Source organism: Chrysemys picta, chromosome 4, assembly GCF_011386835.1.
Source record: "Chrysemys picta bellii isolate R12L10 chromosome 4, ASM1138683v2, whole genome shotgun sequence".
NCBI classification, from domain to species: domain Eukaryota; kingdom Metazoa; phylum Chordata; order Testudines; family Emydidae; genus Chrysemys; species Chrysemys picta.
The window spans coordinates 4409485-4479193 of record NC_088794.1 but is presented as its reverse complement, the minus strand read 5'-3'; the positions used below and the strand labels follow the sequence as shown (position 1 = coordinate 4479193).

General features: G+C 53.7%; 4 protein-coding genes and 2 pseudogenes across 4 annotated transcripts in view; all 6 read left to right on the top strand.

The window, feature by feature from the left end:
* The window catches only part of PRSS53 (serine protease 53), a 12676-nt gene extending 8741 nt beyond the window's left edge, over positions 1-3935 (top strand). The window contains exons 15-19 of the mRNA XM_065591215.1: positions 387-443; positions 1013-1069; positions 1559-1615; positions 2175-2231; positions 3124-3935. Of these exons, the coding sequence (XP_065447287.1) occupies positions 387-443; positions 1013-1069; positions 1559-1615; positions 2175-2231; positions 3124-3167 (272 nt within the window). The 3' untranslated portion in view covers positions 3168-3935. The remainder of the gene's footprint in view (positions 1-386; positions 444-1012; positions 1070-1558; positions 1616-2174; positions 2232-3123) is intronic.
* Positions 3936-13450: 9515 nt separating this feature from the next.
* LOC112058852 (perforin-1-like) lies at positions 13451-19533 on the top strand. Its single transcript, XM_065591214.1, has 3 exons — positions 13451-13582; positions 16048-16633; positions 17672-19533. The coding sequence occupies exons 2-3, from the start codon at positions 16101-16103 to the stop codon at positions 18783-18785; spliced, it is 1647 nt and encodes a 548-aa protein (XP_065447286.1). The 5' UTR covers positions 13451-13582; positions 16048-16100; the 3' UTR covers positions 18786-19533.
* Positions 19534-25113: 5580 nt separating this feature from the next.
* Positions 25114-30551, top strand: LOC122173143 (perforin-1-like; annotated as a pseudogene).
* A 3892-nt stretch (positions 30552-34443) lies between these two features.
* LOC101936352 (perforin-1-like) lies at positions 34444-39298 on the top strand. The gene is made up of 2 exons (XM_065595759.1): positions 34444-35016; positions 37065-39298. Exons 1-2 carry the CDS (start codon positions 34484-34486, stop codon positions 38176-38178), a joined length of 1647 nt encoding a protein of 548 aa, XP_065451831.1. The 5' UTR covers positions 34444-34483; the 3' UTR covers positions 38179-39298.
* Positions 39299-44829: 5531 nt separating this feature from the next.
* Positions 44830-58562, top strand: LOC101936728 (interferon-induced very large GTPase 1-like; annotated as a pseudogene).
* Positions 58563-69656: 11094 nt separating this feature from the next.
* LOC101936456 (interferon-induced very large GTPase 1-like) overlaps positions 69657-69709 on the top strand; it is a 14721-nt gene continuing 14668 nt past the window's right edge. Inside the window, exon 1 of the mRNA XM_065591205.1 lies at positions 69657-69709. This exon is cut by the window's right edge and continues 116 nt beyond it. The gene's annotated coding sequence lies outside the window, so the exon portion shown is untranslated.

Below are 69709 nucleotides of genomic sequence, written 5' to 3'. Positions count from 1 at the left end.
GAGTCCCTAAGCATCTGAGGACACTTTTTCACTGCCCAGGCAGCATAAATAGTGTTCAGAAGTGTGGTCTCACTGCATAGCGACCTGGTGCTCCTGCAATCTGCCTGCCCAACCAGAGCTACCTCCCAGCACCTGGGACATACCTTCCACCCTGCCTGCCAACCGCCAAACCATCCAGAGCCCAGCTCTGCCTCCACCAGCTACTCCAGTGTGGCACTAGGGGGCACTGCACGGCGGGAAGCAGCGCAAGGGCTCAGTAGGGGGTGCTGTGTTCTGGCAGTCAGGGCTGACCCCAGTGCCCCAGTGTAGTGTTAGGGGGCGCTGATCTGCTGCAGGGAACAATGTTGGTGATACACAGTTACTGACTATCCCTCTCTCTCCTTTAGGTTCTGGTGGAGAGGAGGAAAAGCCAGTGCCACCCGGTGGTGCCACAGAAGAGGAAGGTGAGTCGCTAAGCAACTGAGACCCCTTTTTCGCTTTCCAGGCAGTCTAGGGGGTATTTGGAAGTGTGGTCTCACTGCAGAGCGACCTGACCCTCCTGCAGTCTGCCCCCCACCCCCCGACCAGAACTACGTCCCAGCTCCTGGAGAAAAACCTTCCACCCTGCCTGCCAACCACAAAACCATCCAGAGCCCAGCTCTGCCTCCACCAGCCATTCTGGTGTGGCACTAGGGGGTGCTGTGTTGCAGGGAGTGGGGGGCTCATTAAGGGACACTCTCCCCTAACAGTCAGTGCTGGCCCTGTTGTCCCAGTGTGGTGGTAGGAGGCACTGTACTGCACGGAGCAGAGCAAGTCAGTAGGAGACACTCTCCCCTCACAGCCAGTGCTGACCCCAATACCGCAGTGCAGCACTAGGGGGTGCTGCGCTGCAAGGATTGGGGCAGATGGCTCAGTAGGGAGCACTCTCTTCTGCTGACCCCAATGCCCCCTTGCAGTGCTAGGGGCACTGTGCTGCAGGGAACAAGGTTGGTAACTCGGAGACACTCCCTGACTATACTTCTTGCTGCTGCAGGTTCCGGTGGAGAGTGGGAAAAGCCAGTGCCGCCCGGTTGTGCCAAACGAGGAGAAGGTGAGTCCCTCAATGCCCGAGCCCCACTTTTCACTCCCCAGGCAGTCCCAGGGCTGTTCAGAAGTGTGGTCTCACTGCAGAGCGACCTGACCCTCCTGCAATCTACCTCCCCAACCAGAGCTACCTCCCAGCTCCTGGGCCCAACCTTCTACCCTACCTGCCAACCACCAAACCATCCAGAGCCCAGCTCTGCCTCCACCAGCCACTCTAGGGTGGCACTAGGGGGCACCGAGCTGCAGGTGGTGGGGCTGGGTGTCAGCAGGGGGCGCTCTCCCCTGGCAGTCAGTGCTGGCCCCGATGCCCCAGTGCAGCACTAGGGGTGGCCGTGGCTGCAGGGAGTGGGGCAGGGGCTCAGTAGGGGGTGCTCTCCCCTCACCACCAATGCTGACCCCCAATGCCACACTGCACTATGAGGGGCCGTTGTGCTGTAGGGAATAATTTGGGTGACTTAATAGAGACACTCACTGACTATACCTCTGTTCCCTACAGGTTCCAGTGGCAAGGGGCAGAAGCCAGTGCCACCTGGTTGTGCCAAACGAGGGGAAGGTGAGTCCCTTAGCACCTGAAGATACATTCACTCCCCAGGCAGTCCGAGGGGTGTTCGGAAGTGTGGTCTCACCGCAGAGCGACCTCACCCTCCTGCAATCTGCCTCCCCAACCAGAGCTACCTCCCAGCTCCTGGGACCAACCTTCCACCCTGCCTGCCAACCGCCAAACCATCCAGAGCCCAGCTCTGCCACCACCAGCCACTCTAGTGCGGCACTAGGGGGCGCTGAGCTGCGGGAAGCAGGGCAGAGACCCTCTCCCTTGGCAGTCAGTACTAGCCCCAGTGCCTCAGTGTGGCATTAGGGGGCGCTGAGCTGCAGGGAGCTAGGCTGGGGCTCAGTACGGGATGCTCGCCCTGTCAGGGCTGACAGCAATGCACCAGTGCAGTGTTAGAGGGCACCGTGCTACAGGGAGTAAGGCAGGGCTCAGTAGGGGGCGCTCTCCCCCAGCAGGCAGTGCTGGCCCCTGTGCCCCAGTGATGCACTAGGGGGCGCTGTGCTGCAGGGAACCATGTGGGTGATGCAGAGTCACTCACTGACTAGATCTCTCTCTCCTGCAGGTTCCAGTGGCAAGGGGCAGAAGCCAGTGCCACCCGGCGCTGCCAAACGAGGGGAAGGTGAGTCCCTTAGCACCTGAGGCCCCCTGTTCAGTCCCCTTAAAGTCTGGGGGTGTTCGGATGTCTGGTCTCACCGCAGAGCGACCTGACCCTCCTGCAATCTGCCTCCCCAACCAGAGCTACCTCCCAGCTCCTGGGCCCAACCTTCCACCCTGCCTGCCAACCACCAAACCATCCAGAGTCCAGCTCTGCCACCACCAGCCACTCTAGTGCGGCACTAGGGGGCGCTGAGCTGCGAGAAGCAGGGCAGAGACCCTCTCCCCTGGCAGTCAGTACTAGCCCCAGTGCCTCCGTGTGGCATTAGGGGGCGCTGTGCTGCAGGGAGCGGGGTGGGGGCTCGAAAGAGGTGCTGTCCCCAGGCAGTCAGGGATGGCCCCAAGGCAGCACTAGGGGGCGCTGTGCTGACAATGTTCATTGCAGTGTCTCTGGCACTTTCGTCTTTAATCCAAGTGTTCATTCTGGTGTCTTAGCCGAATCCCTCGCTCTGCCTCCCTCGCTCCCCCCCTGCACTTTCAGCTGGATACCAGGGTCACCTCCTCTTCCTGTATTAAACTGTGTGCTGGTCGCTCAGTACCCAGCCACCCACCCCAGAGGCGACTGCATCTCAGGGCCGGGTGTGCTATCCCTGTGCTGCGTTGTGTGCAGCTGTTCCCCAGCTGCCCCACCCCAGAGCTGGCTGCATCTCAGCGCCAGGTGAGCCATCCCCATGCAGCTTCACTGCGCAGCTGCTCCCCTGCAACTCCACCCCAGAGGTGGCTGCATCTCAGCGCCAAGCCAGTGATCCCTGTGTGTGCAGCTTCTAAAGTGCTTTGGGATCCACTAAAGTATCATAATCATGGGTAAAGATACCCCATGAACTCACTGCCTGTTGTCTTTCTGGTCACTTTCACAGATAAAAAAGTGAAGGGACACAAAGGAAAGATCCATGTCTCTTAGCCACCAACCCACAGAAGAGAATTCTGGCTCCCCCCACGCTTCGTCTGTTTGCTTCACCCAATGGAAGATTGTCACGTGCCAATCGGCAGCTCTATTTCCTGGGTGGTCCCAGCTGCTGAGATGTCGAATCGGGCATGAGAGAAGCCACTCGCCTTCATTTGTGCTATGATCCCCTCCCAGTGGGATCTCCTACCCAGCAGAATCCCGCATCCTATGGATATAGAAATGACATTGCCTGACGCCGCAATGCAGCTGGCTCTGGGGAGGAACGTTTTTGTTTAATTGCCTATTAATTATTATTAATTATTATTATTATTATTATTTATGATACAATAGTATCCAGAGACTCTAACTGAGATTGGGGTCTCCATTGTGCTGAACACGGCACAGATCCCAACCGAGATTGGGGGTCCCCATTCGAGTTCTACACAGACCCTGACCGAGATCGGGGCCCTCCTGTCGCACCGGGCGCCTCACAGCTCAGGGACCCTGTTGTGCTGGGCGCTGCACAGACCCCGACCGAGATCGGGGTTCTAGCTTTGTTCACAGCACACCAGAGGCGACGTTTGCACCCAAAGTCTGATTGTCAATTCACTGGTGACCTTGGGTTTTCCCCACTACCACCCCAATTTGGGTTTCATTTGCCTCGTCTACCTATATCGCCTGGAGGAAATGGTAATGTTACAATGGCTTAAAATGAATGGAATACTGTTAATCACAGCACAATCATAGTTTTGCAATAGTGTTCAAACAATAATAAAAAACGGATTCACTAACCGCAGCAAAGGGCTTCGAGCTTCAATCTAGAGTTTAAGTTCAAAGTATTTCATATACTACGTTGCCCCCATATCAAGCCTCCCGCCCTGCTCCTTGCAACACAACGCCTCGTGCTGAGCCCCCACGCCTGCTCCCTGCTCCCCCAGCACCCCCTACTGAGCCCCCGCCCACTCCCTGCTCCCCCAGAACCCCCTGCTGAGCCCCCCGCCCACTCCCTGCTCCCCAGTACCCCCTACTGAGCCCCCGCCCTGCTCCCTGCAGCACAGCGCCCCCTACTCAGCCCCCCCGCCCACTCCCTGCTCCCCCAGTGCCCCCTACTGAGCCCCCGCCCACTCCCTGCTCCCCCAGTGCCCCCTACTGAGCCCCCGCCCACTCCCTGCTCCCCCAGCACCCCCCCCTGAGCCCCCCGCCCACTCCCTGCTCTCCAGCACCCCCCCTGAGCCCCCTGCCCACTCCCTGCTCCCCCAGCACCCCCTACTGAGCCCCCGCCCTGCTCCCTGCAGCACAGCACCCCCTACTGAGCCCACCAGCGGCTCCCTGCTCCCCAGCACCCCCTACTGATCCCCCCCACTCCCTGCTCCCCAGCGCCCCCTGCTGAGCCCCTGCCCACTCCCTGCTCCCCCAGTGCCCCCTACTGAGCCCCCGCCCACTCCCTGCTCCCCAGCACCCCCTCCTGAGCCCCCCGCTCACTCCCTGCTCCCCCAGCACCCCCTACTGACCCCCGCCCACTCCCTGCTACCCAGCACCCCCTACTGAGCCCCCGCCCACTCCCTGCTCCCCAGCACCCCCTACTGAGCCCACCAGCGGCTCCCTGCTCCCCCAGCGCCCCCTACTGAACCCCCGCCCACTCCCTGCTCCCCCAGCATCCCCTACTGACCCCCGCCCACTCCCTGCTCCCCAGCACCCCCCGCTGAGCTCCCGCCCACTCCCTGCTCCCCAGCGCCCCCTGCTGAGCCCCCGCCCACTCCCTGCTCCCCAGCACCCCCTACTGAGCCCCCGCCCACTCCCTGCTCCCCAGCACCCCCTACTGAGCCCCCCCACTCCCTGCTCCCCCAGCGCCCCCTACTGAACCCCCGCCCACTCCCTGCTCCCCCAGCATCCCCTACTGACCCCCGCCCACTCCCTGCTCCCCAGCACCCCCTGCTGAGCCCCCGCCCACTCCCTGCTCCCCAGCGCCCCCTGCTGAGCCCCCGCCCTGCTCCCTGCAGCACAGCGCCCCCTACTGAGCCCACCAGCCGCTCCCTGCAGCACAGCGCCCCCTATTGAGTCCCCACTCCATCCCCTGCTGAGCCCCTCCCCACCCCCACTCGCTGCAGCACAGCGCCCCCTACTGAGCCCCTCCCCACCTCCCTGCAGCCCAGCGCCCCTTACTTCTCTGAGCCCCATAAACTTTGCAGGAATCTTCGCATCCCAGATCTCCACCTGGGCCCCTTTGGAGAAGCACTGTCAGTAGGAAATACTCTTCTGCTCCCGGCAGCCCCAGTCGCGCCCGCTTTCCCCTTGCACCGGGGATCTGGCTTGGGAACAGCTGAGCCTTGCAACCACCCTTGTTCCCCTGCTGCCACACCCCAGAGCTGGCTGCATATCAGTGCCAGGCAAGCCATCCCCATGCAGCGGCGTCATGCGGCGGTTCCCCAGTTGCCCCACCCCAGTTGCCCCACCCCACACTGCTGAGGAGACCTCTGTTAAAAAGCAAAACTGCAGCCAGTGAGACTCAATGTCTCCTCGCAGATTCGTAACCGCGACGGGCTCTGGGAAAAGAGCTGAACTCTCCCTCCCCCCAGGGAAATACCAGGAAATCTCAACCAGCCCAGCTGTGATTTCAAGCACCCTCATTCTGCTGTAGAGTTAAACTGTGGGGCTGAATTCCCTCCCTCCATCCCTGTAGCAGCTCCCAGTTCCCTTGCCCTGGTGGCTCCATTCCCACCCCCACTAACATAATCAGCCATGGAATAGTGACAACTGCTATTGTTACAGGCCATCATTAGGCTCCAGAGTCAACATGGGCAGACACGATAGATGTGAACAATCCTCACTTCCTTGTGTCAGCTCCCAGTTCGCCTTGCCCCACATAGGCTTCACTCCCACTCCTTCCCCCACCCATCTGCTGAGACCATCAGCAATGACAGAGTGAAAACTGACATTTTAAAGGGTTGTCATTAGGCTTCAGAATCAACAGGAGTTAAACTATAGACATGAATCCTTGTTCAGTCTCCCCACGGCAACTCCCAACTACCCCTCCCCGCATTGGTGTCACCCCCATGCCCTTCTCTTGCCTCATCCACCCAAACAATCAGTAGGTCAAGATACGCTGATGTGCCAGCAAGTGACATCGTTAGTTTCAAGTGTGAACGAGCCCATGGAGACAAATGCAGCCAGTTCTTGCTGCTCAGAGCTGTTGTGTCAGGCTCTCTGCAGACTCTGGCAACTGTCACACCGGTTGGGTTGCAGCCACGAGGATTAGAGAATTAATTTGTGAAACGAAGGCTGAGGTGCTGCAGAATTTACTTATTCCACACCACCCTCAGAGACACATCAGCCAGGCTGGGTGTTGGGGAGCAGGGAAGTGCTATTGTGCTTATGGCCCAGGGAAATTCCAGGCCTCCTGGGTTCACCTCCCAACTCCCTATGTGACCGTGGGCAAGTCACTGCATTGTGCCGTGCCTCAGTTTCCCCTCCTCACCCTGGGTCTGTCTTATCTGTTTAGCTGTGAGTTATGAGGGTGAGGGACTGGCTCCTACAGAGCTCAGCGCCCCCATTGTGTGTGCGCTGATCTCAGTGACCCTGGAGAAAATCTGCAATGACCCCACTGACCCCAGTGCAGTCAGGGCTGGGTTCTGATCTCAGTGACCCCAACAAACGGTGTCTTTCTTGCCAGCAGCGCTCCACGTGCAATCACCGAGCTGTGAGTCAGGAATCCTGCACTTGCCCTTCTGCCTGCTTCTCCGCTGCCTGGCATCGCGCTGCCCTGACCCCGCCCTCCATCAGGGCTGGGAGCACTTTGTAGGAAAAGGGAGGCGTGTTTCGGAAATACCTCGCTCTCCCTTCGCCCACAGGCCCTCCCTTATGCTGAGCTGGCTTGTGACAGCATCTCAGCTGGCAAGTGATTGGCTGGTTTGGTGGCTTTCCACGGCCCCAGCTGTACACACACAGACACAGACTCTGCCAATTTGTATGACTCATTTAGGAAGTATGATGAAAGCCTGACTAGATCTCTGTGCATTCAAATCTGCTCTTACCCACCAGACCCCACTCCCCTCCCAGAGCCAGGGGGAGAACCGAGGAGTCCTGGCTCCCAGCCCCTCCTGCTCTAACCACCGGACCCAACTCCCCTCCCAGAGCTGGGGAGAGAACCCAGGAGTCCTGGCTCCCAGCCTCCCCTGCTCTAACCCACCAGACCCCATTCCCCTCCCAGAGCCAGGGGGAGAACCCAGGAGTCCTGGCTCCCACCATCCCCAGCCCACCAGCGCCCACTCCCCTCCCAGAACTAAGAGAGAACCCAGGAGTCCTGGCTCCCAGCCCCCCTGCTCTAACCACTGGACCCCACTCCCCTCCCAGACCTGGGGAGAGAACCCAGGAGTCCAGGCTCCCAGTCCCCCCCTGCTCTAACCACTAGCCCCCACTCTCCTCCCAGAGCTGGGGAGAGAACCCAGGAGTCCTGGCTCCCAGCCCCCCTGCTCTAACCCACCAGACCCCACTCCCCTCCCAGAGCCAGGGGGAGAACCCAGGAGTCCTGGCTCCCACCATCCTCAACCCACCAGCGCCCACTCCCCTTCCAGAGCTGAGAGAGAACCCAGGAGTCCTGACTCCCAGCCCCCCTGCTCTAACCCACCAGACCCCACTCCCCTCCCAGAGCTAGGGAGAGAACCCAGGAGTCCTGACTCCCAGCCCCCCTGCTCTAACCCACTAACCTTAAGTACTCAAAGGAAATACTATCCCTTAATACCCACATAGCCTGTGGAAGTCATTGGCACAGGATGTGAGTCAGGATTCAGAACAAGATCTTCACATGGAGAATGGGAAAAGCCAGAGTTATACTCCTAAGGGTTTAAAACAAATATGTTTGGAAGGGGTGTAAATGTCATGCTCCAGGGCTTAAACTGCCCTCTGATTAATGAGGGTCAGGAGGAAACAGGTTATTCCAGAATTGGATACCAGGCTAGATGGGCCCACTGGTCTGACCTGGGGTGGTAGGGAGATGGCAGGATAGCAGGCTAGATGGGCATGATTCGGGGTGGCAGGGATGGGGCAGGATACTAGGCTACATGGGCCTATGGGTCTGACTCTGATCAGGCAGGGGTGGGGTGGGAAATCAGGTTAGATGGGCCCATTCCCATTGTTCTGCTCTTGGAAGGGGAGCAGGGTGAGGGTTAGCATAGGGGTTAAGTTAGGGTTAGGGGATAACATTAAAGCAGGGTTTAGGGGTTAGAGGAATGGAGTTAGGTTAGGGTTAGAATAGGGAGCAGGGCCAGGGAGCCACCTGGACAATCAGACCTGCTTTGGGGAAACGCTTTATACAGCCAGCGGAGAGCTTAGCTTTAACCAGCGTTCGGGCTCGCCTCGCTAGCACGACGCATTGTGTTAAACTCCGAGAGTTACCGCTAGAACTAAGGCCATTCCCAGACAGAAAACGTCATTGTGTTCCAGGTAAGGGCAATAAGTGCCGTTTAAGACACAACAATCCGTGACAAATACCCAGACATTAAAATCAGGGGGAAATAGTCGGTTTCTTTAGTTGGGAATTGGTCCTGCTTTGAGCAGGGGGTTGGACTAGATACCTCCTGAGGTCCCTTCCAACCCTGATATTCTATGAAATCATGAACTCACTTGTCAAAAACAGCCAAATTTTAATTACGGAAGTACTAATTGAGGTTCCATAATCAAGGTGAGTTTTGCACTTACAGCAGATATTCAGCCTGTTCATTACATACGAAAAAATACAACAGATTCTCCCCAAAATTCTAACAATGACTCTTTGAGTATCATATGAATGTCGCAGAACAGTTTATAGACAGGCAAGGGACTTATTGCTGAAGGTAGGTGAGTCCTGTTTGATTTATCATGGATAGGGCCCTAACAAATTCACAGTCCATTTTCATAAATTTCACGGTCATCGCATTTTAAAAATCTTGAATTTCACAGTTTCAGATATTTAGATGTTAAATTTCATGGTGCAGGGGAAGCAGGAGGCACTGTGGGGGAGCAGTGGGGGCAGAAAGAAACAGGGCAGGAAGGGGCGAGACGGGGGTGGGGTGGGAAGAGGTGGGGTGGGGGCTTGGGGGAAGGGGTGGAGTGGGGGCGGGGCCAGGGGCAGAGCACCCGCTGGGAACGCAGGAAGTTGGGGCCTCTGTTTCCAGCCATCAGAGGTCGCCTTAAAGTTGAAAGAACAAAGACCTCAGAGAGCTTCTACAAGGAAATAATTTAATAATATTGAAATAGGAATTACCGCTTTTATGACCTCGTTCTTGGCTCTTGATAACACAGTGGCATGTTTGTTAGTCTTTGATAAGACAAGTTTGCTGATCTGTTTATCTTTTGATGAAAAGGTTTGTAGATTTACAATTGCCCAATGATACCTTCAACACCTTGCAATTAAAGCCTTCTGCGGGGTCATAGCAACAAAGAACGTGGCCCCCTCCGAACATATGTCCGGGCGGGGCCCCTTACAATGCAGAAACTAGAATGCGGTATTTATTTTACCACTTTTAGGGGCCCCCTTCCTTGCGGGGCCCCCTCCGGTCAGAGGGTACGGAGGGCGCTCGCTACGCCTCTGGCCTTCTGTCACATATTTGCTATAAAGCATCAGTCCCAAGGACACAGGTATGTTTCTCAAATCATAGTATATAAGGAAACAGTACAGAAGATTAAAAGACATACACGTTTTCAGCTGCATTTCAGAACTGGTGTAAACACTTTTATCTTTATCTCTTTCTCTTTTATCAATAGTGTTAACTCCTTTCACACCTGAGGCCTGTCGCCTTGACAGAAAACAGAATTCCTCCTATCTGAGCTAGCTGAAATCTTCCACATGGTGAAATCAGCACTAGATCGCATGCCTGTAAGTTATTACATTCTCCAAAGATCGTGTATAATAAATTATTATAATTAAATAATAATGTCTAAATAATGCTAAGAATTATGAGCATCTCTTCAATTCCGTAAAGGCGCAGGCAGGTTCGTAGTGGCTTCACATTATCAGAATAAGTTATGCAGTCTGCGCAGGTAACATGCTTTGGTGAGGTGACCAGATGTCCCGATTTTATAGGGACGTCGGGGCTTTTCCTTATGTAGGTGCCTTTTACCCCCCACCCCCGGTCCTGATTTTTCACACTTTCTACCTACTTTGGAGCATGGCCTCTGCAAGCTAGCAGACAAAGGTCTCCTAAGATCCCATGGCTGGAAATGGAAGCTAGCGATATTCAGACAGGAAATAAGGACACGATCTTTAACAGAGAGCGTGATTAACCACTGGAGCAATTTACCAAGAGGCAAGGTGGATTCTCCATCATGGACAATTTGTAAATCCGGAGTGGTTTTTATTTTCTTCCTTAGAAGACTTGTTCTGGTTTGAACGGGAATTAATTCAGGGCAGGTCTCTGGCCTGTGTTATCCAGGAGGTCGGACTAGCTGACCAGAACGGTCCCTTCTGGACTTAGTCTGTGGATGTATAACACTGACCTCTACCCCTACAAGACGCCAATGTCCGACGGTACGTCACATGGTGGCCATTTCTCTCACCCAGGTTCCGCGTTACCCACAAACCTCCGCTCACCAGCCATTTCACCCGGGCCTTGAGGGACCTCCCGGAGGATTACACCCGCAGTTCGCACCTCGATTACCGTCAGCTGATCAACACTTATGGCACCCACTACGTGTCCCAGCTGCAGCTGTGGGGTGGGCGCGGGACGTGACGGCCGTACAGGTCTGCGAGGAGGCGCTGGATGGGATGACAACTGATGAGGTCAAGGACTGCCTGAGCCTGGAGGCCTCTGTCAGCATCGGGGCCGGGAAGGGCAAGGCCGAGGCGGCCTTCAGCCAGTGTGAGGAGCAGAAGAAGAAGCAGAACTTCAAGCGGAGCTTCCACGAGACCTACCGCGAGCGTCACACTGAGGTGTCAGGCAGCCACAGCCACACTGACCTGCTGTTCTCTGAGGGGCAGGATGGCAGGGTCTGGAGAGCCTCAAAGCCAGCCCCGGCCTGGTGTCCTACTCGCTACGCCCCATCCACAACTTGCCGGGGCAGGACAACCCCAAGCGGGAGGCACTGAGGCAGGCAGTGAGCGAGTACATCGCCGAGAGGGCCCTGTGGAGGAATTGCACCCACAGCTGCCCACCGGGGACCCGGAGCAGCACCCATGACCCTGCTCCTGTGTCTGCCCCAGGGACGGCTCCACCAACACCATGTGCTGCTCGCGGGAGCGAGGCCAAGGGAAGCTGACGGTGACGGTGGAGCGGGCCAGCGGCCTGTGGGGCGACTACACCAGCCGCACCGACGCCTACGTCAAGGTCTCCTTCCAGGGCCAGGAGGTATGGACGGAAACCGTGTGGAACACCGACAACCCAGACCTGGGGTTCCTACGGGTGGGGGAGACCAGTCGGCTCCACCTCCAGGTCTCGGACGTGCAACGAGCCGCTGCGTTCCGGGGAGGGTCGGCACCAGGTCTGGCACCACCCTCCTGCACCGCACCTCATTACCCCAGCACCTCGCGCCCGCCCTTCTCCCTCGTCAAACCAACCCTCCCCCTGCAGCCCCGGCGTTCCTCAATGGCCCATTGTCTCAATCAGGAAGTGGCCGGTGAAAAAGCCTCACCCCGCCTGCCCCACTGGCTGCCATATGCTGGGTCTAGCAGGGCGGCAGCTGGCAGATGAGGGGGGACGAAGGCAGCTCTGCACTGGGTCTTGCGCTCTTGCTGGACCCACTGGATTCCAGTAATCTAGGGGCAGAGGAGCTAGGGGGGCAGGTGGGCTGGAAGTCCCGGCAGGGAGGTACAGACCCAGGCTGGGGTGTGGGGTCGGGAGTAGGGGCTGGGGTGCCAGGGAATGTACCCCACTGCTAAGGACCTCGCTACCCAGGGCTCACTGGTTAACCATCCTCTCCCCTACACCCCGCAATAGTGCTGTGTGGCTGTTCCCAGCTGCACCACCCCAGAGGTGGCTGCATCTCGGCACCAGGTAAGCCATCCCTGGGCAGTGTCTCTGTCCAGCTGTTACCCGTCTGACCCACACCAGAGGTGACTTCATCTCAGCACTAATGAGCCGTCCCTGTGCGGTGTCACCGTCCAGCTGTTACCCATCTGACCCACCCCAGAGATGGCTGCATCTCAGCACCAAGTGAGTCATCACGACATTATCAGCAGACCTAGTTGCACTGCCTGTTATTAAGGTTGTCCAAAGCTTCACGTTACAAGCTGTTTCCAGTTGCCTGGAACTTTGCCAAACTTTACCCAGAACACTGGAGTAAATGGGGACAAGAAAGCTGGAGACACTGGGGCAGGAGAGAAAGGGAGAGGGAAGGCTGGGACTGGCTGGGCAGCGAGACTGGGACTGGGAGCTGGGGAAGAGACTGGGAGTGACTGGCTAAAGCCCCTCTGCATTGCTACCTGCTCATAACACAGCTCTGCACTAAGACAATGACCATAGTCCAATCTCATGCTTCAGGGCTTCAGCTGGTCACCTGCAGGGGTCAGGAAGGAATCCCTCCCCCACCCCCATGCACAACTGACCACTATCTGGGATTCCCCACCCCATCCCCGATTCCTCTGAAGCACCTGAGATCAGCCACAGCTGGAGAATAGACACTGGCTGGTTCACTGCGCTGAGCTGGTCCAGAAAACCCTCATTCTGGCTGCCTGGCCGGTGGGGCAGGGCTATCGGATATGGGGCTGGGAAGGTATCTCCCCCTGGGCAGACTGGCAGGGTCTGTGGGAGCTTTTCGCCTCCCTCTGCAGCTGGCAGCTGCTGGGATCATCGGGGCATATCTCACCTAATTCCCTGCCATGGCAAGGGCCCCGGGCATGGGTGGCACCTGGGTCCTGTTCCCTGCCCCGGGCACAGCCTGGCCTGCTGAGGGCTGAATGTTTTGGTCTAACCCAAGGGGTGGGCTGGATACAAATGTAGCTGGTGAAATTCTCTGGCCTGGGCTAATAGGGCATCAGACTAGCTCTTCTGGCCTCCACTCTGTGGAAGTACAAAGGATGCTGGGAATGTGGCTGGGGGGGCAGGCTGGGACTGTGGGGAAGGGGACCCCACAGGGTCAGTGGAGGAGGGAGACAGGCAGGGGTACCCTCTCTGCCAGCGCTCCCCCTGTACCCTGTAACCCCCAGCCGCCCTCACCCCTGGCCGCTCCGCACATCTACAGCCCATCATGGCACCCACCCCTAAACCTCTCACAGCACCCTAATGCCCCCCCCCCGGCCCAGCGATTCTCAATGGCCCATTGTCTCGATGGGGGAGTGGCCGGTGGAACGGCTTTGACAGCTGGCTCCTGCAGATGTTGATCTAGAGGGTGGCACCTTGCTGGTTAAATTGGGGCTGAGACACGGGGGCGAAGGCAGATCTGGGCAGCTCGGCCTCTGGCTGGTGAACGAGAGCTGGATCCCGAGACAGGAGCCCTGCACTCTGCTGGACCCACCGGAGACGGTAATCTAGGGGGCAGGGAACTAGGGGGGTGGGCTGGGAGGGGCAGATCCAGGCTGGGGTGACGGGCACTGGGGAGAAGGGTGGGGAGCTGGGGCTGGCACGCTGGGGAATTTATGGGGGGGCAGCACCTACCCCACTGACGACCACTGTGCTATTCAGGGCTCCCTGGCTAACCTGCTTCTCCCCAAAGACCACTGCCCTCGTCTGAGCCCTCCAATGCTGGTAGAAAGCTGTTCCCAGCTGCCCCACCCCAGAGGCAGCTGCATCGCAGGGCCGAATAAGCCACCCCTGTGCAGCTTTGCTGAGTGGCCGTTACCAAGCTGCCGACTCCAGAAGTGGCTGAATCTCAGCTCCGGGCAAGCTGTCGCTGTGTGCCGTCGCTGTCTGTACGTTCCCCAGCTGTCCCGCCCCAGAGGTGGCTGCATCTCAGCACCAGGCAAGCCAGCCACATGCAGCATAGCTATGCAACTGTTCCCCAGCTGCCTCACCCCAGAGGTGGCTGCATCTCAGCTCCGGGTGAGCCATTTTGGCATTGCAGACTGTGCTGGTAGCCCCGCCTGCTATTAAATGAACCCAGGCTTCCCAGCATACAACACGCTTTCCCGTTGAGTATTGGACCCGCTTCTGTGGGTGAGAGAGACACGCTGTCAGACTGCACGGGGCTCTTCTTCCTGAGACGCGAAAAGCCCTGGGGAGCTGAAGGCTGGTCTCTCTCCCCCACAGAAATTGGTCCAATACAAGATATTCCCTCCCTGGCCTTGTCTCGCTAATATGCTTTTGTTTATTATGCTGGCATTAGACGCCTGAAGTGAGATCAAGGCCCCCCTTGTGCTGGGAGCTGCACAGACCCCAACCAAGATCAGGGTCCCATCATGCCGGGTGCAGCCTGACCAAAATTAGGTTCCCATTGTACCAGGCACTGCACAGACCCAGACCAAGACCAGGGACTCCTCTTGTGTCAGACGCTGCACAGACTCCAACTAACCCCCCATCCCCCATGCCAAGCCCCGACCAAGATCAGGGTCCCATCGTGCCAGGTGAAGCACAGACCCTGACCAAGATTGGGACCCCCTTGTGCTGGGCCGCGAGCAGACCCTGCTGACTGAGATCGGGGCCCCCTTGTGCTGGGCCGCGAGCAGACCCTGCTGACTGAGATCGGGGCCCCCTTGTGATGGGCCGCGAGCAGACCCTGCTGACTGAGATCAGGACCCCCTTGTGCTGGGCCGCGAGCAGACCCTGCTGACTGAGATCAGGACCCCCTTGTGCTGGGCTGTGCCCAGACACACAGGGAGAGAAAGTCCCTGTCCCGAAGAGCCAACGCTCTAACCTGACAAAGGCAGGATTATTCTCCCCATTTTACTGCTGGGGAAACTGAGGCCTGGAGAGATTCAGAGACTTGTCCACAGAGCCAGGAATAGAAGCCAGAAGCCCTGCCTCCATTTCCACTCCTTAAGTGCAAGTCTAACATTTCGCTAAGCTCTCTTCTGCATTCTCAGTAGTGAGACAGAACAGCCAAGAGATAGAAAAATCCACACAGCAAGTTACCTGCCTGGAAAGAAATGATGATTATTTATTATCTGTATTACGGATGCACCTGGGAATCCTGGTGATGGACCAAGACCCCATTGCACTAAATATGCATTGAAAATACTGTCCTGAAATCTCCGCATAACCTGTGGAACTCATTGGCACAGGATAGGACTAGGACCAAGAGTTTATCAGGATTCTGAACAGGACTTTCCTTGGAGAATAGGAATGCCGGAATTATAATCCTAGAGGGTTTAAATACATGTGTTTAAAAGGGATATAAATCTGATGCTTCACAGTCTGAACCCACCTCTGATCAATGAGGGGCAGGGGGAATTGGCTTCTGTTAGAGATGGCACGCTGGGCTAGAAGCAGCTCTGATCGGGCTAAAGAAACCCTAGAATATGACCCACAATTGGTGGCTAAATGTAACCAGATCCACCACTCTGCATGTCCACTAGGGGGCCCCACAGTTTCTGTGGGGAGGCCAGTCATGCCCAGTGTGATCCCAGCGCTCGCTGGCCTTGCTGCCAACCAGCTGGGGACTAATGTCTGGCAAGCCCTGGATTTTGCTTGGGAGTGCACCGCCCCCTAGTGGCCAGACCCATCCAGAGCAGCAGCACACAAATGTAATTGCAACTTACAGGGTATATGCAACAATCTCCTCCCCCTAGTGGTGAGTGACAGCTACAACTACTGCAAGAGAAAGGGGTGGGGTTATGCAAATTAAAAAATACGTGTTCGGACATGCAAATTGGTCATTGTATATTTGCATAAAGCCACCAGGTTCCAGGTGTGATATAAGATATGTTTGACAGAGACAGTGGTAATTGGATGCCTCTGGCTCTCTGGCTCGCCATGTAACCAGGTTAACCTGTGGAACTACCTGCTACTGGATTATGATTCATGCAGGATCTCTCTTCTGTCTCTCCCTGTAGAGGTTTTGGAGACTGACGCTGCCTCCTGTGCAAGGGACCCCTTCGTACCAGCCATGCCCAAGCCTAGTGCCTGCATCCTCCTCCTCCTCCTATTCCTCCTCCCCGTGGTCTCCCCCAACTGCCAGACGGGCACGGCTGCTGCATGCATGAATGCAGCCTTCGTGCCCGGGCACAACCTGGTGGGTCAGGGGATTGACGTGACGACACTGGGCCGGACGGAGGCCCAGGTGGTGGACACCAGCCAGTGGCGCGGCCCGAATGGCACCTGCACCCTGTGCCGGAACCCGCTGCAGGGAGGACAGTGGCAGAGGCTGCCGCTGGCCGCGGTGGACTGGAGGGTCCACAGTTTGTGCCAGTGGCAGCTCAGAAGCTCGGTGCAGCAGTCAGCGATGGGCATGATGGAGTCGGTGGCGTCCGTGGTGCAGAACGACTGGAAGGTGGGGCTGAAAGTGCCCGTGGTGCCCAAGGTTAATGTCCAGGTGGGGCTGGCCGGCTCACACTCCAAACTGGCCGAATTCGTCACGCAGAAGTCACGGAAGGACAAATACGCCTTTGTAAGCCATGAGGTTTCCTACCCATATTACAGGTAAGCAGCAGCCCGGACACCTCCCAGCCTGGGGATGGCTCATCTGCCACCGAGATGCAGCTAGCTCTGGGGAGGGGCACATGGGTAACAAGTGTGCAGTGATGTCACACCAGCGTGGCTCACCCAGTGCTGAGATGCAGCCGCCTCTTGGGTGGGGTAGCTGGGAAACAGCGGGACAGTGGTACCACCAGCCGTCCAGGGCCTTTCCCTTGTAGGGGGCTGTCTCGTTCTGGGGTGCGATCCAGGCCAGTGAGGGATTGTGTCACTGCCTGACCTGTAACCCTAAATGCTTCAAGGGGCTCTGCTGCTGTGAGTCTCTTCTCCGGACGCTCCACAAGCCAGCACTGAGTGTCTGTGAGTGACTCAGCCCTGATCCCAGCAGCCTGCATGTTACCTCCCCAGCCATATCCTGGTCAATGACCCTAATACGCTTCCCGTCCCAAGTGTTCCCCAAACCGTGTGCTTTGCAACCTCCATCCCTCTCATGGCCCATTCGGAGAGATTTAAGGTTCCTTCGTTCCTTTAAAGATACAACACTCAGCAGCTTGCCGGGCTAACCGGAGATCCCCCAGTGAGTTGGGTTAGCAAGTTTCTGCAGTAAGGGAGAGAGGAGGGTGAGTAAGGTCAAGCACAAGGGATAACGACAAAAGTGGTTACAAGCAAATAAAAGTGAAAAGCGCTTTCTGGTGGCTCAGACGTAACAAAACAAGGCACAGTCTTTGTGCAAGGCAGTTTCCTTATCAATCTACCGTCCAGCGAGATGGTTGACCACCTCTCTGGTCGAGATCTCCCACCGAGTCCAACGTGCTTGAGTCCTTTCTCAGCTTTCATTTGGGGTCCTCCGCCCCTCCCTTGATAGTCCGGTGAACCTTTGCAATGGATTCCCCTTAGGGTCACCCCGCCACAGTAAAGTCCACCCAAGCTGTGAGGAAGGTGATGTGGAGTCAGCTGGCCAAGGAAAGTCCTTACTGGTTTCTTCCTGGCTGGCATTCGGGGATTTTCTAACTCTCTCATAAATTCCTTGGGTCCCTGGGGCAGGTTCGGGATCAGCGGAAAACCTCCTCTCGCTGGGCATTTCGTCCTGGCGGTGAAGAACCTTCCCAGCCTGTACAACAAGGCCTCCAAGCTGGAATACCATCATCTGATTCACACCTACGGCACCCACTATATGACCCAGGCGTCCCTGGGGGGCCGGGTGCGGGACGTGACTGCGGTGCAGGTCTGCCAGGCGGCGCTGGATGGGCTGACCATCAACGAGATCAAGGACTGTCTGAGCATGGAGGTGACCATGAATATTGGGGTGGGCTCAGACCAGTCCAGCTTCAGCAGCTGCAAGGAGAATAAGAGGGTGAAATTCCAACAGAGCTTCCACGAGATGTACCGGGAGCACCACGCAGAGGAGGAGGGAGGGCAAAACACGGACAACCTGCTCTTCTCCAAAAATTACGCTGGGGTCTTCTCAGACTGGGTAAAAACCCTGAAGTCCCTCCCTGGCCTTCTAACCTACTCCTTGAGGCCAATCCACACCTTGTTGGGGCAGGACGACCCCAAGCGGGAGGCACTTGGGCAGGCCGTGAGCGAGTACATCCGTGAGAGGGCCCTGTGGATGGATTGCACCAAGAGCTGCCCAGCGGGGACCCAGCGCAGCACCCTCGACCCCTGCTCCTGCGTCTGCCCCGGGGACATCTCCACCAACACCATGTGCTGCTCGCGGGAGCGGGGCCTGGCAAGTCTGACGGTGACTGTGGTGCGGGCCAGTGATCTGCGGGGTGACACTCTCACAGCTACGGATGCCTACGTCAAGGTCTTCTTTGACAGGAGAGAGAACCGGACTGGCACCATCTGGAACCGAAAAAGCCCTGTCTGGAACAGACACATGGACTTTGGCTCTGTCCGTGTCACTGACGCCAGCCAGCTCCGTGTCGAGGTCTGGGACAAAGACAATGGCTGGGATGATGACCTGCTGGGGGCCTGCAACATCCCACTGAAGTCTGGGGGGCCCCATCACAGGGAGTGCTACCTGAAACACGGCCGCCTCTGGCTCCACTACAGTCTGCACTGTGGGCCCAACCTTCGGGGCCCGATCTGTTCTGAGTATGTTCCCCAGCCCCCCCAGCACAGCATAGCCAAGGGGAAGGAGCCCTTCTGGTGAGCGCCCTGGTTCGGGAATTGAAGAGGGGCACGGGTGTGCGTTGCTCAACAGTGCTCCCTGTCCCTCAAAGCATTTCCTAGCTCCCACTCTGCTGACGCTACTGGGCTTCATGCTGTCATTCCTGCTGGGGAATCGGTGTCTCCTATGCCCATAACAGCCTCTTCCCTTCCATGGACCGGCCACCCTCACAACCCTCTCTGGAAAAATATCCCACCACTAACTGCCTATTCCTGTTGCTTGCCAGAATTACCCAGCAGCTCTGCTGTTAATTATTTCACCATGAATGCACACACCCCAAACACCATCTAGCTAGATGTTCCCTGCACATATGATCAGCAGTGATGCTGATATATCACTTGCCATTGGTAAGATTCACAGTTGACACCCAGGAGGACATTCCACAGGGCTCTTGATTCTGGCTGTCAGCAGACTCAGGGAGATGGCATTTGCATTAGGGTCACATTGGAAAAGGCACATTCCCCCTGACTCTGGGATTAAAGTATCTTCCTGGCTCAGGCCTACCTACATCTGCTGAGAGCCTAGATTCATAGCTCCATGAGGCAGTTAACTGGTGAATGATGATTGTTAACTCTGAACCCTACCAACTGCAAGTTAAATATCTTCAGCATGGGAAACTGTCATGCAGCTTTGCAGCTCCACCACAAAATGATTTGCTTCTGGGAGGCTTCCAGATCTCTGGCTCTTTGCAAATGTATCTCCCTGCCTCAATAAACATTTGTGAAAGGAAGTTTGTAAGCAGGAATCCGTGTCATTCTTCTAACCCCACTAGGATGGAAATGAGCAGGTGCTATACATGCTTGGGTACACTAGGGGGAGCTCTGGGCTGGAGGGGAGTGAGGCATGACAAGACAGGGGAGCTAGACATCTGGGTGAGTTTGCTGCAATGGGGAATCCAATGTAATGTGGCTAATGCCAGTCAAAGGGAAGCGTTTCTGTCAGGGACAGAGTGGGGTGGGTGGGAAAGGGAGCCAAGGAGACGGGCAGTTTTATTATGGCGTATTAATAGCACACAGGTGATATTTACAGGTTAGTAATATTGCCAAGGGATCCAGAGGGGATAGGAGGCCTTTCCCATCTATACGACCCTATACAGCAAGGGTTCCCAAACTGTGGGCCATGCCCTAACGGTGGGCCATGACATAGTCCTGGGTGGTCTGCCATGGGCGGTGTTGGAGGGGGGAATGGGATGATGTTGCCCCCACAAACTGTGTACATTGGTGGAGTGGTAGCCCGGGACAAAAGAGGACAGCACCCCCAGTGGGTGGCAGAGGCTGAAGCGGAGCTGCCGTGCAGTGGACGGAGGGTGAGGAGAAGGGGCCAGGCCCTAGAAATGATGGTGCCCAGGGTGGCTGGAGATGGCTGAAGGGTTCGCGGCCATTCCCACTCCGAGCCACCGCACCATGCAATCAATGGCTGTTGGAACCTCAGGAGTATCGGCCCCACAGCCCGGGACCAGGGACCAGGGCTTGGCAGTGGGTGATTGGGACCATCAGGGTAACGGCCTGGCCCGGCCTAAGCACCTGCCTCTGCCCAGCACTGGCGGCCCCCGAGCACTTCCCTCATTCCTAGACAGGGGTGCCTGAGAGGCGTGCCAAGGTGCTGGATGGGTGACTGGGGCAGGGCTGCCAGGTGACCCCTGCTAAAGCGAGGGGCTGCGAATGCCCCACGGTTTCCCTCTCCCTGACAGACATGTGTTAATAGTGGGCTGCAGTGCCTATTGCAACTGCACAGGTGAGGCTCAGGGAACAAAGTTTGGCAACTCCTGATCTAGACCCCACTCCTCGCCCAGAGCTGAGGATAGAACCCAGGAGTCCTGACTCCCAGCCCCTACCCCCCCCCCCCCCGCCACATACAACCTGATAACATTAAATACTCCAAGGAAATACTATCTCTAAATTCCCAGGTAGCCTGTGGAACTCATTGGCACAGGATGTGAGTCAGGATTCGGAATAGGATCTTTATATGGGGAATGGAAGAGACAGAGTTATACTCCTAAGGGTTTAAAACAAATATGTTTGGAAGGAGTGTAAATGTCATGCTCCAGGGCTTAAACTGCCCTCTGATTAATGAGGGTCAGGAGGAAAGTGCCCCCAGGAGGGCAGGTTATTCCAGTGCTGGCCACAGTGTAAGACTGGATACCAGGCTAGATGGGCCCATTGGTCTGACCTGGGGTGGCAGGGAGGGGGCAGGATACCAGGCTAGACGGCCCATGGAAGAGCTTAGCCTTCCTGTGAACGTTTCGGCCAGCCTGTTAAGTAATGGCTGCTATGACTCAGCAAGGGCATGTGACTAAATCACGTGACACTGAACTCCATTTTGGTACCTGTATCGTTCCACAAACTGGGCTGGGAACTTAGCTTGAAACAAAGGGTTCCCGCCGTATGAGCAGACTATATAAGGTGGGAAGTGACATCATGATTTGTCTTCACTCCCCCCCACAACTCAACACCTGAAAGACAAAGGACTTGGAACAGAGGAGGGGAACCCAAGCTACACCGCAACTGAAGTCTGTGCCTTAAGACTCTACAAGCCTGCTTGTATCATCAGTCAGAATGAGAAATTGATAATTCAAATCCTATCTATCTAGTATGTTAGGCTTAGTTTGCGGTTTTGTTTATTGCTAGGTAATCTGTTTTGATCTGTTTGCTATCACTTATAATCACTTAAAATCTATCTTTCTGTCATTAATAAACTTGTTATATATTTTATCTTAACCAGTGTGTTTTGAATGAAGTCTCTGGAAAATCTCAGCTTGGTTAACACAGCTTTGTTGTGCATATCCTTCCCACACTGAGGGGAAAGTGAACTATATTTATGAGTTTGCATTGTACAGACCACTGTGCAGTGCAAGATGGGAGAACATTGCGAGGATGCAAGCCTGGGGAGCTGGGAAATTGGCTGTTTTCTTCTGTCTGTCCTTGAGTGGCTTTGGTAAAGCATTCAGGTAGCTCAGTTGTGTGGCGCCACCTGCTGTCATGTTGGGTGATAACGGGGCCTGGAGAGGCTGGCTGAAACACCAGCAGAGTAGTGTGAGAGGGACCAGCCCAACTGGAGAATTAGGAGACACAGCAGTTCCCACAGCTCTGAGACTGCACACTGGGGGTGACAACCCATTACACCCACCATTTTTTTCTGTGGGTGCTCTGACCCTGAAGCTCTGACCCTGAAGCACTCACAGAGTCGGCGCCTATGAGATGAACCCTTACACTCAGGGATTGAGTGCATCCCCACTATGTTGCAAGCATGCATTCTGGCACTGCGACCCTGCAGAGCTCTTCTTCAGGTCTGGGAGCTCAAAAGCTTCTCTCTTTCACTAACGGATGTTGGTCCAATAAAAGATATTACATCACCCACCTTGTCTCTGTAATAGGAATCCTGTCATTGTGGCCCTGTTGGGTGCATCCTAATATACTGAGACCACGAATTTTGGCCACTAGAGGAGGAATGTAGATCTTGATGCTTGTGGCCTGTGTTTAGATCTTACTCCACTCTGAGCCTGGGAGTTTTAAATGTGGCATGTGTATCCTCATGCCAATCCATGAAGGCAGTGGAGTTTGGAAATAAAGTGAACACAGGGCCGGTCTTATGGATAGGCCCCATGGGGTGGGGTAGGGGGAGGTTCTGTGGTCAAGAGGCAAGGAATGTGGTGGGCCTGTGGTGTGAGGCCATGGAAGGGAGCTGGGGCAATGTGGGAGGGAAGCAGTGGGGTCCAGAAGTGATGGGGGGATTCCTTTGCCACGTTGTCCTTCCCCACCCACACTTTTACAAAGGTTCTGTCGCCCTGGGGCTCCCCACAGTGACCCACCTCCGTGGGTGGCTGCCGTGTCTCTTACTGGAGCCCAGCTCCGGCTTCTGGCATGGCCAAGGGGCGGGGCCTCAGGAGAGAGGAGGCGCAGGGGGTGGGGCAGAGGTGGGCGTAATTTAGGTCAATTTATAGCTTTAGTGTAGACCAGCCCTTAGATTAGAAGATTTTTGAGGAAACGGTGTCTTTTTACTGGTACCTTTCTGCCAGATGGAGTGGCATTAATAAGCACCAGGTTCAATATCTAGGAGTTCCTTTTCAACCATATAACACAGAACTGGCTCAAGCCCCCATCCAGTAACCAGGGGAAATTCCCACTCCTGGGCGCCTCTGACAGACAATACTTCTCCTCTCACAAGCACAGAGACTGAGTGTAGAAAAGAAACTTCGAATAAGAGGAGGGAAGTCACCCGACATTAAGTTGGGAGAACTCCACAAGCAGGATTCATAAGCACACCATGATCAAAACACCCACCCCAGAGTGCGTTGAGCAGTGTCTTTTGCCTCAGGTTCTTGAGTCCAACAACCAAAAGTTTGTTTAACATGTCCCTCCCTTCTCTGCACCCCACTCGGAGTTGTTGGTCGTGGTCAGTGAAGACCAAGGTCAGTGAAGACCAAGAATTCAGAGGTGCATCTGTGAGAGTTCACCTCCCACCCTGGTGGGGAGAGCGGAAGGCACCTTGCTCGCTCTGTCGTTCGGGTGCTCGCTCTGGCATCAGTCACCCTGCCAGCCACTCCACTCGCTGCTCCAGCATCTGCTCACCATCCTGCTTTCTGCTCCGCTGCCTGCTTCACTTGCTGCTCTGCATGCTCTGGGATGTCCCCCGACTTCACACAACACAAGGCGGCACGTGGGCGGATTTTCAGTGGCACTCACGCTGCCCGGGTCCTGGCCACCGGTCCGGGGGGCTCTGCATTTTAATTTAATTTTAAATGAAGCTTCTTAAACATTTTAAAAACCTTATTTACTTTACATATAACAATAGTTTAGTTCTATGTTATAGACTTCTAGAAAGAGACCTTCTAAAAACGTTAACATGTATTACTGGCACGCGGAACCTTAAATTAGAGTGAACAAATGAAGACTGGGCACACGACTCCTGAAAGGTTGCCGACCCCTGGTCTAATGGCTAGATCTGGGTATCCGTGATTGCAGCTCTATTGGTCTGCAAACAAAAGGTGAGTCTTGATCACCTCTGTTAATACACAGTGGAGAGATGAAGAGACAAATAGTGTCCAGGACCCTTGGACAGCACCCACACCACCAGGTACAAGAACATATCCCCAACTACCCTCATCTCTATTAGGCCTTGACACCCCGTCCCCTGACTAGTGGGTGCAATTCAGTTGAGGGTGAACCCCTCACTCAGGGCAGGCCAAGCACAGCTCTGCTGCCCTTGATTCATAGACTCATAGACTCATAGACTTTAAGGTCAGAAGGGACCATTATGATCATCTGGTCTGACCCCCTGCATGCTGCAGGCCACAAAACCGTCCCTACCCTTCCCTTGACTCTGCTGTTGAAGTCCCCAAATCCTGTGTCTTGGTGACTTCAATTGGCAGAGACCCTCCTGCTAGCGATCCCTGCCCCATGCTGCGGAGGAAGGCGAAAAACCTCCAGAGGCTCAGCCAATCTACCCTGGAGGAAAATTCCTTCCTGACCCCAAATATGGCGATCAGTAAGACCCCGAGCATGTAGGCAAGAGTCTCTAGCCTGACCCCTGTTAGCCATTATACTATTTACCTGCCATTGCTTGGTATTCCTCAGCTAATATGTTTTACCATTAAACCATTCCCTCCATAAACTTATCCAACTTAATCTTAAAACCAGACAGGTCCGTTGCCCCCACCGTTTCCCTCGGAAGGCCGTTCCAATATTTCACCCCTCTGATGGTCAGAAACCTTCGTCTAATTTCAAGCCTGAACTTCCCCACTGCCAGTTTATATCCATTCGTTCTCGTGTCCACATTAGTACTAAGCTGGAATAATTCCTCTCCCTCCCTGGTATTTATCCCTCTGATATATTTAAAGAGAGCAATCCTATCCCCCCTCAGCCTTCGTTTTGTCAGACTAAACAACCCGAGCTCCTCCAGTCTCCTTTCATACGACAGGTTTTCCATTCCTCTGATCATCCTAGTGGCCCTTCTCTGCACCCGTTCCAATTTAAGTTAATCTTTTTTAAACATGGGAGACCAGAACTGCACACAGTACTCCAAATGAGGTCTCACCAGCGCCTTATACACAACAAGGATAACAACCCCTAGGCATTATTCCAGCTTAGTACTAATGTGGACACGAGAACGAATGGATATAAACTGGCAGTGGGGAAGTTCAGGCTTGAAATTAGACGAAGGTTTCTGACCATCAGAGGGGTGAAATATTGGAACGGCCTTCCGAGGGAAACGGTGGGGGCAACGGACCTGTCTGGTTTTAAGATTAAGTTGGATAAGTTTATGGAGGGAATGGTTTAATGGACTCTGTGGGTGCTCTGGGGCTGGAGCACCCATGGGGAAAAAGTGGGTGCTCTGCACTCACTAACAGCCAAGCTGCCCCTGCCCCTGCTCCCTCCTCGCCTCCTCTTTCCCCTCCTCGCCCTATCCCTACTCCTCCCCCTCCCTCCCAGCGCTTCCCACCCACCCGCCACCTAACAGCTGTTTGGCGGCACTTAGGACTTTCCGGGAGGGAGGGGGAGGAGCAGGGACGTGGCATGCTTGGGGGAGGAGGCGGAGAAGAAGTGGGGCAGGGGCGGGGACTTGGGGGGAATGGGGGTGGGGCTGGAGCAGGGCTGGGGTGGGAAAAGGCAGGGCTGGGTGTGGACTTTGAGGAAGGGGGTGGAATGAGGGTGGGGCGAGGGCAGTGCAGGGGCAGGAAGAGGTGGGGCAGGGGCAGAGACAGGGTCGGGGGGAGTCGAGCACCCATGGGGCAGAGGGGAAGTCGGCGCCTATGTAACAACCCTTTAGTACCCCCGCACTCATTAACAAAGTGACTTGCAACCCAACACCAGCCCAAAGTGATCATCTAGGCAAAGCAGCCCCGTCATGCTGCGCACCTAGGCAGTCTGGCTGTGTCCATGCAAACCGGGTCGGCTCCTGAAATCCTCTTCGCCAGCTCATCGCTAGATGTCAGGGGAGAGCTCATTCAGACCCCACTTACATTATTCTGCGTCCGTACGGCACCAGGCAGTCCAGGTTCCCGGCCCATGGCTAGAATTCCTAGATGCTACAACACCACAAATAATCAATTCTATTTATATCCAACTAGTTCTCTCTATTTACCAAGGTTAGCGCACGGCTTCTCCCCAATGAATACTGGGATGGAGGAAACTGAATTTATCTTGAGTTCCCATAATTACCTAGTAACCCACAATGCACTGCAAAAATGAGGTCTTGCCTCAGATGATGGCATGGGGGATTCCGGGATGCCTACCTATAATGCACCACATCCTCTGTGGACACAGCCTCTCGGGTGGCCCAGACAAAAGCAGCCCAATGCTCACAAGCTCCAGCGACATGGCAACGTCGGCATCTGTCAGCTCCCAAAAGATCTGATGGCGAAACTTTTGAGGGTGGATGTGGCCTGTAGTCCTGGTGTTCAACAGGAGGTGCTGCTCCATCTTCAGTGGCAACCGCATTCCAATAACCTGCTAAAATCATCCAGAAAATATAACCCTTTAAGGAACAGCAAGGATTTCACTAGTAAGAGAAAGATAAGTTAAAAAGAAGTAATCCATCTTCTGTAAACTATTTTCCAGACGTCAGCGTTTGCCTTCAGGTTGAAAGAATAAAGACTTCGGAGAGCCTCTAAAAGGAAGTAATTTAATAATATTGAAATAGGAATTACAGCTTTTATGACCTCATTAATAGCTCTTGATAACACAGTGATACGTTTGTTAGTCTTTGATAAGACAATCTTGCTGATCTGTTTATCTTTTGATGAAAAGGTTTGAAGATTTACAATTGCCCACCGATACTGTAGACACCTTGCAATTAACGCCTTCTGTCAGATATTTGCTACAAAGCATGAATCCGAAAGACACATATATGCCTTTCAAAACAAGGCATACAAGGAAATAGCTTAAAGAATAAAAGACATGCACATTATCAGCTGCATTTCAGAGCGAGTGTAAACACTATGAGGTGTTTTCTGGCCAATAGAGGCCTGTCACCTTGACAGAAAACAGAATTCCTCCTAGGTATGACCTTAGATGCCTTTCACTTCGTGATGAGGGGGGCAGATGAGGGGGGGACGAAGTGAAAGGCATCTAAGGTCATGCCTAGGAGGAATTCTTTCACTTGATGAAATCAGCCACTGGCTTGCAAGCCTGTAATTTATTATATTCTCCAAAGATCATGTATCATAAGAATTGTGAGTAACTCTTCAATTCCGTAAAGGCACAGGAAGGTTTGTAGTGGCCTCACATTTTCAGAATAAATTATCCAATATACACAAGTTTCAGAGTGGTGGCCGTGTTAGTCTGTATCAGCAAAAAGAACGAGGAGTCCTTGTGGCACTTAGAGACTAACAAATTTATTTCAGCATAAGCTTTCGTGGGCTAAAACCCACTTCATCAGATGCATGCAGCGGAAAATACAGTAGGAAGATATAGATATATATACACACAGAGAACATGAACAAATGGATGTTACCATACAGGCTCTAACTGGAGTAATCAGTTAAGGTGGGCTATTGTCAGCAGGAGAAAAAAAAACTTTTGTAGTGATAATCAGGGTGGCCCATTTCAACAATTGACAAGAAGGTGTGAGTAGTTCTACTTTGTGTAATGACCCATCCACTCCCAGTCTTTATTCAAGCCTCATTTAATGGTGTCTAGTTTGCAAATTACACCTCTACGCCGATATAACACAAATTCAGATATAACGCGGTGAAGCAGTGCTCCAGGGAGGGCAGGGCTGTGCACTCCGGCAGATCAAAGCAAGTTCAATATAACGCGGGTTCACCTATAATGCGGTAAGATTTTTTGGCTCCCGGGGACAGCGTTATATCGAGGTAGGTGTAATTCCAATTCAGCAGTTTCAAGTTGGAGTCTGTTTTTGAAGTTTTTTTGTTGTACTATTGCCACTTTTAGGTCTGTAATTGAGTGACCAGGGAGGTGGAAGTGTTCTCTGACTGGTGTTTGAATGTTATAATTCTTGACGTCTGATTTATACTTTTGATTATGGCCTCTGCAATCTACCAGACAAAGGTCTAATCAGGTCTGATCAGGGCCGGCTCCAGGCACCAGCCTGGCAAGCAGGTGCTTGGGGCGGCCGCTCCAGAGAGGGGTGGCACGTCCAGATATTCGGCGGCAATTCGGCGGACGGTCCCTCACTCCCGCTCGGAGCAAAGGACCTCCCGCCAAATTGCCGCTGCAGATCGCGATCACAATCACGCTTTTTGGGGGGGCTGCTTGGGGTGGCCAAAACCCTAGAGCCGGCCCTGGGTCTGATGGCTGCAAATTGAAGCTAGCCAAGCTCAGACAGGAAATAGGGACACAATTCACCAAGGGCCACGGTGGATTTTCCATCATGGACAATTTTGAAATCCGAAATGTTTTTTATTTTATTTTTTTCCTAGGAGACCTGCTCTAGTTTGAACAGGAATTAATTCAGGGCAGGTCTCTGGCCTGTGTTATCCAGGAGGTCAGACTACCTGACCAGAACAGTCCCTTCTGGACTGAGAGTCGGTGGATCTAGAACACCGAGCTCTACCCCTACAAGACGCCAATGTCCGACGGTACGTCACATGGTGGCCATTTCTCTCGCCCAGGTTCCGCGTTACCTACAAACCTCCACTCACCAGCCATTTCACCCGGGCCTTGAGGGACCTCCCGGAGGATTACACCCGCAGCTCGCTGCAGCTGGGGGCCGGGTGCGGGATGTGACAGCCATGTGGGTCTGCAAAGTGGCGCTGGACAGGGTGACGGCTGATGAGGTCAAGGACTGTCTGAGCCTGGAGGCCTCCGTCAGCATCGGGGCCCAAAAGGGCAGGGCCCAGGCAGCCTTTAGCCAGTGTGAGGAGCAGAAGAAGAAGAAGAACTTCAAGTGGAGCTTCCCCAAGACCAAAGCAAGCGCCACACTGAGGTGACTGGTGACCACAACCACGCCGACCTGCTGTTCTCCGAGGGGCAGGACGCCGAGGTCTTCTCAGCGTGAATGCAGAGCCTCAAGGCCAGTCCCGGCCTGGTGTCCTACTCGCTGCGTCCCATCCTTGGTGAGGCAGGACAATCCCAACGGGAGGTGCTGAGGCAGGCGGTGAGCGAGTACATCACAGAGCAGGCCCTGTGGAGGTGCCTGGGGACCCGGCGCAGCACCCATGACCCCTGCTCCTGCGTCTGCCCCGGGGACGGCTCCACCAACACCATGTGCTGCTCGCGGGGCCAGCGGAAGCTGATGGTGACAGTGGAGCGGGCCATCGGCCTGTGGGGCGACCACACCAGCCGCACCGACGCCTATACCAAGGTCACCTTCCAGGTATGGATGGAAAGTGTGTGGGACGCCGACAGCCCGGTCTGGGGCATCTGCCTGGACCTGGGGCCTGTGCAGGTGGCGGAGACCAGCCAGCTCCGCCTCCAGGTCTGGGACGAGGACAACAAGGACGACGACGACCTACTGGGGACCTGCAACGAGCCGCCGCGCTCCAGGGATGGTCGGCACCGGTTCTGCTACCTGAACCGCAGCCGGCTGGCACCACCCTCCCCCACAGCACCTACCCCCCATTCCCCTCCCCCTCATCAAACCAGATTCTTTCCTGCCGGGCCCAGCGTTGCTCAATGGCCCATTGTCTCAATCAGGAAGTGGCCGGTGAAAAAGCCTCACCCCGCCTGCCCCACTGGCTGCCATATGCTGGGTCTAGCAGGGCGGCAGCTGGCAGATGAGGGGGGACGAAGGCAGCTCTGCACTGGGTCTTGCGCTCTTGCTGGACCCACTGGATTCCGGTAATCTAGGGGCAGAGGAGCTAGGGGGGCAGGTGGGCTGGAAGTCCCTGCAGGGAGGTACAGACCCAGGCTGGGGTGTGGGGTCGGGGGTAGGGGCTGGGGTGCTGGGGAATGTACCCCACTGCTAAGGACCTTGCTACTCATGGCTCCTTGGTTAACCATCCTCTCCCCAAAGATCCCAGCCCACTGCCCTCCTCTACACCCCACAACAGTGCTGTGTGGCTGTTCCCAGCTGCCTCATCCCAGAGGTGGCTGCACCTCGGCACCAGGTGACCCATCCCCGGGCAGTGTCTCTGTCCAGCTGTTACCCATCTGACCCACACCAGAGGTGGCTGCATCTCAGCGCCAAGTGAGCCATCATGACATTATCAGCAGATCTGGTTGCACTGCCTGTTATTAAGGTTGCCCAAAGCTTCATGTTACAAGACCCCGTTTCCAGTTGCCTGGAATTTTGCCAAACTTTACCCAAAACACTGGAGTAAATGGGGACAAGGAAGCTGGAGAGACTGGGGCAGGAGAGAAAGGGAGAGGGAAGGCTGGGGCTGGCTGGGCAGCGAGACTGGGACTGGGAGCTGGGGAAGAGACTGGGAGTGACTGGCTAAAGCCCCTCTGCATTGCTACCTGCTCATAACACAGCTCTGCACTAAGACAATGACCATAGTCCAATCTCATGCTTCAGGGCTTCAGCTGGTCACCTGCAGGGGTCAGGAAGGAATCCCTCCCCTACCCCCCATGCACAACTGACCACTATCTGGGATTCCCCACCCCATCCCCGATTCCTCTGAAGCACCTGAGATCAGCCACAGCTGGAGAATAGACACTGGCTGGTTCACTGCACTGAGCTGATCCAGAAAACCCTCATTCTGGCTGCCTGGCCGGTGGGGCAGGGTTATCGGATATGGGGCTGGGAAGGAATCTCCCCCTGGGCAGACTGGCAGGGACTGTGGGAGCTTTTCGCCTCCCTCTGCAGCTGGCAGCTGCTGGGATCATCGGGGCATATCTCACCTAATTCCCTGCCATGGCAAGGGCCCCGGGCATGAGTGGCACCTGGGTCCTGTTCCCTGCCCCGGGCACAGCTTGGCCTGCTGAGGGCTGAATGTTTTGGTCTAACCCAAGGGGTGGGCTGGATACAAATGTAGCTGGTGAAATTCTCTGGCCTGGGCTCACAGGGCATCAGACTGGATCCTTTAATCTTCCGGCCCCTACTCTGTGGAAGTACAAAGGATGCTGGGAATGGGGGTAGAGGGCACAATGGGACTGGGGGGGAAGAGGCAAGGGGAGCCCATAGGGCCAGTGGGGGAAGGACAGAGGCAGTGATACCCCCTTTTCCAGCGCTCCCCATGGCACCCTCTAATGCCCAGCTGCCCTCACCCTGCTCCGCGTGTCTTCAGTCCATCATGGCACCAATCTCTCAGACCACTCACAGCACCCAGAGTACCCCCCCTCCTGCCAGCCCCGTGACTCTCAATGGCCCATTATCACAGTGGGGGAGTGGCCGGTGGAACGGCTTTGACAGCTGGCTCCTGCAGATGTTGACCTAGAGGGTGGCACCTTGCTGGTTAAATTGGGGCCGAGACACGGGGGCGAAGGCAGATCTGGGCAGCTCGGCCTCTGGCTGGTGAACGTGAGCTGGATCCCGAGACGGAAGCCCTGCGCTTCGCCGGACCCACCGGAGACGGTAATCTAGGGGGCAGGGAGCTAGGGGGGTGGGCTGGGAGGGGCAGATCCAGGCTGGGGTGACGGGCACTGGGGAGAAGGGTGGGGAGCTGGGGCTGGCATGATGGGGAATGTAGGGGGGACAGCACCATACCCCACTGACGACCACTCTGCTATTCAGGGCTCCCTGGCTAACCATCTCCTTCTCAAAGACCACAGCCCTCATCTGTGCCCCCCAGTCCTGGTAGGCAGCTGTTCCCCAGTTCCCCCTCCCCAGAGGTGGCTGCATCTCAGCTCCAGGTGAGCCATTTTGGCATTGCAGACTGTGCTGGTAGCCCCGCTTGTTATTAAAGCTACCCCAGGCTTCCCAGCATATGACACGCTTTCCCGTTGACTATTCTTTACTAGACTTTAACTGTTTGAGCTGGAATTTTCCATGCTGGTGGGTGTCTACCGCAAGCTGAATGTTCTGGGTGAATTTCAGCCAAAACAATGAATCCATTCCCACGAGAATGCCATCTTTTTCTAACAGCTCTAGGGGCCTGGCCCCAGGCTGTGGGGTAGGGACTCAGCTTTCAGGCCCAGCCGGTGTCTTTTGCTGTCACTATGAACGTCAGTCCAAATTTGGCGTGTGAGAAGCCTTCAAAAATGCGTCATCTGCGCACGCTCAGGAGACACTTGGCAAGAGCTAAAATCTCTTCCCAGTTCTGTCCGCACTGAGCATGCTCCAGCCCAGGGCCGCAGGGCCAGAGCAGGGCTTTGCCTGTCCTTTCTCCGCCGGGCCGGGCCAAATGGAGAGCGGGGAGCGTGCTGCTTCTGGGGTCTTAGTGACCCTCCAGTCCTGGCACCCAGGCAGTGCAGAGAAGGAAGCGTCTGATTCAAACTCAGAGGGGGTCAAAAACTAGAGCGAGGCGGGAGCTGGAAGGAGCAGACTCGGGCAAGGAGTTGGGAGAGACCGGGGGGCAGAGACGCTGTGACTGGGAGTTGGAGATGGGGCGAGTGAGGCTGGTTGGGCAGGGAAGTTGGGATGGAGACCTGGCAGGAGGTGGAAAGGCGGGAGCTGGTTGGACAAGGAGACTGGGATGAGGAGCCTGAGACATGGAGACTGGGACTGGGAGGAGGAGCTGGGGTGAGGAAGAGACAGGACTGGCACGGGCTGGAGAGGATGGGGGAGAAGGGGTCCAGTTTGGCGGGAATGGGCGGACGATTCGGTGCCCACGAGAGCGCTCCTCCCATCCCCCTCGAGTTCAGAGCATCCTGACAGGGACTGTGTGTGTCCCCCCATTCCCATTTCTTTTGTGGCTGGCTGACAGATCAGTTATTCAGGGTGTCAACAGGTTACACCCCACTGGGAGGCCGAGCAAGACTGAGCGGGGCGATGCTGGGACGGGTCAATTTCTGTCATCAACCGGGTCCTTGACCTACTGACCATTCCAGATTTAGCTGATGCTGTTGGCTCTGCTAGCCCGATGCCAGAAGCTCTGGGCATCCCCCGTTTCCTTCTCCTGGGTTTCCGACTTCCCCCCAACACGTGCAGGGCTCTGCCCGGCGATGCCTGGAACAGTCGCTGAAATTTGGGAACTGATCGGCTGCGACATTTAAAAATGACATTGAAACCGAGAACAGCCAGATCTGTTTATTGCAGTGGTGTTGTAACCAGGTTGGTCCTGCTGTAATAGAGAGACAAGGCAGGTGAGGAGATATCATTTAGTGGCCCAGCTTGTCTTGGTGAGAGAGACAAGCTGTTGGGCTGCACGAGCTCTTCTTCCTGAGACATGAAGAACCCTGTAGAGCTGAAGGCTGGTCTCTCTGACCCACAGAAGTTGGTGCAATAAACAATATTTCCTGACCACTTTATGTTTATTATGCTAGCATTAGAAGCCTAAAGTGAGATCAGGTGCCCCCTTGTGCCGGGCGCTGCACAGACCTCGCTGACTGAGATCAAGGCGCCGTTGCAACGGGCACTGTCCAGACACACAGGGAGAGAAAGTCCCTGTCTCGAAGCTCTAACCCAACAAAGGCAGGATTATTCTCCCCAATTTACAGATGGGGAAAGTGAAGCCCAAAGAGATTCGGAGGCTTGTCCAACATCATACGGGGTCTGTCGTAGAGCTGGGAATAGAACTCAGGAATGCTCATACCATTTCAGCTCCTTACACGCCTCTAAACTCTCTTCTGCGTTCTCAGCAGTGAGACGGAACAGCCAACAGATGGAAAAATCCACACTGCAAGTTACCTGCCTAGAAAAAAATTATGATTATTTATTAACTGAATTATGGATGCACCTGGGAACCCCAGTCATGGATCAGGACCCCGTTGCACTAAATATGCATTGAAAATATTGTCCTGAAATTGCCACATAACTTGTGGAACTCATTGGCACAGGATACGAATAGGACCAAGAGTTTAGCAGGATTCCAAACAGGACTTTCCTTGGAGAATAGGAATGCCAGAATTATAATCCTAAGGGGTTTAAATACATTTGTTTAAAAGGGATATAAGTCTCATGCTTCCCAGTCTGAACCCACCTCTGATTATTGAGGGGTCGGTGAATTGGCCTCTGTTAGAGATGGCACGCTGGGATAGATGGGCCCTTGGGTCTGATCTGGGGTAGTAGGGAGGGGGCAGCGTACCAGGCTAGATGGGCCCATGAGTCTGATGTGGGTCTGATGAAACCCTAGAAAATGACCCTCAATCGGTGGCTAAATGTAACAAAATACATCACTTTCAATGTCCACTAGGGGGCCCCAGGGGTTTCTATGGTGAGGCCATTCATAGAGCCAACACGTGTAGGTGTTGAGAGCCACCACCTGGGGACTAATGTCTAAGGAGCCATGGATTTTGTGTGGGAACACAGCACCACCTAGAGGCCATATTCAGTCAGAGCAGCCATCCACTAATGTAATCGCAACCTACAGGGCATGTGCATCTCCTCCCCCTAGTGGTTAGTACAGCAGCTACTACTGCAAGAGAAAGGGGTGGGGTTATGCAAATTAACAAATGCATGTTCAAACATGCAAATTGGGGCTCCATATCATTTGCATAAAGCCACCAGGTTCCGGGAGCACAGAGCCTTAGCAGATGTGATCTAAGATATGGTTGACAAAAGGACAGTGGTAATTGAATGCCTCTGTCTCTCTCTTTCTCTCTCCATATAAGTAAATTAACCTGTGGAACTGCCTGCTACTGAATTATGATTTATTCAGGATTTCTTTATGTCTCTCCCTGTAGGGGTTTTTTGAGACTGACGCCCCATCCTGTGCAAGGGACCCCATCACACCAGCCATGCCCAAACCTAGTGCCTGCATCCTCCTCCTCCTCCTATTCCTCCTCCCCGTGGTCTCCCCCGAATGCCAGACAGGCACGGCTGCTGCATGCATGACTGCAGCCTTCGTGCCCGGGCACAACCTGGTGGGGGAGGGGATTGACGTGACGACACTGGGCCGGACGGGGGCCTACTTGGTGGACACCAGCCAGTGGCGCGGCCCGAATGGCACCTGCACCCTGTGCCGGAACCCGCTGCAGGGACGGCAGTGGCAGAGGTTGCCACTGGCCGCGGTGGACTGGAGGGTCCGTGTCTCGTGCCAACGAAAGCTCAGCAGCTCGGTGCAGCAGTCGGCGATGGGCATGATGGAGTTGGCGGCGTCCGTGGTGCAGAACGACTGGAAGGTGGGGCTGAAAGTGCCCGTGGTGCCCAAGGTTAATGTCCAGGTGGGGCTGGCCGGCTCACGCTCCAAACTGGCCGAATTCGTCACGCAGAAGTCGCGAAACGACAAATACACCTTCATAAAGCATGAGGTTTCCTGCCAATATTATGGGTAAGAACCAGCTTGGACACCTCCCAATCTGGGAATGGCTTGCCTGGCACTGAGATGCAGCTAGCTCTGGGGCGGAGCAGATGGGTAACAAGTGTGCAGTGATGACACACCGGGATGTCTCGCCCCGTGCTGAGATGCAGCCGCCTCTTGGGTGGGGCACCTGGGAAACAGCGGGACAGTGGTACCACTCAGCCATCCAGGGCCTTTCCCTTGTAGGGGGCTGTCTCATTCTGGGGTGTGATCCAGGCCAGTGAGGGATTGTGTCACTGCCTGACCTGTAACCCCCAAATGCTTCAAGAGGCTCTGCTGCTGTGAGTCTCTTCTCTGAACGCCCCACAAGCCTGCAGGGAGCCAATCAACTCTGATCCCAACAGCCTGCATGTAGGGTGACCAGATAGCAAGTGTGAAAAATCGGGACGGGAGTGGGGGGTAATTGGTACCTATATAAGAAAAAGCCCCAAATATCTGGACTGTCCCTATAAAATCGGGACATCTGGTCACCCTACCTGCATGTGAACCTCCAGCACACTCTGGTCATCGACCCCAACACGCTTCCCATCCCAAGTGTCCCCCAAACCATTTGCTTTACAATGTCTGACCCTCTCATGGCCCATTCGGAGAGATTTAAGGTTCCTTCGTTCCTTTAAAGATACAACACTCAGCAGCTTGCCGGGCTAACTGGAGTTCCCCCAGCGAGTTGGGTTAGCAAGTTTCTGAACTAAGGGAGAGAGGAGGATGGGTGAGGTCAAGCACAAGGGATAAGGACAAAAGTGGTTACAAGGAAATAAAAGTGAAAAGCACTTTCTGGTGGCTAAGATGTAACACAAGGATCAGCAATCTTTGGCACGCGGCTCCCCAGGGAAAGCCCCCTGGCGGGCCGGGCTGGTTTGTTTACCTGCCGCGTCCGCAGGTTCGGCCAATCATGGCTCCCACTGGCCGCGGTTCGACACTCCAGGCCAATGGGGGCTGTGGGAAGTGGCGGCCAGCATATCCCTCGGCCCCCATTGGCCTGGAGTGGCTAACCGCAGCCAGTGGGAGCCGCGATCGGCCGAACCTGCAGATGTGGCAGGTAAACAAACCGGCCCGGCCCGCCAGGAGGCTTACCCTGGCAAGCCGCATGCCAGAGGTTGCCGATCCCTGATGTAACAAAACAAGGCACAGTCTTTGTGCAAGGCAGTTTCCTTATCAATCTACCGTCCAGCGAGATGGTTGACCACCTCTCTGGTCGAGATCTCCCACCGAGTCCAATGTGCTTGGGTCCTTTCTCAGCTTAGGTGAAAGATCATTTGGGGTCCTTCGCCCCCTCCCTTGATAGTCCGGTGAACCTTTGCAATGGATTCCCCTTAGGGTCACCCCGCCACAGTAAAGTCCACCCAAGCTGTGAGGAAGGTGATGTGGAGTCAGCTGGACAAGGAAACTCCTTACTGGTTTCTTCCCCTGCTTGGGAGTTGCTAAAATGCAAATCGATCTGTTTCCTGCACTCTCCTCCCCCTGCCGTCTTGATGGTCCTGTTGACCCTCATTTGCAGTCCCCTTGTCTCTTACTGTGCCTTGGAGATGCCTTTCAGGGACAGAAGCACAGTCCTTTGTCTAGGGGTGGTACCTATCGTCCTGCCTGGTAGATGCACTCTGATAACAGAATTTCCCACTCGCATGCGTGTTTGGATGTGTCCTCCATACAGACGCCTCGCACTGATAGCAACGAGCAGTGTGGCATTAGCTTGCTGTCGATAGCTTACGTGGCCCCTTTTAAATTCAGGTGATGACATGAGTGAGGTGAGGGACACTGAACTGGTCAGGCCAGCTGAGACTCACTACCAGATACCAGGGAGCCCTTGTCCTCTGGCATTTGGGTGCTGTTAGGGTCACATCTGAGCTACAGGAACACTGGGTCGGATCTGATGACAGGGAGGGGGACTGGCTGGCACAGGGGGGCAGGGAATGGGACGCGGGGCCTTTCCCCTCTAGGGGTTGCTGCTCTGATCTGGACCTGGCTAGCTATGGGGGATTTTCTAATTGTCCCATAAATTCTTTGGGTCCCTGGGGCAGGTTCCGGATCAGTGAGAAACCTCCACTCACCAGCCATTTCACCCAGGCAGTGAAGAACCTTCCCAGCCTGTACAACAAGGCCTCCGAGCCGGAGTACCATCATCTGATTCAGACCTACGGCACCCACTATGTGTCCCAGGCATCCCTGGGGGGCCGGGTGCGGGACGTGACTGCGGTGCGGGTCTGCCAGGCGGCGCTGGATGGGTTGACCATCAATGAGATCAGGGACTGTCTGAGCACGGAGGCGGCCGTGAATATTGGGGTGGCTTCATTGCAATTCGGCTTCAGCAAGTGCAAGGAAAAGAAAAATAAGTTGAAATTCCATCAGAGCTTCCACGAGATGTACCGGGAGCGCCACGTGGAGGTGGAGGGAGGGAAGAACATGGCCGACCTGCTCTTCTCCAACAATTACGTTGGGGCCTTCTCAAACTGGGTGAAAACCCTGGAGTCCCTCCCTGGCCTTCTGACCTACTCCTTGAGGCCGATCCACACCTTGGTGGAGCAGAACAATCCCAAGCGGGAGGTGCTGAGGCAGGCAGTGAGTGAGTACATCCGTGAGAGGGCCCTGCGGATGGACTGCACCAAGAGCTGCCTAGGGAGGACCCAACGCAGCGCCCTCGACCCCTGCTCCTGCGTCTGCCCTGGGGACAGCTCCACCAACACCATGTGCTGCTCGCGGGAGCGGGGCCTGGCGAGGCTGACGGTAACCGTGGAGCGGGCAAATGGTCTGCGGGGAGACCCCATCAGTGCTACTGATGCCTACATCAAGGTCTTCTTTGGGGGGAGAGAGATCCGGACTGGCACCATCTGGAACAACAACAATCCTGTTTGGAACAGACACATGGATTTCGGCACCGTCCGTGTCACCATCGCCAGCCAGTTCCGTGTCGAGGTCTGGGACAAAGACAAGTGGAGGGATGACCTGCTGGGGGCCTGCACCATCCCACTGAAGTCTGGGGGGACCCGTCACAGGGAGTGCTACCTGAAACACGGCCGCATCTGGTTCCGTTACAGTCTCCCCTGTGGGCCTAACCTTCGGGGCCCGATCTGTTCTGAGTATGTTCCCCAGCCCCCCCAGCACAGCATAATCAAAGGGAAGGAGCCCTTCTGGTGAGCGCCCTGGTTCGGGAATTGAAGAGGGGCACGGGTGTGCGTTGCTCAACAGTGCTCCCTGTCCCTCAAAGCATTTCCTAGCTCCCACTCTGCTGACGCTACTGGGCTTCATGCTGTCATTTCTGCTGGGGAATCGGTGTCTCCTATGCCTATAACAGCCTCCTCCCTTCCATGGACCGGCCACCCTCACAACTCTCTCTGGAAAAGCATCCCATCACTAACTGCCTATTCCTGAGCCATTGAACCAGTATATCCATTGACTGTCTCCAACCAACCAACAAACCAACCCAACCCTGTATGTATCCAGTGCATCCAAGCTATTCATCAATCCATCGAACCAGCCAACCAACCAACCAACAAACCAACCAACCCACTAATGTATGTATCCCGTGCATCCAAGCTATCCATCAATCCATCGAACCAACCAACCAACCAACCAACAAACCAACCAACCCACTAATGTATGTATCCAGTGCATCCAAGCTATCCATCAATCCATCCAGCCATCGAACCACCCACCCAACAAACCAACCAATCTATCTATCCAGAACATCCAGAAAATCTCTCCAACCAATCAGCCAAGAAATCAACTATCCAGAGTCTGTATCCAATACATCCAATGTATCCTTCAAACCAATTAACCAATGAATGTATCAAGGTCATCCAAGCAATCCATCTAATCAACCAATGTATGTATCCCCTACATCCAACATCTCCAGCCAGCCAGTCAATCAACCAATCATTGTATTCAGTGCTTCCAACATATTCAAGCAAGCAACCAATATATGTATCCAGTGCATCTAATGCTAATATAACATTGGCAATTGGTAGCATTCACAGTTAACACCCAGGAGAACATTCCACAGGGCTAATGATTCAGCTTGTTAGCAGAGTCCAGGAGATGGCCCTGCATTGGGGTCACATTGGAAAGGACAAATCCCCCTAGCTCTGGGATTAAAGTGTCTTCCAGGCTCACACCTACCTGCATCTGCTGAAAGCCAAGATTAATAGTGCCATGGTGCAGCAAACTGGTGAATGTGAATTGTTAACTCTGAACCCTACTGACTGCAAGTTAAATATCTCCAGCATGGAAAACTACCAGGCAGCTTTGCAGCTCCACCACAAAATGATTTGCTTCTGGGAGGCTTCCAGATCTCTGGCTCTTTGCAAATGTGTCTCTCTGCCTCAATAAATATTTCTGAAAGTAAGTTTGTAGACAGGAAGCCTTGTCATTCTTCTAACCCCGCTGGGCTGGACCAAGATGGAGCAGATTAGAAATGAGCGGGTGCAATACATATTTGAGAACACTGGGGGGGCACTGGACGGGAGGGGAGAGAGGTGTGACAAGACAGGGGAGCTAAACTGCTGGATGAATTTGCCGCAATGGGGAATCCAGTGTAATGTGGCTAATGCCAGTCAAGAGAAGCGTTTCTTTCAGGGACAGAGTGGGGTGGGTAGGAAAGGGATACAAGAAGATGGGCAGGTTTATTATGGGGTATTAGTAGTGCACAGCTGATATTTGCAGGTTAAGAATATATCCCCAATAATGTATCCTGGAGGGGATATGCAGCTTCTTCCATCTACAGCTCATATATAGGACCAGCTAGTACAGAGGGGCGGGGATTGGGATGCATGGCAGTAGAGGGCAGTGTGCTGCAGGAAATGCCCTGGGGGGCTCGGTAGGGGGTGCTGTCCTCTGACATTAAGCACTGATCCCAACGCCCCAGTGTGGCACTAGGAGGCATTATGCTGCAGACAGCAGGGTAGGGGGCGCTCTCCCTTGGCCATCAGTGCTGGCCCCAGTGCCCCAGTGTGGTGCTAGGGGGCGCTGTGCTGCCAGGAACGGGACAGGAGGTGAACACTGATGGCTGGAAAATGGTTTACAAAGAAATCGGTTACTTCTATCTAACTTATCTTTCTCTTACTAACGAAATCCTTGCTGTTCCTTAAAGGGCTGCATTTTCCGGGTCATGATTTTCACAGGATATTGGAATGCAATTGTCACTGAAGATAGAAGCCACTCTCCTGTTGACCACCAGAACTACATGTCTTGCCTCCCCTTGAATCTTTCGCAGTCAGGTCTTTTGGCAGCTAACCGGCACTAGCTGACATTGCTTGGCTGCCTTTGTCAGGGCCACCCAAGAGGCTGTGTCTGCAGAAGATATGGTGCATTTTGGGTAGGCTTCCCGGTACCCCCCATGCCACCATCTGGGGCATTTTTTTCAGTGCATGTAGGTTACCAGTTGTAGGAGCATCAGTCTTGGAGGAAGGCTACGTCTCCTCGCTCTTGGGCCCCTGACAAGACAAGGGGAGAATTAGCCCTGGCCCCCTAGGTAGAGCTCAGAAACAACCAACAGTCAAGGGGCTCAGGCCTTCAGGCAGAGCAGAGCCCCATAGAATCTAGGGGCTCAGGCCCTCAGGCTTTGTGGAGTAATAAACAGTCTGACACCCTGACTCTGGCAGATGTTAGACAAACGCTGGCCTCCTGGCCTAAGGTGGGGAAACTGCCACCCCAGGAGTGGGGCGGCTGCAGGAGGTAGGGGGATCCAGGCCCACCCTACTCCACCAGGTCCCAGCCCAGGGCCTGAACAGTGGCGGATGGTTCCACCACTAGGTCAGCAGGGATCCAACCATAACACGCTGAGCCCCGAGCGCTGGTTACAGCTATCTCTCCGCTGGCCGTGTAAAATGTTGCCCCCAAAGCAGCTCTGATTGTCCAACCGGCTTCCCGGCCCTGCTCCCTATTCTAACCCTAACCTGACTCCATTACTCTACCCCTAAACCCTGCTCTAACATGATCCCAGCTCCCTTCCCCTAACCCTAAGGTAACCCCTTTGCCAACCCTAACCCTGCTCCCCTTCCCAGATCGGATCATTGAGAATGGGCCCATCTAACCCAATATCCCACCCCATCCCTGTCACCCCAGCTCACAGTCAGACCCATGGGCCGATGTAACCTAGTATCCCGCCCCCTCCCTGCCACCCTGAATCACACCCATCAGCCCATCTAGCCCAGTATCCTGCCATCTCCTTGCCACCCCACGTCAGACCAGTGGGCCCATCTAGCCTGGTATCCAGTCTTACACAGTGGCCAACACTGGAATAACCTGCCTTCCTGGGGGCACTTTCCTCCTGACCCTCATTAATCAGAGGGCAGTTTAAGCCCTGGAGCATGACATTTACACCCCTTCCAAACATATTTGTTTTAAACCCTTAGGAGTATAACTCTGGCTCTTCCATTCCCCATAGAAAGATCCTATTCCGAATCCTGACTCACATCCTGTGCCAATGAGTTCCACAGGCTACCTGAGTATTTAAAGATAGTATTTTCTTTGAGTATTTAAGGTTAGTGGGTTAGAGCAGAGGGGGCTGGGAGCCAGGATTCCTGGCTTCCATCTCCAGCTCTGGGAGGGGAGTGAGGTCTAGAGGGTTAGAGCAGATTCGAATGCACAGAGATCTATTCAGGCTTTCATTAGATTTAATAAATGAGCCGTACAAATTGGCAGAGTCCATGTGTGTGTCTGTATGTGTACAGGTGGAGGCACGGAAAACTGCCAAACCAGCCAATCATTTGTCAGCTGAGACGCTGTAATGAGCCAGCCAGGTGAGGGGAGAGCCACACATTTCCCATTTGCACCTCCGTTTCCCTACAAAGCACATCCCCTCCCATGATGTCGGGAGGGGCCGGGCATTGCGATGCCAGACAGCGGAGAAGCAGCTAGAAGGGCAAGCGCAGGATTCCTGACTAACAGCTCGGTGATTGAAAGTGGAGCGTGAGGGGCAAATTCCTCAGTCGCTGTTGGCAAGAAAGACACGGCTCGTTAGGGTCACTGATACCAGAACCCAGCCTTACTCCACTGGCGTCAGATGGGTCACTCCGCATTTTCTCCAGGCCCACTGAGATCAGCACACATACAATGGGGGCCCTGAGCTCTGTAGGAGCCAGTCCCTCACCCTCATAACTCACAGTCCAAACAGACAAGACAAACCGAGGGTGAGGAAGGGAAACTGAGGCACAGCATGATTGAGTGATTTGCCCACGGTCACACAAGGTGTTGGGAGGTGAACCCAGGAGTCCTGGAATCCCTCCCCAGGCCATAGACACAATAGCACTCCCCTGTTTTCCAACACCCAACCTGGCTGATGTGTCTCTGAGGCTGGTGTGGAATAAGTAAATTCTGCAGCACCTCAGCCTTCATTTCACAAATTAATCCTCTAGCCCTCATGGCTGCAAAGAAAGCCATCCAACCGGTGTGACACGCACCAGCGTCTACAGAGAGCCTGACACAACAGCTCTGAGCAGCGAGAACTGGCTGCATTTGTCTCCATGGGCTCGTTCACACGTGAAACTAATGATGTCACTTGCTGGCACATCAGTGTACCTTGACCTACTGATTGTTTGGGTGGATGAGGCAAGAGAAGGGGATGGGGGTGATACCCATGTGGGGTGGGACAATTGGGAGTGGACATGGAGAGACCGAACAAGGATTCCTGTCTATAGTTTAATGCCTGTTGATTCTGAAGCCTAATGATAACCCTTTAAATGTCAGTTTTTACCCTCTCATTGCTGGTGGTTTCAGCAGAGGGGTGAGTGAACAGGGTGGGGAGTGGTGCCCATGTAGGGTGGGGGGCAATTGGGAGCTGACACAGGGAAGCGTCATATCTATCATGTTCCCTCCTGCTGACTCTGGAGTCTAATGATGACATGTAAGAATAGCAGTTGTCACTATTCCCCACCTGATCATGTTAGTGGGGGTGGAAGTGGACCCACTGGGGGAGGGAAACTGGGAGCTGCTACAGGGATGGGGGGGAGGGCGGATTCAGCCCCGTAATTCAACCCAATTTAATTCTGCAGCCCAAGGAGGATGCTTGAAATCATGAGTGCCAGTAATATTTTATTAGGGTAGCATGGAGACCCCAGCCGTGATCAGGGTCCCCGCCAGGCCAGGCACTGCACAGACGCCTGCCACAAGATCAGGGCACTAGTTCATCTCCTCTGCTCCATCCCATAGCCCAGGGCAGAGGATTCCCCTGGCTCCCCCTGTCTTGAGCCCAGGAACGGGTGTTTGGCTGAAGCAGCTGTTCTACCAGGCTGGAGGGGACCCCCACTAGAGCCCTGAGCAGGACTATTTTTTAAATCTCTCCCTGCAATACCCACACCCACTCGAGGGTTGCCAACTCGGACCGGACACTATTTGTGGCAATGGTCCGACCGAGTTGGCAACCCGATCGCACTCCCGCACTGTTCCCTGCATTTGTATCCTGCTCTCACCCGCAAGAACCTGACATCGGGCAAATCCTGCAAGAGAGACAGATTTCCCCATGCTGAAAGAAAGAAAGAAAGAAAGAAAGAAAGAAAGAAAGAAAGAAAGAAAGAAAGAAAGAAAGAAAGAGTTAATATATTATAAACACAATTCAGACACAATTTTTACCACTAAAAGAATAAAACAAATTTTGCTTAAACCATGTAAAACACTACTTTAAGTCCTGTTGGAACTGACATCAAATCTCTTTTCTATCCCTTGCTTAAATGTAAGTATTAAAAGCTTTATTTTTAAAATAGGGAAAAACTTGCTTTACGTTGCTGAAATTCCGTTTGTGACACACGGCTGTCAGGTGTAGTTCACACGGAATGTGAACCAAATTGCACCACAATTTTGCCATAAAAGGTGCAGATGGTTTTTTAATGGTTATAAAAAGTAAGCTGTTTAAAAAAAACTGGATTATTTTTAACCTGCTTCAGCACCGTTTTTAGGACTTTGAAACTTCCCAGTCCAGTTAAGCGTATGTCGGGGTCATTCATGCTTTTTGAAAAACTTTTTGGGTGGAAAAACTGCTCGCAAAACTGCGTGCAAACTGCCACACCTGTGCCTCTGATGAAATTGTCTATAACCCACGAAAGCTTATGCCCAAATAAACGTGTTAGTCTCTAAGGTGCCACAGGACTCCTCGTTGTTTTTACACCTGTATTCGAGCAACAAAATCTGGGAGTGTGATTCTCTGATCTGACTTGAGCCCGCGCACTACCCCAGATCTGGAGCAGGGTGACCAGATGTCCCGATTTTATAGGGACAGTCCTGATTTTTGGGTCTTTTTCTTATATAGGCTCCTATTACCCCCCACCCCCTGTCCTGTTTTTTCACATTTGCTGACTGGTCACCCTAATCCGGCGTGAGAGAGAGAAATATAGATGGGAAAGCCAAGCTCAAAGAAACTAAGTAGCAACTTCCCAACAAGGAAAAACAAGGAGTCCTTGTGGCATCTTAGAGAGACTAACAAATTTATTTGGGCATCAGCTTTCGTGGGCTGGAAACCACTTCATGGGACGCATGGAGTGAAAATGACAGTAGGCAGGTATATAGGAACACATGAAAAGATGGGCTACTTCGGGTAAATTAAGATTTAGTATCTCCCAGCAAATTCCCACAGTCTGGGTGGGTTTTTTTTCTTTTTTCTCCACCTGATCAACCCAATACACTAACTCCACCTGCTCCTGCTAATATGACAGCAGGTCCTGGGGGACCCATAGGATCCCAATCCCACTGCAGGGTTAAACTCCACCGGAGAGGGGACCCCCGCCCTGCTGGAGGGGGAGGGCTCAGCTCAGGGGGCTGGCAGTGGCCGGAGGAGCCGGACAAATCAGCGGCCCCGGCCTGCGCCCAGTTTCGGTTTCACTTTCGTTTCCTTGGCGCGGTCTAAACAAAGAAAGCTCGCCGGGCGGGTGCGCCGCTCAGCTGCTGGAGAGAAGGAGCCGCCACTTCCCCTGGGCTGCGAGCGCCCGCCAGCAGTGCCCGCCACTTCCCCTGGGGTGCGGGCTCTGGGGCTGGAGCGGGGCCAGGGAACCCGGGGGGAGGAGGAGCGTCCAGGGAGCGTCTTGGAAAAGTCCCAAACCAGCCCATTCCTGCATGGGACCCTCCTCACCCTGCCCCCCCCCCGTGACCCTATGGACAGAGGCACCCCAGTGCGGCGCTAGGGGGCGCTGTGCTGCAGGCGGTGGGGGCTTAGTAGGGGGTGCTCTCCCCCTGGGAGTCAGAGCTGGCCCCAGTGCGGTGCCAGGGGGCATGTGCTGGGGTGGGGGCTCAGTAGGGGGGCTCTCCCCTGGCAGTCAGGGCTGGCCCCAGTGCGGCGCTAGGGGGCGCTGGGCTGCAGGGAACAGGGTAGGGGCTCAGTAGGGGGCGCTCTCCCCGGCAATCAGAGCTGGCCCCAATACCCCAGTGTGGCGCTAGGGGGCGCTGTGCTGCAGGAGCAGGGGGTCAGTAGGGGGCACTCTCCCCTGGCAGTCAGGAACGGTCCCAATGCCCCAGTGCGGTGCTAGGGGGCGCTGTGCTGCAGGGGCTCAGTAGGGGGCACTCTCCCCTGGCAGTCAGGGCTGGACCCAATACCCCCGTGTGGTGCTAGGGGAGGCCGTGCTGCAGTGGATGAGTTGCGTGTGGTTTTTACAAACACAATCTGAAGTTGTTTCTCTCCAAATGCCTCGCCCAGCCCCAGGGAGCCGGGCCCAATGGCCTTTGAGACGATCCGCCGGGGACGGGAGCGACTCATCGCCCTCCTTCTCACAACCCCCGACCCCGTCTTGGACGAAGTGGCCTCGCTGGGGATAGTCACCGAGGAGGAGTACGAGGCCTTGGAGAAGCTCTCGGAGCCCAGGGAGAGGATCCGAAGGCTGCTGATAAAGATCCAGAGGAAGGGGGAGCGCGGCTGTGAGCAGTTCCTGGAGTGTCTGCAGAGCCTCTTCCCAGACTTCCCGCTGGATCTACAGCCCCCGGGACGCCGTGAGTTGGGGCTTTCTGAGTCAGTTCAGTTCTTGGCAGGATTCCATAGAAGAGACATAAAATGTAGCCAGGAGATATTGTGACGTGGCTGCGTATTGGTGACGGGTTGGACTAATGGTTAGAACAGGGGGGCCTGGGAGTCAGGACTCCTGGGTTCTATCCCTGGCTCTGGGAGGGGAGTGGGGTTTGGTGGGTTAGAGCAGGGGGGCTGGGAGTCAGGACTCCTGGGTTCTATCCCTGGCTCTGGGAGGGGAGTGGGGTTTGGTGGGTTAGAGCAGGGGGGCTGGTAGTCAGGACTCCTGGGTTCTATCCCTGGCTCTGGGAGGGGAGTGGGGTTTGGTGGGTTAGAGCAGGGGGGCTGGTAGTCAGGACTCCTGGGTTCTATCCCTGGCACTCAGTGGGGCTTTCCAAACAGACCGACCTCAGCATGTCTGTAACATTCCTTGAAACCTGAGGATTTAGCCCCAAACCTGACCCCCCGCTCCCCAAAAAAACTTGTCGTCACCACCACCTCTCCCAGGTAACACCCTTTTGCCATAGACCACAGGAGTTCTCGCTCTGTTTTTAACCTTTTCCCGCACTGCTGAGCTAACTAAAATACAAGGCAGCAGCCGGCAGCCTCAGGAGAACAGCCGAGGGCTGAGCAGGCCGTGGAGACGCTCTCTCCCCTTCTCTCTCGCCCAAGGAAGTGCCCGGAATGGTGAAGACCTCTGTATGGTGCTGAGGAGGTGTCTATTTGTTTTCCCTTTGTAGGGTACGTAACTCAGACAAATGATGCAGAGAATCCAGAAGGTGGCGCGTCCTCCGAGAAGAATGGACAAGAAAATCTAGAAGCTGATGTACCCTCGGGGAAGAATGAGCTGGAGAATCCAGAACGCGCTGTACTGCATGGGGTGAATGATCTAGGGTATCCAGACGGTCGCCCATCTTCAGGGGACTTTGATCCAATGAACCCAGAAGATGCCATGTGCTCAGAGAAGAATGATCCAGAGAAGCCGGAAGCCCCTGAGAAGCCGGAAGCCGTGCCATCCTTACAGAAGGGATCGGTGACACCAAATTCTGCCACATCCCCAATGAAGAATGGACCAGAAAACCCAGAAACTGCTTTACCCTCAAAGAATGATCCAGAGTGTCCAGGAGGTGCCAGATCCTCAGAGACAGATGCAGCTGTTGAGCCCTCGGAGAGAGCAGATTTTGAAGGTACGGGACGGGTCTCTCGACTTGCGCTGTAGGGCAATGCTTAAGACATGTTTATGGCTGTCCTGCGCTGGGCACAGGATCCCAGGCGGGTTCTCCTCAGGTCCGGATGGAGAGGGTCAGAGGGAAAGCTGTGCTAGATTTCAGAGGTAGGAAGGGTCTAGTTCCTGTGTTTGGACCCCTTGCAAGAGCAGAAAGTGCTTGTGCATGTAAGGAAACAATTGCTCATGGACATCCAGGGGAGGAGAGGAGGTTAACTCAACCACGAACCCCACCTCACACAGCTTAGTACCTTGAGCTTAATTTCAGCAGCTCCAGCTACAAGCTCGGTTCTTCCTCTATCATTTCAGCTGGAGCTAAGGTAGGACTCCAGGTAGTCTGCAGTTCTCGAAGGGGTTCGTGAGATGGAGCAAGAATCTAAGGCCACCCCTTGAAACCCCCCTAGGCTAGACAAAGTCTGTGGCCCAGATCTGTAGGCTCCTAACTTCCACTGATGTGAGCCTAAGTGAATTACATTTGTATTGCTTTTAGAATCTGGAAATATCCCCAGCTGTGGAGAAGAAGGAAAGACTGCTGCAGTAAAAGGGAATTTTGAAGGTAAGGTCTCTGCCAATATGACCTGGGGGGAAATTTCGTCCTGACCACAAATACAGTGATCAGTTAGACCTTGAGCATGTGGGTGAATTATCAGTAAGAACTCAGAGCCCTCCCAATCTAGTGTCCCATCTCCGGCCGTTGGGGATATTTGCTACATTTGGGCTACATGCCATTGTAGGCAGTCCCATCATACCATCCCCTCCATAAACTTATCAAGCTCAGTCTTGAAGCCAGTTAGGTTTTTTGTCCCCACTGCTCCCCTTGGAAGACTGTTCCAGAATTTCACTCCTCTGATGGCTAGAAACCTGCATCTAATTTCAAGCCTCAACTTGTTGATGGCTAGTTTATAGCCATTTGTTCTTGTCTACATTGGTGCTTATCTTAAATAACTTCTCCCTCTCCCTGCTGTTTATCCCTCTGATGAATTTATAGAGAACAGTCATATCTCCTCTCAGCCTTCTTTTGGTTCGGCTAAACAGGCCAACCTCTTTGAGTCTCCTTTCATAAGTCAGGTTTTCCATTCCTGTGATCACCCTAGTAGCCCTTCTCTGCACCTGTTCCAGTTTGAATTCATCTTCCTTAAATATGGGAGACCAGAACTGCAACAGTGTTCCAGATGAGGTCTCACCATTGCCTTGTATAATGACAGTAACACTTCTCTGTCTCTACTGGAAGTACCTTGCCTGATGCATCCTAGGATTGTATTAGCCTCTTTCACGGCCGCCTCACATTGGCGGCTCATAGTCATCCTGTGATTGACCAACACAACTAGGTCTTTCTCCTCCTCCGTCACTTCCAACTGATACGTCCCCAGTTTATAGCAAAATTCTTATTAGTCCCTAGGTGCATAACCTTGCATGTTGCACTATTAAATTTCATCCCATTTCTATCTCTCCAGTTTTCAAGGTCATCCAGATCTTCTTATATGATGTCCCAGTCCTCTTCCTTATGGGCAATACCTCCCAACTTTTGTGTGAGCTGCAAATTTGATTAGCACACTCCCACCTTTTGTGTCGAGGTCATTAATAAAAATCTTAAATAAGATTGGCCCCGAGACCGATCCCTGAGGAACTCCACTAGTAACCTCCCTCCAGCCTGACAGTTCATCTTTCCCTATGACCCGTTGTAGTCACCCCTTTAACCAGTTCCTTATCCATCTCTCAATTTTCATATTAATCCCCAACTTCTTCAATTTAACTGATAATTTCCCACATGGAAATGTAACAAACATCAGACTGAAATCCAGGTAGATTGGCTCTACTGCATTTCCTTTGTCTAAAAAAATAATCAAAAAAAAAATCAATCATCGCAAAGAAAGCGATCAGGTTGGTCTGTATTTCATCCCAATTCCCGTTTGTCTCTATGTCCTTAGCTACTTCCTCCTTCAAAATTTGTTCCAAGACCCTGCATACAGTTGAGGACGAACTAAGAAGCCTGTAGTTTCCTGGATCACGTTTTTTCCCTTTCTTAACAATAGGTACTACATTAGCAATCCTCCAATCATAGGGTATGACCCCCACGTTTAGAGATTCATTAGAAATCCTTGCAATTTCAGGTGCCAATGCCTTTAATATTCTTGGATGGAGATTATCCGCCCCCTCTCTTTCTCCCCTCCCCGCCCCCAATTTAGTCCCATTAAACTGTTTAAGTTTGACTTCCATCTCAGATGCAGTAATTTCAATTTCCATTTCCTCACTCCAATTAGCCACCCTGTCAATACCCCTAAACACCTCGTTACCCTTATTGAAAATAGAGGCAAAGTATTCTTGTAGTTGTGGGGTTTATTTTAGATTATCTTTAATCTCCATCCCATCCTTAGTTCTTATCAGTCCTACTTCTTTCCTTGTTTTCTTTTATTTACATGGCTAGAACCTTTTAATTATTGGCTTTAATTCCCTTTCAGAGGTCCAACTCTACTCGTGGCAGTTCTCGCTTTATCCCTATGCTTTCTGACCTCCAAGAGGCAGCTTTCCTTGCTGATCCATCCCATCTTCCATTCCTTGTTGGCTTTCTGTTTTCTTTTCATTACCTGTTTGACACACTTGTTCTGCAACCTTTCTCTATGAATTTTTTCCCCTTGCTTTGGATGCAGGCTCCAGATCATTTTGTAAGTTTGTCTTAAAGTCATTCCAAACCTCCTCCGCGTTCAGATCCTTAAGTTCTTTGGTCCAGTCCACTCCCCTAAAAAATTCCCTTAATTTTTTTAAGTGAGCGCTTTTGAAATCAAGGACCCTAGTTGCAAATCTATTTTTGTTTATCCTTCCATTTAGGTTGAAACTGAATTAGCTCATGATCATTCAAACCAAGGTTGTCCCCTACGACCAGCTCTTCTATGAGGTCCTCACTACTCACCAAAACCTAAAATGGCATCTCCTTTTGTCGGTTCGGTGACTATTTGGTGAAAAAAATCTATCAGCTGTCACATCCAGGAAAATCTAGGCCCTGCTATTATTAATAGCTCTTGTCCTCCATTCTCTATCTGGGAAATTAAAGTCTCAAATACTACTGGGAATTGTGTGATTATTGATTTTATTAAAAACATTACAGAGGTCTCGATCCCTATCCAGATCGGATCCTGGGGGCCTGGGGGTGCCTTTGCCCAGATTCCTCACCCAATTGGGTACCGTCATTCTACTGCCGGTGTCGCTGACCTGCCTAGCAGCGTCATTGGTATCGGCACTGTCTTTCCTCTTCATGTCCATTCTCCTACCCACTGCTGTTCCTTTCTCTATTGCTGTATTCCTCTTTCTTGATTTGTCCTCCTAATCAGTATTAGAATCCAGCCTGGAGATTACGTGAGCATCTCCCCTGAGTTCCTAGTGTAAATCTTTTAATCAGTTGTGGCAAACTCCATCCCAGAAGTCTAGTTCCCTCCCTACTCAGTCGAGTCCATCCCATGAGAACAGCCCTCTGTCCGTGAATGCCTCCCAGTGGGCAAACCTCCCAAAGCCCTACTGATAGCCCCACTGCCTGAGCCGTCTGTTGATCATCATAATTGTGTCTTGCCTTCCCTCTCCTCCTCTAGGGACAGGTAGAATCCCACTGAAAATTACCTCAGCCTCTATTTCTTTACACGTCTTCCCCAGCCTGGCGCCGTCTCCCTTGATGTGTTCCAGCGAGAATCCAGCCACAGTATCATTTGTTCCCACTTGAAGGACAGTCAGTGGATTCTTTCCTGCTCCCATTAGGATACGCTTCGGCCTCAGGTCCGCATCTTGTATCTTAACTCCCGGCAGACAGCACACCCCTCTGCTCTCAGAATCAGCTCAGGTGACAGGCCTGTCTGTTCTTAGAAGGGAGTCACCCACCACGTAGACCTGCCTCTTCCTGTTGTTTATGTGATTCTCCAGCCTTCCCCATCTGTTCTTTCTGGCTGCAAGTCCTCTTGTCTCTTGTCCTCTCTTGCAATATTCTGTGCGTCATCCTCTGTCCTCCTGGGCTCCAAACTCTGGCTATCTCCATTGACTCTTCCCTTCTTCATGTAGGACGAGCAAGTTCTTTTCTTCTTGCTTGTTCTCCCACCATCTGTTGCTGCCCGCTGTGCCCCTTCGTCATCTTCCAACTCGGGGAAACCTGGTCCCGAGCTCTCCTTCGCCTTCACTAGCTGGTCTTTTCCTCTGCCTGGTTCTCGTAGTCACATGTTTCCATTGGCCACTTTCCTCATCTAGCAGGCTCCCCTCACAGTTCTCCAGTCCAATTTCCATCTGCTGGTCTTGACTTTTTTCCCTTCAGCCTTCCCTCCATCATCTGCTCAAATCCCCTTCGAAACTCAACCAAAGTTTCCACCTGCATCTCTGAACCTTGGGTCTTCTCTTCCATCAGCTCCCTCAGGGAGCACTTCATACACATGAAACTCTTTTTGGGCACCCGCTCCCGGATAATGTGCATCCCACAGCTTCCTCATCCGGTCATCTCAACTGACTCTTCCATTCCTTGGGTCACTCCACCGCTGCCTCTATATATGTGTCATAACCTTCTCACCTAAGCTCCTGTCAAGGAAAAACAAAACACAAACCCACCCAAACAAGCAAGAAAATGAAACCAGAACACGACACTGAGGACACAGGGGCACTGGGAAGGTCTAGCGCAGTGGTTCTCAATCAGGAGGACGCATACCCCTGGGGGTACACCGAGGCTTTCCAGGGGATACTCAACTGCTCTAGCTCAGTGTTTCTTAACCTGGAGGGTCCTGGGACGGGTTTAGGGAGATCACAAGTGCAGGGCCGGCATTAGGGGGTGTCAAGCAAGGCAATTACCTGGGGCCCCGTGACATAGGAACCCCACAATGCTTCAGCCCTGCCTGGAGGTGTGCTGCAACACTTTTGTATCTCTAAGTGAGGTGAAACCTGTGGTATGCAAGACAAATCAGACTCTTGAAAGGGGTCCAGTAGCCTGCAAAAGTTGAGAAACCCTGGTCTAGGACCACTGAGCAGGCTTCTCTTCTGGATCCTTAGATGGAGCGACTCCAGACTCGGATGTCTCCATGTCGGAGAGCAGAGCCGAGACACCAGGAGCTTCCAGGTCGGTGGAGAGGTGCAGAGCTGAGACACCAGGACATTCTGCGTCAGTGGACAGGAGTGGAGATGAGGCTACAGAGACATCTCCCAACAAAGTTCATGGAGGTAGAGTCCAGAGAACATCCCCCCCACCCAGTCCTTCTCCCAACCCAAGTCCCCCTGCCCTGAGTTGGCAATGAAGAAGTCAGTAAGGGCCCTCCACACTCCCGTGGTTCTTCCATCCAACGTCTCAATCTCTGTACACTAACCGCGCCCGAGCTCCTGACTGTCCCCTGCGTATTGTCCATCTGTGAAGCATGTGAAAGATGCCAAGATGGTTTTACAAAAATACTACATGTAGAGCTGTGTGGAGAATGGAAAGTCCTTTTTGTGGCAGTTTCTGAGATTTTGAAATTTGGGGTTTTTCCTCCTGCAAATTCCCAAATCCTCCATAAAAGAAAATTCTGGGGGAAAATGAATTGTTTCTGAGCCGATGGAAACGCAGACGGCCCACAGTGTCAGGAACCCAGCCGTCTCCGGGCACGGTTGCCTAGCAACTCAGTGAGCTCGGCTGGGCCCAATAAACCCGCACTGAGGCCATGTCTACACTTACTGGTAAATCGGCACTGCAACGATCGCTGCAGAAATGTCAATTTAGCAGGTCTAATGAAGACCCGCTAAATCGATTGCAGAGCGCTCTCCGGTCAGTACTCCAGCTCCCCGAGAAGAGTAAGGGAAGACGGTGGGAAAGCGTCTCCCATCAGCACAGGGTGGTAGGATGCAGACACCACAGTAAGTTGACCTAAGCTACGTCGACTTCAATTACATTAGTCACATAACTGGAGTAGCGTAACTTAGGTCGACTTACCACCTTAGTGTAGACAAGGCTGAGTGACTGTGCTCCCTGACAGGACAGAAGGGCCCACAAGTCCCTATTTAAGCCCGGTAGCAACAGCAGCAGCAGATGGGGAAACCGAGGCACGGAGCAGTTGCTCAGTCATTCACAGCTGTGCCAGACCTACTCCCTGACCAGCCCTTTCTCCATCCATTCTAGCCCTACGCCCTGCCTGCCTCTGAACCCCTGGCTCTAATCCCTGGCTGGCCTCCCAACCATGCCTCTGGTCTCTGGATCTGCTGTGACTGATAGGCCAAACTCCTGCCCCGAGGACTAGGTCACACCATCTATGCCTCAGTGTGGGACACCCAGCCTCAGGAGCGAGGGAGTCTAGATAAAGTAAAGCCTCCCTAAGCGTTAGCGGAGACAGACTGGTGTGAAGGTTTAGCTGGGTTAGTCCCCTCAGTTGAGATGAAACGAGCCGGGGAGGTGAAGGCTTCAGGCCTAAATCTTGGGAACAGAGAAATCAAGAGGAGGCCAAGGTGCAGCTGGCCCTGAGCTGTGACGCCATCCCGGATGGTGATGCCTTTGTTTCCATTTGCAGGGAGAAGAAGAGCCCTGAAAACTGTCTTGTCGAAGCTGAGGCTCAAGAAGTTCAGAAATGGGAAACTGAGGCTGGGGGATCTCCTGGAAATCAGCCTGGAGAGCCTGAAGGACTGGACTCCTCACGTCTTGGGAGACTTGCCTTGGCACTTCCTGAGGAAGCTCATGGCTCTGAACGGGACAGCCAGAAGCACGCGCCTTGGGCAGGGGACATCTGATGAGGACACAAGTGAGGATGAGGAGGGTGGGGTGAGTGGGGATGTGTTCTCTCTAAGGGAAGATGACTCTAGGGCTTCTCTGCACCCCCTCGATGTTCTCTGTGCCATTCTGCTTTGCTCGGACAGTTTCCTGCAGCAGGAGATCCTGTCCAAAATGTCCATGTGCCAGTTTGCCCTCCCTCTGCTGCTACCTGCCCTCGACACCCCCAAGTGCACCCTAATGCTGTGGGCCATGAGGGACATTGTGAGGAAGTGGAGGCCGCACTCCCTGGCAGAGAGCAGGGGATTCAGGGAGGAGAGCCTGGTGCTCACATCAATGCCAACCATTTCCTTTGTGCGGCTGGGGAGCTGCAGCTTCTCCAAGTCCAAACTCCTCAATGAAGTTCTCAGCCCCTCTCAGCAGCATCACGATTTCTTTATCCATCGGGACATGGACTCTGGGAACATCCCTCGGGAAATCGCAGATGGGCTGGTCGAGATTTCCTGGTATTTCCCTGGTGGGAGGGAGAATTTGGATCTTTTCCCAGAGCCCGTCGCGGTTACAAACCTGCGTGGAGACATTGAGTCCCACTAGCCACAGTTCAGCTTTTTAACAGAGATCTCCTCAGCAGTGTTCATATTAACGGAGAGTATCAATGAGAGAGAATACACCCTGTTATCATCTCTGCAGGGATCAGCCACTAAATACTACTTCATCCTTAACAGTCAGGCTGGGAAAGCCAAGGAAACACTGGGACTCCTCAATAAATTAGCCCCACTGCTGGATATGAAAAAATCACAACTTCTGGTGAAAGAGCAGAGCAACAACAGCGCGGAGCTGGTGAAAAAGCTACGATCCACCCTCCGGGGCGTCATGAGCTCCTCTCCCAAGAGCGCGAGGGTCCGTGACATGGCTGTGACGGCGCGGGAGCTAGGGATCCGGGTGGATGAAGATGATGGAGAATGTTGGACCGCCTTGGAGCACGTTGAAGAAATCACTGCGGAAATAAAGGACGTGGCAAAGTACAAGAGGGACATGCTGAGGCTCCAAGGGGATCTGTGGAAGAACTTGGCTAAAGTGGAGAAAGAGATGTGTCGGATGAAAGGCCAACAGGACATCTCTCCGGAAGACTATAGATCCCAGCTGAGAGAAAGGTGGTTGGAGCTACGCAGGCAGCAGAATCAGTGTGACCTCACCAGCGGGATGGTTAAATTTATTAGCGGGATAGGACAACTGGGTCCAGCCGAGAAACATCACTTCCTGAAATGGATGAAGTTCCACCTGGATCACATCGCCAGGGGGAACCTCTCTAGGCTCCGGGCTGAGTACAAAGAGAAATGTCGCGCTCTAGGGGATGATGCACAACAGCTGGAAAAACTGGATGAACTAATCTCTGCCAGCTCCTTAGGGGTGGAGCATTTCATGCGCGAGTTGGGGCAATTTTACGAGGCCGAATGCTCAATGATGAAAGAAGGGAACATGGGGAACATCCAAAGACAATTCATCCATCTCCCAGGCATAGCAGCTGACCTGATGCTGGAAGGGTTTCCCATGGAGCTGATCGATGGGGATGCCTCCAACATCCCACTGCAGTGGGTGACAGATGTTCTGTCTGAGCTCCATGCCAAGCTCAGGGGAAGGTCGAGAATGCTGGTTCTAACGGTGCTGGGAGTGCAGAGCACTGGGAAATCCACCCTCCTCAACACCATGTTCGGCCTGCAGTTTGCAGTGAGCAGTGGCCGATGTACGCGAGGAGCCTTCATGACACTCATTAAAGTGGCAGAGAACTTTCAGCAGGAGCTGGGCTGTGATTTCATCCTGGTGATAGACACAGAAGGCCTGAAAGCCCCTGAACTGGCCAAGCTGGAGGATAGTTATGAACACGACAATGAGCTGGCCACATTGGTGATTGGACTGAGTGACATAACCATCGTTAACATGGCCATGGAGAATGCCACCGAAATGAAGGATGTTCTGCAAATCGTGGTCCATGCCTTTCTCAGAATGGAGGAAATTGGGCACAAACCCAACTGCCAATTTGTGCATCAGAACGTCAGTGATGTGTCTGCGCATGAACAAAACATGAGGGACAGGAAACACCTCCTGGAGCAGCTGGATGAAATGACCAAAGCTGCAGCGAGGATGGAAAAACAAAGCAGGGAGATGAAATTTTCTGACATCATGGACTATGATCCGGAGAAGCATAGTTGGTACATCCCTGGGCTGTGGCATGGAGTCCCTCCCATGGCGCCAGTGAATATGGGATACAGCGAGAGCGTGTGTGAACTAAAGAAATACCTGTTTGAATTCATGAAGAATCGATCACCTCGCAGAGCCCCCAAGGACATTCCCCAGTTCATCGAATGGGTGAGGAGCCTCTGGAACGCCGTGAAACACGAGAACTTCATCTTCAGTTTCAGAAACAGCCTGGTGGCTGAGGCCTATACCCAGCTGTCTGTGAAGTACGCGGAGTGGGAGTGGGAATTCCGCAAGGAGATGCATCTCTGGATGTCCAAAACAGAAACCACCATCCAGAACCAATCCCCAGACGATCTGGGTCCAGGCACCTTTGAGAAACTAAGGCTGGAAGTTCACCAGATGCTGCACAGTGGGGAGCAGAAGATGCTGCAGAGACTTCAAAGCTACTTTGAGAGTGGAGCTGGGAGTCTGCACCTGGTAGAGAAATACAGAGAAGACTTTCACCGAAGCGTGACATTTCTCCGGCACGAACTGGAGAGCTATCTGCTCTGCAAGTCCGAAGAGGCCATTCGTATCCAGAAAGGTCGGAGCAAGATAGACCATTTGCAGGCGGGGTACACAAAAACCATCGAAGGGAAAGTGGATGGGCTCTTGCGGGACTGCAGGGAGAGGGAGAAGGGGCTGAAGCCCAAGGAACTGGAAAGGGAGTTTGCCAAGATGTGGAAGGAAACCTTAGCAGAGCTGCCGCTGGAGCGCTTACCCCTACGCCAAATCCACGAAGACGTCTACTACCAGCTGTGCAAGGACCTGGAGAACAGAGGGAGTTTGGTCAAGCAGATGCTCCATAAAGCCCAGAACTTGCTCACCTATCAAAGCAAACCCTTCCGCATGAAGAAGGAGTATCTGGACTTGGGTTGGTACAAAGCGGCTATGGAGTTTATAACGCAGCAGTGTAAGCATGAATTGGAAGAGTTCACAAAGTCCCTGGTGGAGGAGTGTAGGAGGTGCATTGGGCAGAAGGTCCACTCCCAGGGGGATTATGACCAGACTTACTGCAGGGAATTGCTGTGGATGATCAATGAGAGGCTCCAGGAGAAGATTGCTGGGAAGATGTGCACCAGTGCTTCCTTCGAAGTCGATTTAAAACTTCACATCCTGGGGGAGGCAGCCAGCACCTTCCAGAAGATGCACGAAGACTTTCTCAAGAAGAACGACCCTCAGCGTCGCCTGGAGGAGCTGAGACCTCAGTATTTCTCCACCTTCAGAGACCTTTACTATGAGAAGGATGCCTGCCAGAAGAGAGCTTTTGATTTCTGTGACCGGTGCCTGAGACCCGCCCTGTGGGAATATATGAAGAAAAGACTCGGGATTGAGATAGTGGACGACTTTCTCAGCAGTGGAGAGTCCATTGAGTATGGCAGCCGGAGCTTTTTCCAGTTCACCATGCAGAAGAAGCTGCTGGAGGAGATGGACTTCAATAACTATGTGAAATACGTCAGTAACTATGAAGTGTTTGTCAAATCCTGGATCCAGACACGCCTGTTTGATCACTACAGAGAGACGGGGGGCTTGAAGGAGCTAGAGAGAGTGGTTTTAGCCACAATAATGAAGAAAATCCGGGACACTCTGGAGAGTTGTGAGTGCCAAGACACCCCCACCGTCTCTGAGTTCTTGGACCATTTTTGCCAAGCGATGTGCAAGGAGCTGGTCATCTCCAAGGACAGTTTGGAGGTGATCCTCTTTAAGAACACAGCCAATGTCGGGCAGTTCTCAGTCGACATCCAGACCTTCCTTTCCCAGGTGGAAGATGGCATCCTCTCAGAGTGGGAAGAGCTGAGTGGGGAAATGGTCTTCACACAGCTCCAGTTCAAGCCCCAGGATGAGATCTTCAAGCGCGTGTTTGGCTGTGGGAAGCAGTGTCCATTCTGTAACGTCCCCTGTGAAGCAGGAGGCAGTGACCACAAGGAGCATTTTGCATCAGTGCATCGGCCTCAAGGGCTGGGGAGATACAGGGATGAGACAAGCAAGAAACTTATATATTCTTTATGCTCCTCTGACGTGGTTTCTTCAATGGTATTTAGAAATCTGTGTACAGCCTTCCAATGGCATCCCTACAAAGATTATCGCCAATTCTACCCCACCTGGCGCATTCAACCGGACCCCAGCATCAGCGCCTCCGATTATTGGAAGTTCATATTCAGAAAGTTCAATCACCAGTTTGCCAAAGAGTACAGTGCAGAGCCTGCCGATCTCCCGATAGAATGGAAGAAAATAACCGAGAAGCAGGCTCTGCAGAGCATCCGAGAGGCTTTTAACATGGAATAGAGGCAGGCTCTCTGCTTTATGATACAGTCTTTAACTTCACAAGACTTAATCCTGCCATTTTGTAACTTCCCAGGGCTTAATTTTGCCACCTGAAGGCTCCTTTAATGTAGTTCTTTGCATGTAATTGCCTAGGTTTAAAAAAAATAAATAGAAAAACAAAGCAATTCCATTGTGTGGCATCGTAATGACACCTCCATAGCTCCCCATTAGGGCTTGAACATTTCGATCCCCCGCACACACCTCCAGAGCTTAAGCTAACCAAGTAACTGATAGCACTAGTAAGTTGTCATCCTCCCTGGGGACCGGCCAGCAGAGGGGAGTGAGGGACACATTTTGCCGGTGGATTTCATAGAGATTTGCTGAAGTAGAGGAATGGTGAGACTCAGGACTGCTGGTTTCTGTCCTTGGTTCTGAGGGGAGTTTGCTCTGGCGGTCCTGTCACAGACCGATCTGTCCATTCCCCCTCATCTTGACCCCTTTTGACCCGTCCCTTCCAACATGTCCCCGCACCAGTCCCTGTCTCCCTACTACCAGCTCCTCCTTTGCTACATCTCCAAGTCCCCAACTGAAAATAGGGCTTTATAATGGGAAGTGTCAGGCAACCTTAACTACTGGGGGTGCTAGCAGCCCTGCCTATACAGTAGAACTCTGTTTATCCGACCCTCCATTATCCGGCTCTCCATGTGAACCGGAGAACCAGTGCACACAGGTCCAGAAGGGGGCGATCTCTTCTGTGGCCGCTAGATGGCACTGCAGCATTGCACTTTCCCATTCTCCGATTTCGCTGTATTTTTGATTCTTCAACCTGGCCCCAGTCTCATTTACATCAGATAAAAGTACTGTATTCTATCCTTGGCTTCTTTGCCCCGAGAGGTAGAAATACAGCAGGGTCATTTCCCTGATGGTAGAGGGGTCATTTATTATATATCCCAGGTGCCTTGTGGGACAAATCTAAAGAATCCCACACCCACGTTGCCCCCTGCTGGGCCATGAGCCACTTTCCGCTGAAATCCAGATACTCCAGCTTGCGCATAGGGACAGGAAAGTCGGCAAGTGGCCCCAAGGCCCTGAGCTGTTGGGTTGGTGGATCCAGGTGCGGCGTCCCGTGTGCTCCTCCTTATGGCTGATGGCTCTCTGTTGAGTTGCGTTGGGTGGGTCATTGGCTGGTGGTCGAACAACCAAGCTGGAATGGTGGCAGGTATCAATAGAGGTTTCCCCGGAGTATCCAGCTCTGGGTGCATGGTGGACCAGGGCATCTGTCTCTGGTAGGAGGTAACATTGTTGGCTGAATGCAGTGAGGGTCTAAACTCACCTTGAGGTCTGGCTGGCTGGAGGTTTGGAGGTAACGCAATATCCTTTGAACGCCTCATCCCATCAATTCCTACATTTCCAATAATGTTCCAGGCATTGATGGGCAGAACCCTATTGATTTTGGGAAAAATTAGAAAACCCAGAAGGGAGAAATGGGAGACACACAGAGTCCCTCGCTTCTGGTCAGCAGAGCCATCAACTTCAACCAGCTCTGGAATTGTCTGTAGATCAAAGAACCAGTTGATGGCAGAAATTAACCCCTTCCAGCCTACCACCACCCTCCTCCCCCATCTCAGCACTGCTCAGTCCCCCAAATATTCTAGTGCCGTGCCAGCTCTGCTAGGGGTAAGTTGGAGAACCGCTATCTGTTGGAAGGGCCCCTCTTCAAAGTGCTCTAAAATCCTCACCTTTAATCGGATTGCGTTGAAATTTGCTGTGCCTCATGGGGGAATGGGGTGGGATTAATGGTCCAAATGTGAGGTCAGTTGACCAAGGCGATCTTGAGATACAACCCTCTCCAAAAACAGTGTTTTGTCATGTTGAGAGAGTGCACCATTGATATTTGGGTTTGGGTGGTTATTTTCCTGAAACCAGGGCTCTGCTCCTGCCCCAAATACCCTGGAAATGTTGACACCTGAATGACTGATCTTCCAGAGAGAAAGAAATAGAATGGTGGGGAGGAATGGGGGGCACACAGAGCCCCTAGTACTGGGGGTGCAAACAGAGGTCCTGGCATGGGTGGAGAGGAGACATGGGGGGAACACAGAGCCCCTGGCATGGGGGAGCGGTTTGTGGTTGCTGTGAGCCCCTCAACTAGAGCAGTGGTTCTCAACCAAGGGGCCGGGGACTGCCATGAGCGTGTTTCAGGGGGGCCAGGGCTGAAAGACTTGCTGGGGCCCAGGGCAGAAAGACAAAGCCCCACCGCATGGGGCTGAAATCCTGAGCCCCGTCACCTGGGGCTGAAGCAGAAGCCTGAGCAACTTCACTTCTCGTTGTGCCCTGTGGCCTGGTGCTCTGGGCAACTGTCCTGCTTGCGACCCCCTAACGCCAGCCCTGGCTTTTATATGCAGAAAACCAGATGCTGTGGCACAGGTGGGTCGTGGAGTTTTTATAGCATGTTGGGGGAGGGGGGGTTCAGAAAGAAAAAGGTTGAGAACCCCTGCACTAGAGGATGGGAGAGGGACACCCAGATGAGGGGGTGGAAGGATGCAAGGGGCCCCCTGGGGGTGCGCTGGGCTTGGCCAACATGCCCTGGAGCAGGTGTCCCCTAGTCAAGATCCCAGCCCCAGCTGAGCTCTCCCCCCACTGTTGTCACAGGCACAACGCCGATGGAGAAGCAGACCCTGCCTTGGCAGATCCAGAGGGTAGCTGGGCCCTGGCACTTGGATCTCAGCCCCCCAACACGCCCTGACTCGCACCTTCAGCACTGGGGTGGGCTCTGCCTAAGGAGGATTGACTGAGGGGAGGGGTGATCAGGGTTCCAGTTATGCCTGGTTCTGCACAGGTGCATCAGGAAACCAGACCCTGCCCCAACCAGCTCACAGGCTCAACAGACAGACTGCTATCATCTCCATTTTATACATGGGGAAACTGAGGCCCAGAGAGATGCAATGCCCTGACTGTTCACACGAGGCATCTGTGCCGGAGCCAGGGATAGAACCCCGGATTCCTGATTCCCAGCCCCCCTGCTCTAACCACTAGACCCCACTCTCCTCCCAGAGGCAGGGAGAGAACCCAGGAGGTCTGGTTTCTAAGCCCCCGGCTCTAATGCATTAGCCCAACTCCCTTCCCAGAGCCAAGGACAGAACCCCAGAGTCCTGGCACCGAACCAGCCCCTTCTGCACTAACCCATTAGCCCCCACTCTCCTCCCAGAGCTGGAGATAGAACCCAGGAGTCCTGATTCCCAGCCTCAAACCCCTACCCCCCACCGCCCCTTCCAGCCATTCACATCTTCAGCACCTGGGCAATTAGCCCTGATGGGAGCAAAGGATCTCCTCTGGCCTCGTTCTACTGCACCCCCAACTGGTCATCGCTTTGACATGCAGGGCCTGGGACATTGACCAACTATTCACACTGTAGGCTGGCTGCAAAGCATTGTGGGTAGGGTAGCCCCCCTGTCAATTGGCTGGAAATGCTGGAAGTCTTGGATGTGGAGGACAAGGGGGGGAAAGAGATTCTAACTACAAGGAGACAGCGCCCCCTAGAGGGGAAAGGGCCCTGTCCCATTCTCTGCCCCTCCTGAGCCAGCCGGCCCCCTGCCCTGGGACCAGATTGGAGCCAACATCCACTGGAGGAGAAAGGCCTCATGTCCCCTTCCCCAGACAGTTCACACACATCCCCAAACAATTTTGGATAGTAATTTCTAGCTAAAACACTCCATGATGCAATTCATTGGCCAGCTTCTAGTGACTTGAATCCGGGTCACTCCAGATTTACACCAGGGTCACGGAGATCAAGATCCAGCCCTATGTTTTCCCACAACCCTCCCTTCACCCCTATAAGCCATCTCCCACATCGTTCTGTTTAAAAAACAAACCAGCCACTGCTTTCTCTTTGACATTTATTTTCTTCAATCTGAAAGTCCAGCACAGTCTGACCTAAAGAAAAACAAACCTGAAACAAAACCCTCGTTTTTCTTTTCAAAGATAAAAAAAGACCATTGTTCCAACTTCAATAAAATATTACAAAATAGACGCAAAAAAAAAATAACTTACAAGTATTAGCCAGCCACGGGGGGAAATGGACCATCATTGTGATTGTCCAATTATCGTAAGTCGAAAACAAAAGGTCTCTCTCCGCTCTGCTAAGCGAGATGCTATAAAAGAAAATTCAATACAGGGCCAAGCAGATCTCAGTTGGTTACTACCAAATCCACGGGGGGCTGTAGGAAACACGTGTAACACAGAGGGAGGTTTATTCGGTCGATGTTAAAGCACTGTGATGGTCCCATCTCCATTTCTTTGCAGTGTCATTGGAGTCCGGTTGGACCCAGGATCAGTCTTCGCTGCCCTGGCTTTTAAAGTTGCACTGGCAACATGGTTTTGTGATCTTAACCCTTTCATTCTCTCACTCCGAGTGCGGTGTTTATCAGCTGCTGTTTCTACAGCACCACTGACTCGATTCTTACGCTTTTTGCTTACGGTGGTGCAGTTGGCTGGTGAAGACTTCGTGACAAAGTCCAATCCCTGCAACACAGTTGCCGTAGTCTGCGCTTTCTTTACCTTGGGATTGTTCAAAAAGGCAGACAAATATTTGTCTCCAGGGACATCCAGGCATCTTTTGCTTTAAACTGTCAGTGGACTACAGCAGACCTCTGCCGTGCTTTGCCCAAAAGAACCCAACCAAAAAATGAACAAACCTTACACATTGGTATCCAAAGTACCCGCCATTAAAACTTCAGGAAAACAAAAGTCCGAGAGGGGTGGGAAGCAACCGATTAACCCTGCAAAGTCATTCTAAAGTACAGGCTAACCGCAGCAAGGTTTGCAAACTGAGAGGAAGAAGAAGCTATAGTTAGCTCAGAGGGTACATCTACACTACAGGGGGGAGTCGATTTAAGATACGCAAATTCAGTTACGTGAATAGCGTAGCTGAATTCGACGTATCGCAGCCGACTTACCCCGTTGTGAGGACGGCGGCAAAATTGACTTCTGCGGCTTTTTGTCGGCGGCGCTTACTCCCACCTCCGCTGGTGGAGTTAGAGCGCCGATTCGGGGATCGATTGTCGCGTCCCAACGGGACGCGATAAATCGATCCCCGAGAGGTCGATTTCTACCCACCGATTCAGGCGGGTAGTATAGACCAGACCTGAATGAAGAATGGATTAAAATCCCTGGATTAAAACAGTTGGGAAGATTTACCCCTAGTTTTTATCCAGGTCTGGGAAGAAAGTGAGGGTTGTTACCGGCTCTTGCAAATCCCGAATTTGTTCCCCCAGGGTCTGTTGCTTTGGTCTGTATGCCAGTGGATGACAGGATTGCCGTTTTCTGCCGCAGTTAACTGTTTCTGGGCAACTCCCTGTGTTAACACATTAATTCTAGATCTTAACCCGCTCACTCTCCGTTTTTCACTTTGAAATGTTTTTTTCTCCACGCCCTTGCGACCAAGTCCCGGCGCCTGTCTCTTAAGGCGGTCTGTTAACTCTGCTATGGACTCCAAGCCCTGTAGTGCCAAATTATCTTTACCCACCCCCAGCTGCAATTGACAATCCTGCAGTTTCATTTCCTGGAGTAACAACAAACTTGAGGAATTACTGGCAGCTGTCCATAGGCTGCCTTTTTCTCTGGTTTTGGCTTCACACCTTTACAATACACTTCCAACCCCTTGCAAGCGGACTCAAGTGCCTCCTTCCCTGGAAGGCATCTTGCCCCCTGGGCCCGGACCCATAGGAGGGTGGGCTCCTCAGCTAGCCCCCACCCCTCCTAATACATTTTTTTGTTGTCTGGGGTGGTCACTCTGCCACTAACCTTGGTCAGGCAGCAGGGCGGGGGTATTGTGTTATTCTTCACTGTGTGAGACTTGAGCAATTCGGTCCAAACGACCTCATGGGACCCAACTTTACCCCTCCGTGGACTCAGGGCTCTACCCCTCCATGGGCTTTGGTCTCTACCCCTCCATGGGCCCAGGGCAAAGCCCCATTCCTGGTGGACTCAGGGATCTATGGGTCTGCGAAGTCTTTTCCCAGTGGAAGAGCCTTCACACCATGAATATCCTTAAACATGTTCAAGTATTTATTAACAATTAGCAACAAATCAACAGAACACTCACACAAAGCATCGTATGCTCACCACTCCCAATAAAACAGGCAGCTGTCTCCCGATGGCCGGTCAGGGTCCTGTGGTCTAGGGTTCCGGCTTCTACACTGTCTGGTCGGGCAGGGGTTAAAAAGTTCTAGCACCTTTGGTCTTGAGCCGTATCCCAGAGTTAAGTTCCAATGAGTTTGTTTTCTGACCCTTATTGTGAGGAGGTGGGAATGTTCTTGTTTTCTCTGAATACTGTGTGGGTGCCTCAGTTTCCCCTATGCATTTCTCAAGTATCTAGGTGGTGGGATAAGGGTGTATGACTGTTGCAGAGCCCGAGAGGGCAAGGGTGATGCTGTCTGCACAGAGAATGGCCGACACCTGTCTCCTGGCAACTGATGACCTGGGCCCCTCCCCTGCGAAGTGCCAACTGAAGGTGTTGGAGAACAAAGGGATCAGGTGCCTCCTGGCCCGGGAAAGAGACAAAGGCCAGAGGGGCTGAAGGGGGTTTTCAGTTTGGAGCTGGCTGGGGAGATGGAGGGAGGCCCAGAACATGGGTCTGGGCTCCCCACCCCCCAAGATGGACCTGACTGAGGAGTCCTGTTTTCTGTACCTACAAGCTCTGTTTTAGACTGTATTCCTGTCATCTAATAAACCTTCTGTTTTACTGGCTGGCTGAGAGTCCCGGGGAATCGCAGGAAGTGGGGGGTGCAGGGCCTTGACTCCCCCACACTCTGTGACACTCATTATATAGTTGAAATGAGGCTCTCTCTTGTCTTTGCCTTAACCAATTATTTTACTTAAAACATAACTCGGCAAGAAACTCTAACCAATTATTTTTACTCTACAGGGGTTCACATGCCTAGGACCGCCCCCTCATTAGCTTTTCAAAGTTATTGAAAAGTTCTCAAGGTCCACTTGTCTTTGGGCTTCGTTAGTGGGGTACGCTGGCAACAGCGGCGCCGAAACCTCCTACTTTTTATGATCAGGAAGAAGCTGCAGACGCGCAAGGTTAGCTTGACGGTTCTCCCGACTTGGTGAATATGGATCTATCCCCGTTAGTAATGCTGCAGCTGATGCTTTTCTATCTGTCCGCCTACATCAAAGCCGAATGCTCCCGACGCTATCGTTTTTGTTTTCAATTTATGGGGGCTGAGAAGACAAGATGGCTGTGGGTTGGGCTAAATCCATATACACAAAGGCTATGGGTCGTGTCAAGTCCAGGCCTCTCGTTACAGGCGCACTGGGGTTCCTCACCCTCCCCAGCTGGTAGGAGGTCACGCCACTTGGGATCAGGCTGGGGCACAAGTGTGAGAAAATGAAAGGTATGGAGCACGCACGTCAATAGGTGTGTCCTAGACGCGGTTCGGAAACAAACCGGTTGCAGGTTGCAAAGCCAGATCACATTACAGGGGGTTCTCGCCGGGCAGGCGCCCAATAACTAGGCCTAGAGGCCCAGGGGTGAGCGGGGAGCACCTTCCCACAGGACCCACTGGAAAACTCAAGACGCCATAAGGCTGCCCTCACTTCCTGGAGTGAAGTGCCCTCACTTCTGCCCCCTCGGCAGCCACCACAGACCCGGTCGCCAAAACCAGCCTCCCGATCTGGAGGAGGTCCTGGTAGAAGACCGGCAGCTCAGAGCGGTCTTGTGAAAGCCCCCTCGGATGGAGATAAAAGAGCGGCTGATTGTATCAGAGCCCTCGGAGGTGGCGGAGGAAGGCATGTGCCAGCGTGCTTCACGCCGGACTGCCTGCAGGGCCTGGAGGAAGAAGACATGGACCTGACTGCAAAGACAGAGCAGGCCTGTCCGCCTTCCTCCAGGGGAGTCGTCCTCACCCCAGCTGAGCAGAATTTTGCAGCGGGGAAAGAGACAGACACCCAATCCCAGCCACTGGGGGGCAGGAGAGACCCAAACAAACCCCTGCGCACATCTGGCCATGCAGAGAGTCCATCTAACACGCCATGCCAGGAAGAGGGGCAAGCTTCAGGGGAAGAGGCTAGCGAGACCCATGGATAGCAAGAGGGTGGGGGGAGAAAAGGGGGCAGAGATGCTCTAGCCCAGCCACAAGCACGGGTTGTGGCTCGGGGGTGAGGATCTCCGTCCTGTGCCACAGAGGTCAGCCTAGCCGCTCACAGCGGTTCCACCTGGCGTTGGAATCGACTGATCGAGCATGAGGGCTGGGGGAGCATCCCCAAAGCCGTGGGAGCCCAACGCTGGACCCCTCAGAGCTCGGTGGGAAGCAAAGGGGAGGGTGGTGACGTCAGGGCTGATTGGAAGAGTTATCTGAGACGGGGAGGATGGACTGTGCACTCCCCTCCTGGGTTCTGTCCCCAGCCCTCGGAGGGCAGTGGGGTCTGGTGGTTAGGCCAGGGTGGGTGGGGAGCCAGGGCTCCTGGGTTCTGTCCCCAGCCCTCGGAGGGGAGTGAGGTCTGGTGGTTAGAGCAGATTTGAATGCAGAGAGCTCCATTCAGGCTTTCATTATACATCATAAATGAACCGTACCAATTGGCAGAGTCCGTGTGTCTGTCTGTGTGTGTGTGTGTGCGCACGTGCAGCTTAGGGCATGGAAAGCCCCCAAACCAGCCAATCACTTGCCACTTGAGGCATAGGTGCTCCGGGGCTGGAACACTCACAGGGAAAAATTGGTGGGTGCTTAGCACCCACCGGCAGCTCCCCACCCCCCCGCCCCAGCTCACCTCCACCTCCGCTCTGCCTCCACATCCTCCGCTGAGCGTGCCACGTGCCCGCTTTTTCCCCCTAGCGCCCAGCGCTTGCACCGCAAAACAGCTGTTTCACGTGGCAAGCGCTGGGAGGAGGGGCCGAGGCGGGGATTTGGGGAAGGGTTTGGAATGGGGGCGTGGCAGGAGCGGGGCCAGGGCCGGGGAAAGTTGGCACCTGTGGCTTGAGGTGCTGTAATGAGCCAGATCAGCGTGAGAGAGGGCCAGTGGGTGAAGGGAGGACAACACATTTCCAATTCACACTTCGGTTTCCCTACAAAGCGCTCCCACCTGTGACGTCGGGAGGGGACGGGACATCGCAATGCCAGGCAGCGGAGAAGCAGGCAGAAGGGCAAAGGCAGGATTTCTGACTCACAGCTCGGTGATTGCACGTGGAGCATGGGGGGCAAATTCCTCAGTTGCTGCTGGCAAGAAAGACACAGTTTGTTGGGGTCACTGAGATCAGAACCCAGCCCTGATGCCACTGGCGTCCGTGGGGTCACTGCAGATTTTCTCCAGGGTCACTGAGATCAGCGCACACACAATGGGGGCGCTGAGCTCTGTAGGAGCCAGTCCCCAGCCCTCATAGCTCACAGTCTAAACAGACAAGACAGATCCAGGTTAGGGAGGGGAAACCGAGGCACAGTACGATTCAGTGACTTGCTCATGGTCACGTAGGGTGTTGGGAGTTGAACCCAGGAGTCCTGGGATCCCTCCCTGGGCCATAAGCACAAGAGCACTCCCCTGCTCCCCAACACCCAGCCTGGCTGATGTGTCTCTGAGGCCGGTGTGGCATAATTCGATTCTGCAGCACCTCAGCCTTTGTTTCACAAATTAATTCTCTAGCCCTCACTGGAAGGTGGCGGGGGTGGGGGGGACTGCAAAGAAAACCATCCAACCAGTACGACGGGTGCCTGAGTCTGCAGAGAGCCTGACAAAATAGCTCTGAGCCGCATTTGTCTCCATTGGATTGTTCACACTTGAAACTAAGGATGTCACCAGGCGCATCAGTGTAAATTGAATTGCTGATGATTTTGGTTGATGAGGCAGGAGAAAGGCCTGCGGGTGACCCCAACGCGGGGTGGGGTAATTGGGAGTTGCCGTGGAGAGACTGAACAAGGATTCATGTCTATAATTTAACTCCTGTTATTTCTGAAGCCTAACGACAACCCTTCAAAATATGTTTTCACTCTGTCATTGCTGATGGTCTCAGCAGAGGGGTGGGAGTAGAGCTCATGTGTGGTGGAGGCAACTGGGAGCTGACACGGGGAAGTGAGGAGTGTTCCTGTGTATAATGTCACCCCAGGTTGACTCTGGAGTCTAATGATGACACGGAACAATAGCAATTATCACTCTTCCCCAGCAGATCATGTTAGTGGGGGTGGGAGTGGAAGCACCGGGAAAGGAAAGGGGAACTGCTGCAGGGAAGAAGGGGGCATTCAACCCCCCAGTTTAACTCTGCAGCCCAATGAGAATGCTTGAAATCATTAGAAACCCAGGGTTGAGAGTTCAATCCTTGAGGGGACCATTTAGGGATCTGGGGCAAAAAAAAAAAAAAAAGTTGGGGATTGGTCCTGTTTTGAGCAGAGGGTTGGACTGGATAACCTCCTGAGGTTCCTTCCAACCCTATGATTAGTGTTATTCATTTTTTTTATCCGGGCAGCATGGAGACCCCAGCCAGGATCAGCGTCCTCTCCTGTCGAGCGCTGCACAGACCCCGACCGAGATCAGGTGCCCATCATGCCTGGTGCCGAACAGACCCCAGAGACGAGGGCGCTAGATGGGCGTTCTCAAACTGGGGTCCGCGGACCGAAGGGGGTCCTTAGCTGCAGCTAGCCTGTGCCCGCCCACTGAAAATTAAGTTTCAGGGACAGACCCCTTGCCCGTTTTGGCCAACCGTTGCTGTGGCGGGCCCAGTTAGGGTTACAGAAGCCCGGAATGTGTCGCTACCTCTCCCAACAACACAGATGTGTGAAGCATCATTCTCTGCCGTGACAGCTCTGAAGAGAAAGTTCAGGTCCCGCCTGGAAGTGGAGAATGATTGACAAGTTTGCTTGTCACCCATCACACCAAGGGTAGAGACGCTCTGCGGTAAGAAGCGGGCTGGCACCTCCATATCCCTGACAGCTGGAAGTGCTGTTGTATTCTGTTTCTTGAAGCGTTACTAAGGGTCAGTGTTTCTATGAAGTACACATCTACTTTTGTCAATCAGTTTCTCGGCTGGGGGGGCCCTGATTGACACTGCACTGGAAAAGGGGCCCGCCAACAACAACAACAGTTTGAGAACCTCTGGCCTAGCCCACCTGCTCTTCCCCCCCACCTGTGTAGCCCAGGGTAGAGAATTCCCACGGGTCCCCCTGCCCTGAGCTGGAGAACTGAGTCTGGCTGAAGCAGCTGTTGCACCAGGACACCCAGGCTGGAGGGGGCCATCCAGAGAGGGGACCCCACCCTGCAGGAGGCGGGAGGGCTGAGCCCATGGGGGAGGAGGCTGGCAGTGGCTGAAGGGAGGGAAGCCGAGAGGGAAGGGCAGGACCGATCAGCC

Bases quoted from the DNA above. Each gene is read 5' to 3' on its own strand.
- LOC101936352 (XM_065595759.1), top strand. From the start codon at position 34,484: ATGCCCAAACCTAGTGCCTGCATCCTCCTCCTCCTCCTATTCCTCCTC. The intron at 35,017-37,064 runs GTAAGAACCAGC...TCCCTGGGGCAG, and splicing joins GTTTCCTGCCAATATTATGG to GTTCCGGATCAGTGAGAAAC.
- LOC112058852 (XM_065591214.1), top strand. From the start codon at position 16,101: ATGCCCAAGCCTAGTGCCTGCATCCTCCTCCTCCTCCTATTCCTCCTC. The intron at 16,634-17,671 runs GTAAGCAGCAGC...TCCCTGGGGCAG, and splicing joins GTTTCCTACCCATATTACAG to GTTCGGGATCAGCGGAAAAC.